The sequence below is a fragment of the Sciurus vulgaris genome (assembly GCF_902686455.1).
Source record: "Sciurus vulgaris genome assembly, chromosome: X".
NCBI lineage: Eukaryota > Metazoa > Chordata > Mammalia > Rodentia > Sciuridae > Sciurus > Sciurus vulgaris.
Window position 1 is genome coordinate 26,767,623 of NC_136471.1, and position 72,089 is coordinate 26,839,711.

Sequence of the window (72,089 nt, forward strand, 5' to 3'; positions counted from 1 at the left end):
TATGGTAACCTGTAAAGAAAAACAATGACAACAGAAACTCCTCATTTACAAGATGTCATCAATAAGATTTCCAGCAGATTTCTCAATAGATTTCTTGGACGTCTTAAGGCCTTGACATGATATGTTCAAAATGATGAAAAAAATAAAAAAACTTCAACCAAGAATTCTATATCCAGAAAAACTTTTCTTCTAATATGAAGAAGAATTTAAGATATTCATGAATAAAAATTGAGTTATATACTCTTATGTTTGCTACACAAAAAAATATTAAAGAAAATTCTTCTAATAGAAATAAAGGCATTGACTCCAAAGTGTACAAAAATATAAAAATTTCTAGTTAAGTAAATGCAAGGGCAAAAATGATTTAATAATCATTAAGTGATCATTATTTGATGAATTTAATGATCATTAAGAGATGGATAAATGATGAATACATAAATATATTTCAACATCTATTTTAATAAGTATACAGTATATAAGGATTAAATGTGTGATATCAGAAACATAAAGTAAAGAGGTTAAGCTGTTAGGAGCACAGTTTTATGTGGAATTGAAATAAAGTTGTGAGATCCAAGATGGCGGACTAGAGGGAGGCTATGTTCCTTGTCGCTCTGTAACTCCGGTTTCAAGCAGAAGATATCTGTTTCTTGGTGAGGCAGTTTTTGCTGCTTATCGATCCCCTGCTGTTTACCCCATTTGTCTGCTGTGATGACCTGCAGTCTGCCAGCATATTGACGCCTTTTTTGAGTGCAGATTGCTCACTGTCAGGCACCTATCATTTGCCATTTGCCTGCCTCTTGCCTGTTCATCGCTTGCCTTACACCTATCCATCACCCACTGCACCAGGTTCACCTCCCGATCCCCTGATCCTCTGACAACAGTCAGTGAACTGATCATCAACAGCCAGTGGAGCGCCAACTGCCTGCTGTTGCCTGGAAGTTCACTGTGAGAGTAACTGCAGGTTTGATTACATGTGGCTGCCGCCATTTTGAGACAATAGCCAGGCCCGGTAGGACCCCTGGCTGGACTGACTGAGCCCCGTCTCCAGGATCCCTCAGCCCCACCGATCTATCCCTGCCTCTGGGGCCCTCACATGGACTGACTGCTCCCGGCCACCAGGACCCCAGAGCAACTAACTGCGCCCTATCACCCGGACCCCAGACTGACTAATTGCTCTCAGCCTCCAAGATCCTGCAACCACACCAAACACACCAAATCTCCAGGACCTCTGCCTGACCAACCACACCCTGCCTCCAGGACCTCCAGCTGAACACGTCCACACCCTGAGCTGCAGCTCCCCATTTGCCAACACATTTGTAAGCCAGAGTGGCCATCTTGGATAATCCAGGAAGCTGTATCTCCCATCTTTAGGTGGGGCAAATCCCATCCTGAGACACCTGCTGAAGACCTGAAGTTCATTGTCAGGTACCTCTCATGCATCAGGCTACTGAAGACTGGGAGGTTTGAATACTACATGACTTTTAGAGTGTAGATTTTCTTTTTTCTCCTTATTGAAAAATGTTAAGTTTCTATTTCTTTACTTTTCTTGCTCTCTTCTCCTTTTGTTTACCTGTTCCCTCAGAGTCTCTTTCTCTCTTTTTGCATGCTAACATCCAATTTCTTTTGATTATACTCTCACCCTTTCTATTATCTAGAACTTCTGTATATTCTTTTCTTATCCATTAACAGCTACATCCTGCATCCCTCTGCATCCTCTTTGTCCTCCATTAAAAACTGCAGACCTTATTGCAAACCTGTTTGTTATACTGAAGATAATATTTGAACTAATTCTGTTTATTATGACAATATTGTTAATATCCTCATGGGGGGTATTTGGTCTAGGATTGCATAGTGTCTGAATTGGGCACTGCTAATATTGATCTCCTCTTAAAGAAAAGGTTTTGGAAACCTATAGGGCCACTATAAGCCTATAGGGGGGAATCTGTAATACCCCAGATTTGCACTGCTGGAGGGGAAGATACATGAGCAACATGAAAAGACAAGGGAAGAAAATGATCCAAACAAATCTAGATTCTATATTAATAGAAACCAAAGACAGTATGTTAGAAGAAATGTCAGAAAAGGACTTCAGATTATACATCATTAAGATGATTCATGAAGCAAAGGATGAGATAAGAGAGCAAATGCAGGCAATGAATGATAATACCAATAAACAGTTGAAAGAGCAACTGTAGGAAGCAAAAGATCATTTCAACAAAGAGATAAAGATTCTCAAAAAAAAAATGGAAATCCTTGAAATAAAGGAGACAATAAACCAAATAAAAAACTCAATGGAAAGCATCACCAACAGACTAGACCTCTTGGAAGACAGAACCTCAGACAATGAAGACAAAATATTTAATCTTGAAAATAAAGTCACCCAAACAGAGAAGATGGTAAGAAATCATGAACAGAATCTCCAAGAACTATGGGACATCATGAAAAGACCAAATTTAAGAATTATTGGGATTGAGGAAGGCACAGAGATACAAACCAAAGGAATGAACAACCTATTCAATGAAATAATATCCGAAAATTTCCCAAACCTGAAGAATGAAATGAAAAATCAAATACAAGAGGCTTACAGAATACCAAATGCACAACATCACAACAGATCCACAACAAGGCACATTATAATGAAATAAAGTTGTTATTAATTTGACTTACTTTGTTATAATATTAAAATGCTATAAGCAGGGGTAGTTATATAGCTCAGTGGTAGAGCACTCACCTAGCACATGTGAGTAACTGGGTTTAATTAACAGCACTGCTTAAAAATAAATAAATAAATGTATTTTCTCCATCTACATCTAAAAAAAAACTTTTTAAAAATGATGCTATATACAATCCCTATGTAATCATGAAGAAAATATGTATCAAATAATCACAAACATATGTGAGAATAAAAACACTACAAAAATCAACTTAGGACAAGGAAGGTAATAATGGAGGTAATGAGGGATAAAAATGTAATCCATAGAAAAGAAAATGGGAAAAATTAGTATGTCTTTATCAATCATTACTTTAAATGTAAATGCATTCAGCCTCCCAATTAAAATTATACAGAATTAAAAAAGAAACATTATGCAATTTTATATTGTTCATAAGAGATTCAGTATATCTCTAAATTCACAAATAAATTTAAATTTAAAGAATGGAATAAATATATCTTATGAAAATAGTAATCAGAGTAGAGTGGGATAGCTATAGTAATATCAGATAAAAGATATTTAAGTCAAACATCTTCCAACACAAAAAAAGCATTATATATTTACAAAAAGGTCAATTAGTCAAGAAGATATTACAACTAAACATTCTGTATTGCACATCAGAACTCCGAAATATATGAAATGAACTTTGATAGAATTGAGGGAAGAAATTGATCTATGATATTATTGAATACTTCAGTGTACCACTTTCAATAATGAATAAAACAGAAAAATAATAGATAAATTTGAGCAACACTATAAATCAATTGAACCTGAAGGACATGAAAAACACTCTACCCAAGGAAGCAGAACACATATTTTTCTCAAGTGCTCATGGAATATTCTCCGGGATAAGTCATTTGTTAGCTCAATAAACAAATTGTAATGAATTTTTGAAAATTGAAATCATGCAAAAATATCCTTAAAATTATAATGAAAAGAAACAAGAAGTCATTAAGAGAAGTAAACCTAGAAGATTCACAAATATGTGCAGATTAACACATGAAAAAACAACCAGAGTTAAAAAATTCATAAGAGAAATTATGAATATTCTGCGACAAATGAAACCATCACAGACTGGTGGGACACAGCAAAATTGGTGCTAAAGGAGAAATACATGGATATACACATAATAGAAAAGCATCAACTTAAACCAATAATCTAACTTCATACATTAAAGAACCAGAAAACATCCCACAAAAGTAAAATCCAGGACAAGAGGGTTACTAGTGAATTCTAACAAATATGTAAAAAATAATTAACAACAATGCCACTTTTCCAAAAATGTTTAAAAGTGGAGACACTTTCTACCAAAACCAGACCCAGATATTACAAGAAAACAACATGCCAATATACCTTAAAAATATGGATGTAAATATCCTCATAAAAATACTATTAAGGTGCACTATCTTTTAAATATTTTTATATGTGATTTGCCAGAATTTTATTGAGAATTTTAGCATCTATGTTCATCAGGGATGAACATTTTCTTTTATCCCTCATTACCTCCATTACTACCTTTCTGGTCTGAAGTTGTCTTTCCTTGATGTGTCTTTTTCTGGTTTTGCTATCAGGGTGATACTAGCCTCATAGAATGAGTTTTAAAGGGTTCCCTTTTTTTCTATTTCACGGAATAATTTGAGGAGTGTTGGTGTTAGTTCTTTTAAGTTCTTATAGAACTCTGGTGAGAATCCATCTTGTCCTAGGCTTTTCTTGGTGGGTAGGCTTTTGATGGCTTCTTCTATTTCATTGCTTGAAATCGACTTGTTTAAATTGTGTATGTCCTCCTGATTCAGTTTGGGTAGATAATACGTTTCTAGAAATTTGTTGATGTCTTTGAGATTTTCTATTTTATTGGAGTATAAATTATCAAAATGGTTTCTAATTATCTTGTGTATTTCAGTAGTGTTCAACATGATATTTCCTTTTTCATCACATATTTTAGTAATTTGAGTTTTCTTTTTCTCTTCATTAATGTGGCTAAGCCTTTATCAATTTTATGTATTTTTTTAAAGAACTTTTATATAGTCAAAATGGCCACACTACCAAAAGCGTTATACAGATTTAATGTAATTCCTATTAAAATACCAATGTCATTCTTCATAGAAATAGAAAAAAAATCATGAAATTTTTTGGAAAAATAAGAGACCCAGAATAGCCAAAGCAATTCTTAGCAAGAAGAGTGAAGCGGGGAAGCAACTCTCTAGGCTAGCTTCCCGGGGCAGACCACCCAGTGAGAGCCTCTCCACGCAGAGCCAGCCACAAGTGCCCAAGCCAGCGGAGACCTCCGACATGCAAGCAGCTTCTGGGACCAGGGTGGGCAGCCAGAGACCTCTCCAGGCAGCCTTGTCCCCCTCCAGCTGCAGGCTTTTTCCCCGGGGCGATCCAAGATGGCGGACTAGAGGGTGACTGCATCTCCAGTCGCTCCAGAACCCAGGATTCAAGTAGGGGAGGCATTGAGAGACTCGGACTAAAATAGAACCACTGGGTGATTGGGTGAGTCTCCCCCACCCAGTGAAGCTCAGCTGGGTGGCAGGACCGGATTCGAGCAGTTTATTAGAGTAGGACATGGCAGATAGAGTCTCCCCCAGGCACCTCTGTGCACTCTGGCTGTGAGCTACTCCCACAGGTACAGAATCTCCAGCCTCATGGAGCAGGCCCCCCAGTGAGAGCCTCTCTGCACAGAAGCAGCATGGCCAGCTCCAGCCCACCCACAGGTTGCTTCAGTGAACAGCACAGGGCGCCAGGGACTTTCCCAAGCAGCCCAGCCCCCTCTGGCAGGAAGCGCCTCTCTAGGCTAGCTTCTTGGGGCAAACTGCCCAGTGAGAGCCTGTCTACACAGAGCCAGCCACAAGTCCCCAAGCCAGTGGAGACCTCCGAACTGCAACCAGCCTCTGGGACCAGGGCTGGGCAGCAAGAGACCTCTCCAGATCTCTCTCCCTGGAACCAGTAGTGGGCTACGGGCAGCGTTCTTCAGAAGCACTACATTATCAAGTAAATCCAAGACTTCTGGATACTGAAGGCTGGTAGGTGATACACTGGAACTCTACAGGGACACTATAAGCCAATAGAGGAAATCTACAATATCACAGAGTCCCACTGACATCTGACCAATATGAGAAAATTAGGGAAGAAAATGTCCGAAACAAACCTAGATACTATATCAATAAAACCCAAAGACAGCACAGCAGAAGAAATGTCCGAAAGGGAGTTCAGAATGTACATAATTAAAACAATCAGGGAAGCAAACGAGGAGATGAAAGAACAAATGCAGGCATTAAATGAACGCACCAATCAACAGTTAAAAGAGCAAATAAGGAAAGGAAAAGAACATTTCAATAAAGAGTTAGAGATACTGAAAAAAAAAAAAAACAGAAATCCTTGAAAGGAAGGAAACAATAAACCAAGTTAAAAACTCCATAGAAAGCATAACCAATAGGATAGATCACCTGGAAGACAGAACCTCAGATATTGAAGACACAATATTTAATCTTGAAAACAAGGTTGACCAAACAGAAAAGATGGTAAGAAATCATGAACAGAATCTACAAGAATTATGGGATAACATGAAGAGGCCAAATTTAAGAATTCTTGGGATTGAGGAAGGCTTAGAGAAACAACCCAAAGGAATGAACAATCTATTCAATGAAATAATATCAGAAAATTTTCCAAATCTGAAGAATGAAATGGAAAACCAAGTACAAGAGGCTTATAGGACTACAAATATGCAAAATTACAACAGACCTACACCAAGGCACATTATTATGAAAATAACTAACATTCAAAATAAAGACAGAATTTTAAAGGCTGTGAGAGAAAAGAATCAGATTACATTCAGGGGTAAACCAATAAGAATATCAGCAGATTTTTCAATCCAGACCCTAAAAGCTAGAAGGACCTGGAACAACATTTACCAAGCCCTGAAAGAAAATGGATGCCAAACAAGAATTTTATACCCAGCAAAACTTACTTTCAGATTTGATGATGAGATAAGATCCTTCCATGATAAACAAAAGCTAAGGAATTTACAAAAAGAAAGCCAGCATTACAGAACATTCCCAGCAAAATATTCCATGAGGAAGAGATGAAAAACAATGATGTAAATCAGCAACGGGAGGAACTAGCCTAAAGGAATGGCCAAATAAAGGACAAACCAAATCATGTCAAAAAACAAAAATGAGTCCAATGAATAGGAATACAAATCATATCACAATAATAACCATGTATGTTAATGGCCTGAACTCATCAATCAAAAGACATAGATTGGCAGATTGGATTAAAAAGAAAAACCCAACAATATGCTGCCAGAAGGAGACCCATCTCATAGAAAGAGATACCCATAGACTAAAGATGAAAGGATGGGAAAAAACATACCATGCACACAGACACAGCAAAAAAGCTGGAGTATCCATCCTCATTTCAGATAATGTGGACTTCAAGCCAAAACTAGTCAGAAGGGATAAAGAAGGACATTACACACTGCTTAAGGGAAGCATAAATCAGCAAGACATAACAATCATATATATCTATATCCTGAACATTGGCTCATCCATGTACGTCAAACAAATCCTTCTCCATTCCAGAAATCAAATAGACCACAACACAATAATACTAGGTGATTTTAACACACCTCTCTCACTGCTGGATAGATTGTCAAAACAAAAATTGAATAAAGAAAACATAGGTCTCAATAACACAATCAACAATTTAGACATAATGGACATATATAGAATATACCATCCAACAAAGAATGAATACACTTTCTTCTCAGCAGCACATGGATCCTTCTCTAAAATAGACCATGTTTTATGCCACAAAGCTACTGTTAGCAAATACAAGAAGATAGAGATACTACCTTGTACTCTATCAGATCATAATGGACTGAAATTAGAAATAAATGACAGAATAAAGAACAGAAACTGCTCCAATACTTGGAGATTAAATAATAAACTATTATACGATGAATGCATAACAGAAGCCATCAGGAGGGAAATTAAAAAATTCTTAGAAGTAAATGAGAACAAAGACACATCATATCAAAATCTCTGGGACCCTATGAAAGCAGTACTGAGAGGAAGATTTATTTCATGGGGCGCATTCAACAAAAGAAGTAGAAATCAACAAATAAACGACTTATCATTACAGCTCAAAGCCCTAGAAAAAGAAGAGCAGACCAACACCAAAAGTAGTAGAAGACAGGAAATAGTTAAAATCAGAGCTGAAATCAACAAAATTGAAATAAAAGAAACAATCGGAAAAATTAACAAAATAAATAGTTGGTTCTTTGAAAAAATAAACAAAATCGATAAACCCTTAGCCACGCTAACAAAGAGGGAGAAAACTCAAATTACTAAAATTCGGAATGAACAAGGAAATATCACAACAGACACGAGTGAAATACAAAACATAATTAGAAGATATTTTGAAAATCTATACTCCAACAAAACAGAAAACATCGAAGACATCAACAAGTTTCTAGAGACATATGAATTACCTAAAATGAACGAGGAGGACATACACAACTTAAATAAATCAATTTCAAGCAATGAAATAGAAGAGGTCATGAAAAGCCTACCAACAAAGTAAAGTCCGGGGCCAGATGGGTTCTCAGCCGAGTTCTACAAAACCTTAAAAGAAGAGCTCATTCCAATACTTCTCAAAGTATTCCATAAAATAGAAGATGAGGGAACCCTCCCAAACTCATTCTCTGAAGCCAATACGACCCTGATACCTAAATCAGACAGAGATACATCGAGGAAAGAAAATTTGAGACCAATATCCTTAATGAACATCGACGCAAAAATTCTCAACAAATTTTAGCAAATTGCATACAAAAATATATTAAAATGATAGTCCACCACGATCAAGTGGGTTTTATCCCAGAGATGCAAGGTTGGTTCAACATCTGGAAATCAAAAAACGTCATTCACCATATCAACAGACTAAAAGTTAAGAATCACATGATTATTTCAATAGATGCAGGAAAAGCATCCCATAAAATACAGCACCCCTTCATGCTCAAAACACTAGAAAAAATAGGGATAGTGGGAACATTCCTTAACATTGTAAAGGCCATTTATGCTAAGCCCATGCCTAATATCATTCTAAATGGTGAAAAACTGAAAGCATTCCCCCTAAAAACTGGAACAAGGCAGGGATGCCCTCTTTCACCACTTCTATTCAACATCATTCTTGAGACTCTGGCCAGAGCAATTAGACAAACCAAAGAAATTAAAGGGATACGAATTGGGAAAGAAGAACTCAAACTATCCCTGTTCGCTGATGACATGATTATATATTTAGAGGAACCTGGAAATTCCACCAGAAAACTCTTAGAACTCATAAGTGAATTGAGTAAAGTAGCAGGTTACAAGATCAATGCTCATAAATCCAATGCATTTTTATACATAAGTGATGAATCATCAGAAAGAGAAATTAGGAAATCTACCCCATTCACAATAGCATCGAAAAAAATAAAATACTTGGGAATCAATCTCACAAAAGAGGTGAAAGTCCTCTACAATGAGAACTACAGAACACTAAAGAAAGAAATTAAAGAAAACCTTAGAAGATGGGAAGATTTCCCATGTTCATGGATAGAAGGAATTAATATTGTCAAAATGGCCATACTACCAAAAGTTCTATATAGATTCAATGCAATTCCAATTAAAATCCCAATGAAGTACCTTACAGAAATAGAGCAAGCAATTATGAAATTCATCTGGAAGAATAAGAAACCCAGAATAGCTAAAGCAATCCTCAGTAGAAAGAGCAAAGCAGGGGGTATTGCAATACCAGATCTTCAACTCTATTACAAAGCAATATTAACAAAAACGGCATGTTATTGGTACCAAAATAGACAGGTAGATCAATGGTACAGAATAGAGGACACAGATACAAACCCAAATAAATACAATTTTCTCATTCTAGACAAAGGGGCAAACATATGCAATGGAGAAAAGATAGCCTCTTCAACAAATGGTGCTGGGAAAACTGGAGAACCATATGCAACAGAATGAAAGTAAACCCCTATTTCTCACCCTGCACAAAAGTCAACTCACAATGGATCAAGGACCTCGGAATCAGACCAGAGACCTTGCATCTTATGGAAGAAAAAGTAGGTCCAAACCTTCAACTTGTTGGCTTAGGAGCAGACTTCCTTAATAGGACTCCCATAGCACAAGAAATAAAAGCAAGAATCAACAACTGGGATAGATTCAAACTAAAAAGCTTTCTCTCAGCCAAGGAAACTATCAGTAATGTGAAGAGAGAGCCTAGAGAGTGGGAGAATATCTTTGCCACTTATATTTCAGATAGAGCGCTAATTTCCAGAATCTATAAGAACTCAAAAATCTCTACACCAAGAATACAAATAATCCAATCAACAAATGGGCTAAGGAAATGAACAGACACTTCACAGAAGAAGATGTACAAGCAATCAATAGATATATGAAAAAATGTTCACCATCTTCAGTAATAAGAGAAATGCAAATCAAAACTACCCTATGATTTCATCTCACTCCAATTAGAATGGCGATTATCAAGAACATAAGCAACAGTAGGTGTTGGCGAGGACGTGGGGAAAAGGGTACACTCATACATTGCTGGTGGGGTTGCAAACTAGTGCAGCCACTCTGGAAAGCAGTATGGAGATTCCTCAGAAAGCTTGGAATGGAACCACCATTTGACCCATCTCTCCCACTCCTTGGCCTATACCCAAAGGACTTAAAATCAGCATACTACAGAGATACAGCCACATCAATGTTCATAGCTGCTCAATTCACTATAGCCAGATTGTGGAACCAACCTAGATGCCTTTCAGTTGATGAATGGATAAAGAAACTGTGGCATATATATACAATGGAATATTACTCCGCCATGAGGAATGACAAAATTATGGCATTTGCAGGCAAATGGATGAAATTGGAGCATATCATGCTAAGTGAGATAAGCCAAACTCAATAAACTAAAGGACGAATGATCTCACTGATAAGTGGATGATGACACATAAGTGGTGGGGTAGGAGGCGTTAGTGTTAGGGTTAGGGTTAGGTTTAGGGTTAGGGATAAGGAGGGTGGTAAGAATGGAGGAAGAAAGGAATGTATAGAGGGAGAAGAGGGGTGGGAGGGGAGGGGGGGAAGGGAAAAAAAAGAAATGGAAAAAGGTAAATATTTTTTACTGAAGAATTTCTTGTGAAATTTCTTGTCCTTCAGAGTTTGAGGCTAATTCAACATGTGAACTGAAAATCTATGTACTTATGTAAAGTCTCATTTCAATTTGTTAAATAAATCTGAATTTTACTTTAAAAAAATAAAAAAGAAGAGTGAAGCAGGAGGCATTGTGGTACCAGGCCTTAAACTATACTACAGAGGTATAAAAAAAAAAAAAAAAAATAGACCATTGGTACAGAATAGAAGACAGAGAGACAAACCCACATAAATACAGCTGTCTCATACTAGACAAAGGTGCCAAAAACATACAATGGAGGAAAGACAGCTTCTTTAACAAATGCTGCTGGAAAAATTGGAAATTCACATGTAGCAAAGTGAAATTAAACTCCTATCTCTCACCCTGCACAAAACTCAACTCAAAATGGATCAAGGACCTAGGAATTAGACCAAAGGCCCTGCACAAAATAGAAGAAAAAGCAGGCCCAAATCTTCTTCATGTTGACTTAGAATCTGACTTCTTTAACAAGACTCCTTAAACAGAAGAAATAAAAGCAAGAATCAACAAATGGGATGGATTCAAACTATACAGTTTCTTTTCAGCAAAGGAAACAATCAATAATGTGAAGAGAGAGCCTACAGAGTGGGAGAAAATCTTTACTACATGCACATCAGATCACTAATCTCCAGGATATATAAAGAACTCAAAAAACTTAACACCAAATAAACAAACTACCCAATCAATAAATGGGCTAAAGAATTGAGCAGACATTTCACAGAATAAATACAATTTATCAAAAAATATGTGAACAAATGTTCAACATCTCTAGCAATTAGAGAAATGCAAACCAAAACTCCTCTAAAATTTCATCTCGCTCCAGTTAGAATGGCAATTATCAATAATACAAGCAACAATAATTGTTGGCGAGGATGTGGGGGAAAAGGTACACCCATACATTTCTGGATGGAATGCAAATTGGTGCAACCACCCTGGAAAGCAGTGTGGAGATTCCTAAGAAATGTTGGAATGGAACCACCATTTGACCCAGCTGTCTCACTCCTTGGCCTATATCCAAAGGACTTAAAATCAGCATACTACAGTGACACAGCCACATCAATGTTTAAAGTCACTCAATTCACAAAAGCTAACCTATAGAACCAAACTAGATGCCCTTCAACAGTTAAATGGATAAAAAAATTTTGGTATATATATATACAATGTAATATTGCTCAGCCATAAAGAAGAATGAAATTGTGGCATTTGCAGGTAAATGGACAGAGTTGGAGATTAATATCATGCTATGCATAATAAGCCAATCCCAAAAAACTCAGGAGCACATGTTTTCTTTGTAAGTGGATCTGATGCATAATTGGGGGTCTAGGGAAGAATGGAGGAACTTTGGATTGGGCAGAGGGGAGTGAGGGGAAGGCATGGGGTATAGGGGGTGGGAAGGATGGTGGAATGAGATGGACATTATTACCCTATGTATATGTATGATTGCAAAAAGGTGTGACTACATCATGTACAGCCAGAGAAATGAGATGTTGTGCTTCATTTGTGTACAATGAGTTGTATTGCATTCTGCTGTCATGTATAACTAATTTGAACTGATTAAAAAAAAAAGAAAAAAAGTACTGTGAAGACAAATTAAGCAGCATAGAGAAGTGAGTATACACCACAACTTAGTGTGAAATGCAGAGATGGTTCAACATCACAAAATCAGTCAATGTTGTAAATTATGCTAATGAAGTGAAAGGTAAAAAGCATAAATGCAGAAAAATGATGTATACAACTCAACAAACTTTTCAAACAGAATAAAAAGAAACTTTTTAACATAGTAAATTCCATTTCTATAGACTGAATGTCTGTATCCTCCAAAACTCATATGTTAAAATTGAAGGTTGTAGTACCGGGAGGTGAGAACTTTAGTAGGTGATAAATTTCTTAGGGAAGAAGCCTTCACTAATGAGATTAATGCCATTTTGTAGGTGGTTTGAAGGAACCCTTTGTCCCTTCCTTCATGTGAAGACACAGAAGACACCACCTATGGAAAACACCAGACATAATCTGTTATTACCTTGATTATGGACTTCCATGCCTCTAGAAGAGAAAGAAATAAGGTTCTATCATTTAAAATCTCCAGATTTTATGGTGTTTTGTTACAGCAGCAGGAATAATTTGAAAGCTATACACAGATGGTCTCCAAAATGCAAATTTTTGATTTATTAGTACAAAAACAGTAAACTTTCAGAGGATATCTTACTTGGAATTTTGAATTTTAATTTTTTCCCCAAGCTAGTAACATGCAATGGAATATTCTCTCATGATGGTTTGCAGCGGCAGTAAATCATAGCTCTCAGTCAGAAATTGATAGCCTTGTCACTGTAGCATCCTCATCATTCAGTAATTAACTTGTTTAGTGCTTTAAGAATTCCTTAGGCCCAGTGTGTTTTAGTTGTGTACTTTAATGATAAGGGTGCATAAACCATTCTGTTTATCGCTTTCAGTAAAGTATAAATAAATTACATAAGACATTCTACCCTTCGTTATAAAATAGGCCTTGTGTTAGACAATTTTGCCTGACTAGGCTAATAATAAGCATTCTAAATACACTTAAGGGTAGGCTTGGCTAGGTTATTATTTTCAATGTTAGGTATATTAAATTTGTTTTCATCTTATTATGTTCTAATTGGGATGAGCCATAATAACTTGAGAAACATATGCGTGAAAAACCCATAGCTAACATCATACTCAATAGTGAGGGAATGAAAACTTGTCCCCTATGACCAGGAACAAGATATGAGGCCAATTTCACCATTTCCAGTCAGCATAGTATCAGAAGTTGGGTAGGAAAAAGAAAAAACTTCAATTATAAACATATTGGAAAAGAAGAAGTAAAATTATCACTGTTCAAAGATACATGATCTTATACATATTTAGTGTCTGCCAAGATTCTCCACTGTTAACAAATCTTTTTCCTGTTGTAATTAGTAAAATTTCTAAAAATTATGATTTTGAAATCATCATGTTTTTGATAATATGTTTAGGGAGCAAGACAAGACAGAGAAAATGTTAATATTTTAACCAGAAATTTGAAACTGACCTTTTATTTCTCTGAAGATAAATATTTTAGTATGAGATGACCCTGAACAATTAAATAATATTGTTTCATTTATAATATTTATCTCCTTGTCCACATAGATCCAAACTGTGTTTAAAAGCTATCTTTACCACTTAAAAACTATGTCACCTTGGGCAAGTTACTTAACCTCAATATGTCTCTTTTGGTATGTGTGAAAAATGAGTCTAATGATAGTGCCTAACTCATAAGATTGTTCTGAGAATTATATAAAATAATTTACATAATTTGCATTAAATCAGTTTGTATCATGTATTAAATGCCATGAAAGTGCTGTTGTTAAGCCTGAATAACACATAGGAGATTATTCTGATTCATTTCAGTATCAAATGGAAATTCCAGAACTTGGAAGTTCAAATAACTCATTGAGTTTGCAGACATTTCCCATTAAACATGTGTTTTTCATTCCTATTTATTCTGAAAGTAATTGAAGAAACGAGTTTCTGCATCTTAAACAAACTATAGAAGTTATAATGCTGACAAACATCTATGCTTGAAAAATCAGACTAACATCCACATTATTTTTGCTTATTCATGGTAAAGGCTGTGTTTTACATAGAAAAATTTTCTTGTCATGGATGAAGAGGTACCAACATAATTATAAGATTAACAATTACTATTTCTTACAGCTACCAATTGTATCCATTTTTACTTAGCTCATCTAAACATGAAAGATTTAAAACACACTAGTGTGCATGCATGTACACACCCATAAATAATATTTTTAGTTGGACTGTTGCAAAGTGAAATGTCTTTGGAATTGGAGATGAAAAGGCAAAGGAGGGCATAATTGTGATATGTCAGAAAATTTGTTCATACATTTGGTAGGACTGATGTCTTGCAGGAGCTGAGAATATAACTACTGTATAATTTGATTACTCAAGTTGTTCTTGGATTGAACAATATTGCCAAGGCACATCCTTTTCTGCATACTACTTCCTAGATATTCTAAAAGCTAGTCCACTTAGAGAACTCACTCTACTGTGCTTTCCAAATAGAAAAAAATTGCTGAAGTCAGTGGTAAACTGATACATTTTAATACCAATCTTACCAAGAGATTTGAGTGGGATCTGTCCATTATAGTAGCCTCTTCTTCATGTTCATACTATGATACTATGCCCAGGTCTGTTTAAAACAATTAAGAAAATACTCTTACCTATTTGGAAGCCAAGGACAGATGGAAAATAGCCCAGTCATCTAATTTTAGCATTCAAGGTAGCCACCTGAACTTCCTTAATTCCTTAATGTTCGAAGAAGTTAATTTAATTACCAATAAAATAAAAATTTTTCCTACCCAGTTGGCAGTAAACATAAAAATTGTTACATTTTTAAGTGGTGAACCATCAAAATTTAAAAGGTTTTTGATAAGTTGTTTCAAAATTAGTATTATGTCCAAAATTTAATTTTGTATTTTATGTTTTACTAGTCCAAGAATAATGCATTTAAAATTAATAACAAATATTTCAGTTAGGATGTATATACAGATGCAGTACACAGTTTGGCCAATAGATGTTCATTGGTACTTCATACCATATCATGAGGGCCAACATTCATTACCTTCTAAATGTCAGATAATTTGTAGATATTGTGAATATTTAAAATGCCTGTAGGTACTAGGTACTTTTCAAATAACTGAGAACAGAGTAGTATACAAAGCAGATGAAATCCCTCATCATCCTTGAGATTCAATATATATGAACTTAATAAATTCCCACAATAAATATAAATTAAGTATGGAGAAAGAGCATATTAGTGAATTTAAGTAAATGGCAAATGCTTACCTACAGATGCAGTTGTAAAACTAGATTTTAAACCACTTTTAAATAAGGGTGTCTGACTTAACAGTTCATGCTCTTGATACTCTAGACATGGGCATTTTTAGAAAAGCTCACTCTCCACTTTCTTTAGCTATAAATTTTGTGTAGCAGCCATTAGTACTATAAGTAATTCTTACGAAAACACAGCCAAAATAGAATTTAGTAGATATTCCTTCAGAATGATACATTAAAAATAAATCTACAATTTCCATTTTGGTCAAGATAGAATAAACTCACTAAAGACAATCTTTCCAATTGAGTGCAATCAAATACTCTAGTATAAAAACACATGGAATGATAGCAGCCTTTATTAAGAAAGTGTCCAGCAGTCATAGCAAGAATTAGGAGAGAAAATTTACCCTTCTGAAGATCAGGAAAAAGACCTATCTAGTAACCTAGATAGAAAGGTAAGAATCTGTCTTTTTATTTCTTCTGTTACCCAAAGGTAACTATAGTCATATTGCAGTGGTGGAACAAGGCATCTCAGATTTATAGAGAAATCTCATTTCTCTGGACAGAGAAAATTTGGAAGGGTCCCCCTGTTGGGTGAGTGTTTACTACTTTTATTTTTCTTCACTCTAAGAACAGCCATGATAATTCAGAAACTGGCAGTGGAACAAGAGACTAATCCTTTGGGAGAAATCTCAGATTTCGAGAGAAAGGACAAAGGAAAGGATACCCTGGACATTGGAGTGGGAAAAAAAATTTCAAGAAAGGGAAAGATAAGTTTCCTTGGTTTGGTATAAGAGTAGATGCATATCCCAGACTGATTCACAAGTTGTGCATGTGTGAAATCAATTCAGAAAAGTAAAGAAAAGGCTTTGAAAATTGAAGTGCAATATGAACTAACTCTCAAATGGTAGTGGTTCATGCTAAAGGCTAGCACAAAACATACTGCAAATGTTTTAACATTGAACTAGTCAACAAGATCAGCTACTACCCCCTAAAGTCAAGACAGGTAAAATATCCAAATGGATTGCTTATCTGCTAAAAAAAAATATAACATTCTTCAAAAAATTTTAATAAATCCTAATGTCTCACAACATAAATTTTAAAATGTTCAGATAAAAATTCAGAATGACTCGATATAAAAAGAATCATGGAAATATAACCATTTCTTAAGGAAAAGACAGGTAATACCCCCAAAATGACTAAAATAGCAGAATTTTCAGAAGTTAAAGCAGCTATTAAAGTCATCTTCTATGAAATAATTATGACCTGAGATAATTGTGAAGAAAAAATTTTTAGCAGAAGTAAATTATTTAAAGGAAACATCTAAATTTAAATTGCATTTCATTATTTGATTGTTAATCAACAAATAATCATAGTGCATACTATATGTTTAAGTAGTAAAAAGTGACATTTTGATATAAATTTACTTTGTGCTATGATTGAATCAAACTAATAACAAATCTATCACCTCACATACTTATTTTATTGTAATGAATCCATTTAAAATTCATGCTTACAATAATTTAGCAATTTTCACAGCAAAGAAAACAATCAACAGCATAAAGAGACAACCTACAGAATGAGAGAAAATTTTTGTCACCTATTCATCTTACAATAATTCAACAACAAGAATCTATACGATACTTAGAATACTTAACACAAAAGTAAGAAATCCAATTTAAAAATTGACAAATGATCTGAATAAACATTTCTCAAAAGAAGAAACACAACCTGCCAACAAATATGTGAGAAAATGTTCAATATCATTAGCCATCAGAGAAATGCAAATCAAAATTACAATGAGATATCACCTCACACCAATTAGAATGTTTATACAAAAAGCAAAAATAAAAAAAATACAAATATCTGCAAGGGTGTGAAGCAGTCTAACTCCTTTATATTGATAGTGGGATTTAAATTAGTGAAACCAAAATGAAGAAAAAATTAGAGGTTCTGCAAAAAATTAAAAATAGATATATAATATGATCCAACCATCTTACATCTAGGTATATATCCAAAGGAAATGAAATTTGCACCTTAAACCTTAAAGAAATACCTTTTTTCCCATCTTTATTGTGGCACTACTCACAATAACCAAAATAGAGAATCAGCCTAGCTGCTCATCAACAGAAGAATGGATAAAGAAAATGTGGTATAGACACAATGAAATATTTATCCATAAAGAACAATGAAATCCTGTAATTTTCAGCAAAATGGATGGAACTGGAGGAGCTTATGTGAAATTAAATAAGGGAGGTTCATTCTGTACTTGTCTTTTCCATATGTGGAAGCTAAAAATAAAGCCTGACTGATTGTAGAATAGTGATTAATAGAGGTTGGGAAATGTGTGGGGAGGGAGAATGAGTCAAGGGGGGTAGCATCTCATCAGTGCATGCTGTAAGTAATTGTGGAAATATCACACTGAATCCCATTAATATGTTCAATTAATGCATGTTAACTAAATATTAAAAATAAGTCAGTGTTGTTTTACATGCCTATATTCCCAGCATATTGGGAGGCTGAAGCAGGAAGATCACAAGTTCAAAGCCAACCTCAGCAATTTAGTGAGGCCCTAAGCAACTTAGCAAGAACCAGTCTCAAAATTAAACATAACAAGGACTGATGATGTAGGCCAATGGTTGTGGCCCTGGGTTCAATCCCTGGCACAAAAAAAAAAAAAAAAAGAAAAAGAAAGAAATCTGTAATGCATTATTATTTACTGAAGTCAAATTCTCTACTATAGATCTGTTGTGGGGTGCAACTTAGGAACAGAGTGTTCACCACCGAGAAGTCCAAATTTGAGAGTCTTTGTTACATGGAAACCTAATTGTCTCACACAATGTCCCAAAATTGACTATTGGGAGAACAGCCCCAACAATAGGGTCGCATGGGTTTTTATACCATAAACCTGTACATCAATAATAAGTGTCTGTTGCTATGATTCAAAACTACAAAATAACAGCATAAGATCTACAATCAAGCAGAAGGGGAAGTGGGTCAAAATGACCTAGTTGCGTACCTGATAAAGAATGGTTACTAACATCTAGACAATCACTGTTGACATGGTACATTGTCTAAGAAAAACGGGAATCAAAAAGAGAACAATTTAGGTTGGTTCCACAATCTAGCTATTGTGAACTGAACTGCTATAAACATTGATGTGACTGCGTTACTGTAGTATGCTGATTTTAAGTCCTTTGTGTATAAACTGAGGAGTAGGATAACTGGGTCAAAAGGTGGGTCCATTCCAAGATTTCTGAGGATTCTCCATACTGCTTTCTAGAGTGGCTGCACCAATTTGCAACTCCATCAGTAATGTACAAGTGTGCCTTTTTCCCCACATCCAAGCCAACACCTATTATCGCTTGTGCTCTTGACAATAGCCATTCTAATTGGAGTAAGATAAAATCTTAGGGTTTTTTTAATTTGCACTTCCTAATGTTGAACACTTTTTCATTTATTTGTTAATTGTCTGTATATCTTCTTCTGTGAAGTGTCTGTCCAGTTCCTTGGTCCGGAACCAACCTAGATGCCCTTCAACAGATGAATGGATAAAGAAACTGTGGTATATATACACAATGGAATATTATTAATTCATAAAGAAGTATAAAATTATGGCATTTGCTGGTAAATGGATGGAATTGGAGAATATCATGCTAAGTGAAATAAGCCACTCTCCAAAAACCAAAGGCCAAATGTTTTCTCTGATAAATAGATGATGATACATAATGGGGGTAGGGGGTAAGAGAAGAATGGAGGAACTCTGGATTACATGGAGGGAAATGAGAGGGGGTAGAGGGAACGTGTATGAAAGATAGTGGAATGAGACAGACATTATTACCCTATGTACATGTATGATTACACAAATGGCATGAATCTACATTGTGTACAACTGTAGAAATGAAAAGTTGTACCCCATTTGTGTACAATGAATCAAAATTCATTCTGCTGTCACTTATAACTAAATAGAACTAACAAGAAAAATAGACATGAAGTTAGGTTGTTTTTATAGGACTAAAATTTTGTACTAAGGTTTTAATTCTAGATTGTTATAAGTTTATGCTGCAAAGTAGATATATTAATAATACAGCAATCAGTTTCAGGCGTCCAATATTTTTGGAGCAGTAAATATCAACCATAAATCCACTAGCTATATTTGGGGACAACAAGTGATCATCAATGTCATAAGGGAACTTATGATCATACAAATGAACAATAGCACATGTGTAGTAAAGGTCAACACAGTAATCCCCAGTTAGAGAACATACTCTTTCAAGAGGAACAAAAACATGCAAATAGTTAACAAACTTGCATACTTCACAAATTATAACTTGGGTTGATTGTGTGTACAAAACTTCCCCAAAGTTGAGAAAAAGCTTTGTAGATATGTCAAAACCTCTGTCTCCAATATTTTGGATTGTTCTGAGACTGATCATAAAGATCGGTCTTTACAACCAGTCTTCACAGGAAGTGGGTTGGACTATCAGATCATTCGGTGTAAAAAAATGATTTATTGAATGCTTAAGTATAATTATACCTATTTATATATATAAATGTATGCAATATATATATATAATATATATGTATATATGTGTACAGTGACTTTAGGGTAGTATAATTGATTAATTCTGATTTGCCTGTTGTGGGAGAGCTTTATAAAGCATTGACTTTTGTGCTGACCTTGAAATAAAGGTAGGGATTACAAAGAAGTTTTGTCCCTCACAAATGATATATCTTTAAATGAGATTCAGAAGTGGGAAATAATAAGACACATTTAGAAGAGCAGAATGATCAACACTTCATGTTCAGGGGTTTACATGGAGGAAAATGCAAAAGATGGAGGAAAATATTAGTAACAATGAAATGCCTTTTTCAGTTATTAAATATTTTAAACACTCTGACATTTCCTTGAACTTTCAATATATCTACAGGTGATTGATTCATATTATGTCAAGAACAGGGGATTCTGACACTACTATAATCTTGAGATTGATATATTGATGGTCACAGAGAACTACTCTAATTTTGCCAGCAAAAATTTCCTTGGTGTCATATCACATGTATGACACAAGATAATGAACTGTTCCTGACCTTTTACTTTTACTCAGTTCATCAAACATTTACTTTATGTCTTCGACATCTATCCTCAGGAGAGACAAATAAAGGAGACTTTCTACATTTTCAGGGTTTGAGATAAAAAGGAAATATTGGCAGGTAAGCAGGTAAGTACAAAAGAAGTGTTTACAGTGAAAAATCCACATGGATACAATCATCTGATACTTGACAAAGGTGCCAAAAATATTTATTGCAGAAAATATATCATTTTTAACAAATGGTGCAGAGAAAACTGGAAATCCATACATAAAAGAATGAAATTTGACCCCTCTCACCCTAAACAAAAGTCAATTCAAAGTGGATAAAATACATCAGAATTAAACCAGAACACTGCAGCTGCTAGGAGAAGGCATAGGCTTAACATTCCAACATGTTGGCACAGGCACTGTCTTCCTTAACAAGACCCTTAAAGCATAAGAAATGAAACCGAAGATCAATAAGCAGGATGTCATCGAATTAAAAAGCTTCTGCACAGCAAAGTAAACAAGAGCATGAAAAGAAAACCTATGGGATGGAAGAAATTTTTGCCCACTTCTCTTCCAGCAGGGGATTAATATCCAGAATATATTAATAATTCAAATAATTAACATAAAAAACACCACAAATAAATACCAATATAAAAAAATAGGTAAATGAAAACTTTCACTGATGTAGCGAATTGGGTATTCCAACAGAGAATACTCACGTAGAACAAGATGCATTAACAAGTGTCTAATTCTTAAAACATTTATGTTGCATTTCATGACTACCTTATGATGACAGTCCAATTGTTTAATTGTTATATTTCCCTGTTCATAAAATAATTAAAGAAAGTTAATTTTATATTTGCTCCATTTCACCCTGAATTTCAATTAAATCACTTTTTTAAATTAAAAAAGCAAAAAATAAGCAAAAGAACTAAACAGACATTTCTCAAAAGAAGAGCTACACATGACCAATGTATAAAAAAATTCAATATCTCTAGCAATTTTGGAAATTCAAATCAAAACTGCACTGAGAATTTATCTCATTCCAGTTAGAATGGCAATCCTTAAGAGTACAAATAATAATAAATGCTGGCAAAGATATGGGGGGAAAAGATACACTCATATGTTGTTGATAAGACTACAAATTAGTACAACTACTTTGGAAACAATGTGGAGATTCCTCAAAAGACTATGAATGGAAACTCCTTATGAACCAGCTATCCCACACCTTGTTATTGATCCTCAAGAACTAAAAGCAGTGTATTGTAGTGATACAGGCACATCAGTGTTTATATTAGTGACATTAACAATAACCAAGTTACAGAAAAAGCCCAGGTGCCTATCAATGAATAAATGCCTTAAGAAAATGTTAGCCTTTCTGCACAGAACGAGCTCCAAGTCCCTGAGCCAGTGCAGTGAGCTCCGGCCCGCAGGTTGCTTCAGGGACCAGGACAGGGGAGCCAGGTACTTCACAAAGCAGCCCGGCTCTCAACACGGGAAGCGCCTTTCTAGGCTAGCTTCTTGGAGCAGAACGCCCAGTGAGAACCTTTCTACACAGAGGCAGCTCCAAGCCCTGGAACCAGTAATGGGCTCGGGGCAGCTTTCTTCGGAAGCACTGCATTATCAAGTTACTCCAAGACTTCAGGCTACTGAAGGCTGGGAGGTGATACACTAGAAAACTACAGGGACACTATAAGCCAATAGAGGAAATCTGCAATATCACAGAGTCCCACTGACATCTGACCAATATGAGAAAACAAGGGAAGAAAATGTCCCAAACAAACCTAGATACTATATCAATAAAACCCAATGACAGCACAGCAGTAGAAATGTCCGAAAGGGAGTTCAGAATGTACATAATTAAAACAATCAGGGAAGCAAATGAGGAGATGAAAGAGCAAATGTAGGCATTGAAGGAGGAGATGAAAGAGCAAATGCAGGCATTAAATGATCGCACCACTCAACAGTTAAAAGAGCATATACGGGAAGCAAGAGATCATTTCAATAAAGACTTAGAGATACTGACAAAAAGCAAACAGAAATCCTTGAAACGAAGGAAACAATAAAACAAGTTAAAAACTCCATAGAAACCATAAGCAATAGGACAGAAAAACTGGAAGACACAACCTCAGATAGTGAAGACAAAATATTTAATCTTGTAAACAAAGTTGACCAAACAGAGAAGATGGTAAGAAACCATGAACAGAATCTATAAGACTTATGGGATATCATGAAAGGCCAAATTTAAGAATTATTGGGATTGAGGAAGGCTTAGAGAAACAAACCAAAGGAATGAACAATCTATTCAATGAAATAATACGAGAAAACTTCCCAAATCTGAAGAATGAAATGGAAAACCAAGTACAAGAGGCTTATAGGACTACAAATATACAAAATTACAACAGACCCACACCGAGGCACATTATTATGAAAATACCTAACATACAAAATAAAGACAAAATTTTAAAGGCCGTGAGAGAAAATAAACAAATTACATGCAGGGGGAAACCAATAAGAATATCAGCATATTTTTCAGTCCAGACCCTAAAAGCTAGAAGGGCTTGGAACAACATTTACCAAGCCCTGAAAGAAAACGGATGCCAACCAAGAATCTTATACCCAACAAAACTTACTTTCAGATTTGACGACAAAATAAATCCTTCCATGATAAACAAAAGCTAAAGGAATTTACAAAAAGAAAGCCGGCATTACAGAACATTCTCAGCAAAATATTCCATGAGGAAGAGATGAAAAACAATGATGCAAATCTGCAACAGGAGGAACTAGCCTAAAGAAATAGCCAAATAAAGGAGAAACAAAATCATGTCAAAAAACAACAAAGAGCCAAATAACTGGGAATACAAATCATATCACAATAATACCCTGAACGTTAATGGCCTGAACTCATCAATGAAAAGACATAGACTGGCAGACTGGATTAAAAAGAAAAATACAACAATATGCTGCCTGCAAGAGACTCATCTCATAGAAAGAGATACCCATAGACTAAAGATGAAAGGATGGGAAAAAAAAACATACCATGCACACGGACACAGCAAAAAAGCTGGAGTATCCATCCTCATTTCAGATAATGTGGACTTCAAGCCAAAACTAGTCAGAAGGGATAAAGAAGGACATTACATACTGCTTAAGGGTACTGCTTAAGGGAAGCATAAATCAGCAACACATAACAATCATAAATATCTATGCCCCGAACATTGGCTCATCCATGTATGTCAAACAAATCCTTCTCAATTCCAGAAATCAAACAGACCACAACACAATAATACTAGGCGATTTTAACACACCTCTCTCACCGCTGGATAGATCGTCCAAACAAAAATTGAATAAAGAAACCATAGATCTTAATAACACAATCAACAATTTAGACATAATGGACATATATAGAATATACCATCCAACAAAGAACAAATACACTTTCTTCTCAGCAGCACATGGATCCTTCTCTAAAATAGACCATGTGTTATGCCACAAAGCTACTGTTACCAAATACAAGAAAATAGAGATACTACCTTGTATTCTATCAGATCATAATGGATTGAAATTAGAAATCAATGACAGAATAAAAAACAGAAACTTCTCCAATACCTGGAGATTAAATAACACTTTATTATATGATGAATGGATAACAGAAGACATCAGGAGGGAAATAAAAAAATTCTTAGAAGTAACCGAGAACAAAGACACATCATATCAAAATCTCTGAAACACTATGAAAGCAGTATTTAGAGGAAGATTTATTTCATGGGGCGCATTCAACAAAAGAAGTAGAAATCAACAAATAAATGACTTAACACTACAGCTCAAAGCCCTAGAAAAAGAAGAGCAGACCAATAACAAAAGTAGTAGAAACAGGAAATAGTTAAAATCAGAGCTGAAATCAACGAAATTGAAACAAAAGAAACAATCGGAAAATTTAACAAAATAAGTAGTTGGTTCTTTGAAAAAATAAACAAAATTGATAAACGCTTAGCCACGCTAACAAAGAGAAAGAGGGAGAAAACACAAATTACTAAAATTCGGAATAAACAAGGAAATATCACAACAGACACGAATGAAATACAAAACATAAGTAGAAGCTATATTGAAAATCTATACTCCAAGAAAACAGAAAACCTCGAAGACATCAACAAGTTTCTAGAGACATATGAATTACCTAAACTGAATGAGGAGGACATACACAACTTAAATAAATCAATTTCAAGCAAGAAAAAGAAGAGGTCATCAAAAGCCCACCAACAAAGAAAAGTCCGGGATCAGATGGGTTCTGAGCCGAGTTCTACAAAACCTTTAAAGAAGAGCTCATTCCAATACTCCTCAAAGAATACCATGAAATAGAAGATGAGGGAACCCTCCCAAACTCATTCTCTGAAGCCAATATCACACTGATACCTAAACCAGACAGAGAAACATCGAGGAAAGAAAATTTGAGACCAATATCCTTAATGAACATCGACGCAAGAATTCTCAACAAAATTTTAGCATATCGCATACAAAAGTATATTAAAAAGATAGAGCACCATGATCAAGTGGGTTTTATCCCAGGGATGCAAGGTTGGTTCAACATCCGGAAATCAATAATTGTCATTCCCCATATCAACAGACTAAAAGTTAAGAATCACATGATTATTTCAATAGATGCAGAAAAAGCATTTGAGGAAATACAGCATCCCTTCATGCTCAAAACACTAGCAAAAATTGGGGTAGTGGGAACATTACTTAACATTGTAACAGCCATCTACGCTAAGCCCATGGCCAATATCATTCTAAATGGTGAAAAACTGAAAGCATTCCCCCTAAAAACTGGAACAAGGCTGGGATGCCCTCTTTCACCACTTCTATTCATCATTGTTCTTGAGACTCTAGCCAGAGCAATTAGACAAACCAAAGAAATTAAAGGGGTACGAATTGTAAAAGAAGAACTCAAACTATTCCTGTTCGCTGATGACATGATTATATATTTAGAGGAACCTGGAAATTCCACCAGAAAATTCTTAGAACTCATATGTGAACTCAGTTAAGAAGCAGGTTACAAGATCAATGCGCATAAATCCAACGCATTTTTATACATAACTGATGAATCATTTTTATACATAAGTGATGATAAGAAAGAGAAATTAGGAAAACTACCCCATTCACAATAGCATCAAAAAAATAAAATACTTGGGAATCAATCTCACAAAAGAGGTGAAAGACCTCTACAATGAGAACTACAGAACACTAAAGAAAGAAATCAAAGTAAACCTTAGAAGATGAAAAGATCTCCCATGTTCTTGGATAGGCAGAATTAATATTGTCAAAATGGCCATACTACCAAAAGTGCTATACAGATTCAATGCAATTCCAATTTAAATCCCAATGATGTACCTTACAGAAATAGAGCAAGCAATTATGAAATTCATTTGGAAGAATAAGAAACCCAGAATAGCTAAAACAATCCTTAGCAGAAAGAGTGAAGCAGGAGGTATCGTAATACCATTTGTTAAACTCTACTACAAATCATTAGTAACAAAAATGGCATGGTATTGGTACCAAAATAGACAGGTAGATCAATGGTACAGAGTAGAGGACATGGACACAAACCCAAATAAATACAATTTTCTCATACTAGACAAAGGCACCAAAAATATGCAATGGAGAAAAGATAGCCTCTTCAACAAATGGTGCTGGGAAAACTGGAAATCCATATGCAACAGAATGAAATTAAACCCCTGTCTCTCACTCTGCACAAAACTCAACTCAAAATGGATCAAGGACCTCGGAATCAGACCAGAGACCCTGCATCTTATAGAAGAAAAAGTAGGTCCAAACCTTCAACTTGTTGGCTTAGGATCAGACTTCCTAAACAGGACTCCCATAGCACAAGAAATAAAAGCAAGAATCAATAACTGGGATAGATTCAAACTAAAAAGCTTTCTCTCAGCAAAGGAAACTATCAGCAATGTGAAGAGAGAGCCTAGAGAGTGGGAGAATATCTTTGCCACTCATACTTCAGAGCTCTAATTTCCAGAATCTATAAAGAACTCAAAAAACTCTACACCAAGAATACAAATAATCCAATCAACAAATGGGCTAAGGAAATGAACAGACCCTTCACAGAAGAAGATGTACAAGCAATCAACAGATATATGAAAAAATGTTCCACATCTCTAGTAATAAGAGAAATGCAAATCAAAACTACCCTAAGATTTCTTCTCACCCCAATTAGAATGGTGATTATCAAGAACACAAGCAACAAACAATAGGTGTTGGCGAGGATATGGGGAAAAAGGTATACTCATCCATTGCTGGTGGGGATGCAAATTAGTGCAGCTACTCTGGAAAGCAGTATGGAGATTCCTCAGAAAACTTGGAATGGAACCACCATTTGACTCAGCTATCCCACTCCTTGGCCTATACCCAAAGGACTTAAAATCAGCATACTACAGAGATACAGCCACATCAATGTTCTTAGCTGCTTAATTCACAATAGCCAGATTGTGGAACCAACCTAGATGCCCTTCAGTTGATGAATGAATAAAGAAACTGTGGCATATATATACAATGGAATATTACTCCGCCATGAAGAATGATAAAATTATGGCATTTGCAGGCAAATGGATGAAGTTGGAGGATATCATGCTAAGTGAGATAAGCCAATCTCAAAAAACTAAAAGACAAATGGTCTGGCTGATAAGCCTTTGAGGGCATATAATGGGGGGTAGGAGGGGTTAGCGTTAGGGGTAGGTTTAGGTTTAGGGATAGGCATTAGGAGGGTTGTAAGAATGGAGGAAGAAAGGACTGTATAGAGGGAAAAGAGGGGTGGGAGGGGTGGGGGAAAGGGAAAATAAATGACAGAATGAATCAAACAACATTGCCCTATGTAAATTTATGATTACACAAATGGTATGCCTTGACTCCATGTACAAATGGAGAAACAACATGTATCCCACTTGTTTACAATAAAAAGAAAAAGAAAATGTGGTATATATACACAATGGAGTTTTACGCTGTCATTAAGAAGAATGAAATTATGGTATTTCCTGGTAAATGGATCGCAGTGAAGAACATCAAGTTAAGCGAAATAAGCCTGACTCAGAAAGTCAAGAGTCAAATGTTTTCTCTCATATGTGGAATTAGACCAAACTAAGAAATAAGAAAAAAAGAAAAGGGAGGGATTCCATGAAAATACATTGGAGATCAGTGCTGTAATGGAAGGGAATCGGAGCAGAGAGAAGAAGGATGAAAATGGGAGCAACTGCAGATTGAGATTGACCAAATAATTCTTCATATATGTACATATATGAATATAGCATAGTGAAATTTACCTTTTTGTTTATCCATAAGACATTAAATCAAACAAACTATAAATTAAGGGAAAGAATAACAAATAGAGTTCAAGAAGAGGAACAAGGAAAGGAGGAAGAGAAGGGAAATGAGAAGCACCTTGGTCAGAAATGGATACTCCATGCATGTATACTTATGCAAAAATGAACCCACATATTATGAAAAACTATGATGCATAATAAAATATTTAATATATATATATATGTATATAAGCCAATAGAATAAAACAGAAGAAGTAAAACCATATGGCTATAGACATCTGAGTTCTTGACAAAGGAAATGAACCCCACTATTTATATTGCAGCAATAAAAACGATTCACTGTTCTTTAGAAAAGTGCTTAAGTTCTGTCATAGAGCAGATTTTCATAGAATAAGTTTGGAAGAATTGGTAGTGCTGCCTTTATGTAACACAGAAGCTTCACAAACCAGGTAACATTTTATGTAGTTTAGGAAGCTCTTAGATCATTATTCTTTCATATAAGAGATGAAACTTGTGTTCTTTTTTAAAGCAAAGGGTCAGAAATTAATGACAAATGAGTGGTAGCTTGACATTCCAAATGACAAACGGGTCTTTGAAATAGAGGTGGCACCATATACACAGCCAAACTGTGAGGGAGTTAGAATACCAGAAAAATAGTGAGACATTTAGTTTGTCTTACTTGATGCATGTGTGTAAAAGTGCTTCAAGATCAAAGTGAACAAAATGAATTGGCTTCAATTATGACAGTCCTTAAATGACAAGGAGTTTGACTGAATCTTGCACATATATGAAGCAATGGAGGTATTTTTCAGAAATGAGAGTGAAATGATTGTCTTAAAGTTCCTAATGATAATTTGAGTAATAAAACAAAAGCATTAATGCCATTGGAACAATTAATTGAATAATAACAATGACAAAGTTATTCCTAACTGGATACTTAGTTTATAGCTATGGCTTCCAAACTTGCCTCAGATATACCACATTATTCAAGTGTTGAAAAGCTGTACCTCAATAGCATCCTTAATCAGCAACTTCTGCCCTACCTTTAGCATTACCTTCCATAGATTGCCTTACAGACCAGAATTCATGTATATCCAGAGCCTATGGAATTTCAATTGAGTAATCTAGAGCATTTTCCAGGTCTGCCCTTAAAATTTTGAGGTTCATAGAAAAACTAAGAAAGAAAGCCTGTATTTACATATGAATATACGTTTGAAATGTAGGAATCAAGATATCAAAATGTTAAACATTAAATAAAATATATGCCATTCTCCCTACATTGATGAATACATCTGCATGAAGAACTGGAACGTGGGGTCAAACTGAGAATTTTTGAACTCATTAGAGATACATTCAATAAAGTGGTCATGGGGCTGAAAGATTTTTTCCTTATTCTTCGAATCCTGATTTAATTTTTATTAGTGCATTATGGTTATACATAATATTAGCATTCATTTTGACATAATTAAAAAACATGGGATATAATTTGTTTCAATTCAGTCCTCACTGCTTCTTCTTTCCTTCCCTTCCTTTCTCACTCTGTTCCCTTTCCTGTATTCTACTGATCTTTCTTCTATTTATTTATAGTTTGTTTTAATTACTGCATTATGGATATACAGAAAGGTGAAATTCACTATGCTATACTCATGTATGTATATTGGAAAGTTTGGTCACATTCAGTTCACCTTCACATCACCAGCTGCAATCGGCACATGAGGGACCTTATATATGAAATACAAAATATACATACAGATAGTAATCACCCCATTAATGACAAGAGAACTGTAACCTGCAACCTCTGCAGCAAACAGCTAGGGAAAGCAAATCACAATCTCCACTTGAAGCATTGTAGAATGTTCAGTTTGTGGTTAATGACTACCAGCTTCCCTAGGTTTTTCCCGTTTCCTATTCAGGACCAACCCAAGAAAGACAAATATGCTACCTAAACTAATCACACAAGACATTCTGTTTCTACATGATACATCTACAGATCTATGAATTGCCCATACCAACAACCTCCCATTAGAGCACATCTGAAATCTTCCCTTTTTTCAACATAAAATTTTCCCATCTCCAAATTGCCTTTTAATCCCTGTCAAATACAAACAACTGTAGTTCACTCCCTTGCTATAACAAGTTCTTAACAAATAGCCTCTGTTTGTTCCCATTTTGCAGGGGGTGGATAGTGGCAATTGAACTCAGGGGCACTCAACCACATCCCCAGCCCTATTTTGTATTTTATTTAGAGAGAGCATCTCACTTGGTTCCTTAGTGCCTCACCTATGCTGAGGCTAGCTTTGAACTTGTTATCCTCCTACCTCAGCCTCCCAAGCCGCTGGAATTATAGGCAAGCACCACCGAGCCCAGCTTCTGTGTTCTCATTTGAATTACCTTCATCTATTTTCAACTGTGTTTATGACTCTACAGCCTGGAAAATAAAACTTTACCCATATTCCCACAAACAGGAGCCCTATGGCCACCCCTTGGGTTGATGAATGACCCAAAGAAAAAGGACTGATTAGACAACAGAAGTAGTCTGAGTACCATTTGATCAAGGAATTCCAGACAACTGCATAAATAGAGCATAGTCTAGAGAGGGCACATGTTCCAGGTGAATGTACTTCAGGTTCTAAAGGTCTCTCAATTCAGGGAGGAGGTAAATATAGAGGAGCATTAGGGAAGGGTTCTGAGACCTGCACAGTGGTCTACTTTAGCCTACTTCTATGGGTGACACAGATATTGCCACTAATAATTTTTAACCAAGGCCTCAACTTGAAAGCTATACAAAAATTTTATGATATGACTTCTTTCACATATGGGTTAGAAAATCTTCTCAGTGCTTCCTTGGTGTCCTGTAATATTCCCTCTGTAACAGGACATGTGCTCTCTTGCAATCATGTTTGCTTGCCTTATGTATGTATAAGGTACATATGCCATTCATCTTTGTGCCCTGAGGACTAATATAGTCAGAATTCTGTAAATTATTAATTTATGAAACATTATCAACTATATGTAAAACACCAACAATTTTTCTCATATAATTCATGTGGCTAAATATCAACTTGGCTTTACTTACTAAGTTCAAACTCTTAGTATGTATGTTGGAGAAAAACTGTCAATTTCAAATGATTAATTTATTACCATCTATTCCAATATTCATGGCTGCTGGAAAATATGACTGTGTTTTGAGAACAAAAATACTTTGCTTTTATCCATTTGAAGAATTTGGAGAAAGTCTGAGAATTTTGAAATTTTTTTTCTCTTACTTCAGCTGTTGATTTTAAATTCTGGTTTTATTTCTAAGGCACCTAGGTAGTCATTGGCCTGATGGACAGAATATAAATGAGAAATAGTTTAAAAAAACAGTTCTAGTGCTTGATAACTAGACTTCTATTTTTTTTTTCTTTTTGCTTCTGCTATTGTTTTTACTATCAGGGATTATCTTAAGCACAATTTAAAATTATGCTTTCTTGGGATACTAAGTATACCAAAATTTCTTCAACATACACATGGAATAAATATTAATTCTATATTTTCTCGGTATGTAGAGAAGGTACTTCCTATGGAATAGCAGTAGCCTTACACTGTCATCACCTATAAGTACTTCCCCAGGCTCAACTTGGAATTTTATAAAGAACTTCAAGAATATTGGCAATGATATCCCTATGGGAAAAAAATGAAGAGGAAACCACTCTTGCCAGTTTTGGTTTTGACTCAAGCTAAGACATTAGCAATTTGAATCAAAGTCTTAGCATGAAACAGAAAAAAATATCTAATAAACAGCTTGCCATTGCTCCACATTCATTTTCAGCAGGAAATACAGAAAGTTGCAAGTTAATAGGAATCTTCCTGTGGAAATAATGTGATCACAGATTATTTCTGTTTTAGAAAGATGTCAAAAATGCACTTGGCCTTTACTGATTAGGAAAGATCCCCCCAGAAATAGAAAAAGTGCTTCTTTTCAGCTTCCTAAAGTATGGATGCTAAGTGTTCATTTATTTTGCAAAATAAGTCCCCTCCTCTTAACTGAGCTCAGTGCTTTCAAAGGAAGCCCAACTATGTTCAATATACATTAACTTCAAATGTTCATTAGGAGTAAAAGATAATTGTTCATAGAAATAGATAGCTTCCTCATTGTATACTAAGAGGCTTCAGAAATGTGTACTTCAAGGAAAAAAAATTCTTAATGTAACTTTTCCCTAATACCTAGCCTTTTCAATGCTAAGGAAATGTAATTTTTTAATGACAGATGTTTTAGCCACAGAATTTCCAAACTTTGACCCTTCACATAATTGCTAGATTCTTCTTGGAATAAAGTTAAAATCTTTATTGTAGTAGAAAAGTATTTGCTCCCTTAGCAACTGAAAAAATGCAAACGTATTTAAGAGAGTAGAATTGTGTTGGATTCACCAATTTGGTAGAAAAAATATAGACTTTGAATACAGATATCTAGTTTTTTGCCCTACCTCTGATGCCTCATAACTTTGTACCCTAATAAAAATTATTATTCTCTGTTTCTCAATTTCTCTATCCTTGAAACATAGACATTACAAAATTGGCCTTTTAAATTTGCAGTATATTTACATAAAAAGGTGAACTGAGATTATTATTGTTGCTTGCTTTTCCTCATAAGAAAACACTATTCAAATGTAAATAAGAAAAATGGAGGAACTTTAGATTACATAGAAGGAAATGAGAGGGAGGAGCTGGGGTATGAAAGATGGTGGAATGAGACAGACATCATTACCCTATGTACACGTATGATTACAAGAATGGTATAAATCTACATTGTGTACAAACATAGAATCAGAAAGTCGTACCCTATTTGTGTACAATGAATCAAAATACAGTCTGTAAATAATAATAATAATAATAATAATAATAATAATAAAGCATACAAAGAATGTTACTGAATCAAACCAAGAATCTCAAATAATTTTCTAAAAGTGCCAAAAAGAGACATTCATTTCCTACACTACCTAATAAGAACTCTAAAGACATATCTTTTTTTTACTTATCTTTTAATTTTTTACAGACTGCATTTTGATTCATTGTCTTGTCATTTTTTTTTTGAAGAACATTTTATGAATGGATCATTCAGTATTTTTAAGCCACTCTGGATTTACGATCTTTTTTGCTTCCTTCTTTCCTTTTACCCTTTCATTCTTTTTCTCTTCCTATACCCTTCTGTTCAGCATTTTCTAGACACCTGCTATTGTTTTAGGCAATAGAAAAATGTAAAAGCATGAGAAAGCAATTGAAAGCTAAAAGGTATTTAGAATCCTGTTGTATTAGGAAATTCCATTGTTTCTATTGACTGTAACTAGGGATGTAAGGGAAGTATTGATGAGACAAGAAACTGGAAACATAGGTATGCACATATCATGGAGTGACTTAAGTAGTCTACACACATACTTTTCCATTGTATTCTGTAGGTAATAGGGAACTGATGAAGAATTTTGATCATGCGGAATAAATAAAACCTTTTGAATACTTTAATTCTTTCAGCTGTGAGGAAGAAAGTAAGAGAAGTAAAAATGTTTGGTAAAATATTAATTATAAGAATGTTTTTGCTATTTCTCATTAGTGAGCTATAGTTATACATGATAGTTGAGCTCATTTGGACATATTCATAAATGCAACTAAAATAATTGAGTCCATTTTAATTATCAGTACTATCTCCTTCCCTCCCCATCTCCCACTCCTATATCTCTTTTCTCTACTCTATTGGTGTTCCTTCTGTTAATTTTTTTAGTTAGCTCATTATAGTTATACATAAAAGTGGAATTCATTGTGATATATTCATACATGCAAATAGCATATGTTGGTCAATTTAATCATGACAGTGTTTCAAGAATATATCTGAAGGATGAGGAGAGTGTATAGTGAGAATGAAACAATGGATATTGTAAGAAGGAATTGAGATATGCAGAAAGAATATGAGAAAGATCACATTGATCCTGTCAGTAAAACTGACTGTTTTATGTAAGCATCTCTTAAGGGACTTTTACCATTCTCATATTATTTTCAGGAAATTTTTATGACTTAGTAGAGACCAGTAGTAGTTTTATTCATTGCAGCAAATTAGTACATGCACATAAAATACTTTGATCATTTCCAACTCTCTTTTATTCCTTTCCCTCCCTTTCATCCTCCCCAGACCCCCTTCCTCTATTCTAGTAGTTTGCCTTCTACTTTCATGTCATCTTCTTTTTCTAGATTCTATATTTGAAATAAAACATGATACCCTGTCTTTCTGATTCTGGCTTAACTTACTTAATATGATGATATCCTGGACCAACCATTTCCCTACAAGATTTTACTCTTCTTTATGAGTGGATAATAATCTACCACATTTTTTATTCATCCATTTGTTCGTGGTCACCTAGGCTTGTTCCATTACTTGGTCATTGTTAATTTTGCTGTTATAAATATTGATGTACCCTTATTACTATAGTATGATGATTTATTTCTTTTGAATAATTATTAAGGAATAGAATGTCTAGTCTTTTGAGGAATCTCCATCCTGCTTTACTAAGTGGTTGTACTAATCTCCATGTCCACCAACAATGTATGAATGTGTCTTTTCTCCCATGTCCTTGCCAGTATTTTTTATTACATGTATTCTTTAGGATTGCCATTCGGACTAGAGATCTTAGTGTATTTTTGATTTGCATTTCTCTGATTACCAGAGATGTTGAACATTATTTCTTATATTTGTTGGCCATGATGTGTATTTCATCTCTTGGGAAATGTCTGTTTAGCTTTTGTTTTGCCATTTATTGATTGTTGATGATAACTGATAATCTTTTTTGAGTTCTTGATATTTTCTGGGTATTACTCCCCTATTCTGGGAATATCTAGCAAATTTTCTCCCATTCTGTAGACTTTCTCTTCATATTCTTAATTGTTTCTTTTGCTGTGCAGATGCTTTTTAATTTGATGCAATTCCAATTATGATTCTTGGTTTTAATTCTCCATTCTTATGGTCTCCTTAAAGAAGACATTAACACAGATTCATGGGAGTATTGAGCCTATATTTTCTTCTAGGAGTTGCAAAGTTTCTGCCCTAATTACTAGGTCTTTGATCCACTTTGAGTTGACTTTTGTTTATAGTGAGATACAAGCATGTAGTTTCTTTCTTCTACATATGAATATCCAGTTTTCTCAGCACCATTTGTTTAAAAGGTTATCCTTTCTCCAACATATGCTTTTGGCACCTTTGTGGAGTATCAGATGCCTGTATCTATGTAGGTTTGTCTCTGTGTCTCCTATTCTATTATATTTGTCTATGTATCTGTCTTTTAAAGCCAATGTCATGCCATTTTTGTTACTATAGTTTTGTAGTATAATTTGAGATTGGGTATTATGACGTTGACCATGTTATTCTTCTTGCTCAGGATAGCTTTAGCATATCCTGGGTCTTTCACTCTTCCAAATAAATTTTAGATCTGATTTTTTTCCAGTTATGATAAGTATTTTGTTGTTATTTTGATTGTGATTGTATTGAATCTTTATAATGCTTTTGGTAATATGACCATTTTGACATTATTTTTGCCTATCCGAGAATAAGGGGGATCTTTCTATCTTCAAAGGTCTTCTATAATTTCTTTATTCATTGTTCTCTAGTTATCTTTGTAGAGGTTCTTAACCTCCTTGGTTATATTTATTCCCAATTATTTTTTGAAGTTATTGTGAATAGGGATGGTTTTTCTGATTTTTCTCAGCAGATTGATTATTGGTGTACAGGAAAGCTATTGATTATTGCTGATTTTTATCTTGTATACTGCTACTTTGCTGAATTTGTCATCTCAAGAAGTCTTCAAATTTTTGCATCTTCTAAATATAGGATCAGGTTATGAGCAGAAAATTTCACTTCTTATTTTCCTGTTTCTATCCATTTAATTTTCTTCTCTTGCTTGATTGCTCTGGCTAGAGTTTCAAAACCAGGGAAATGAAAAGTTGTACTCTGTTTGTGTACAATGAATCAAAATGCAAAAGTAAAACTATATTGGATAGGAGTGATGAAAGTGGATACATTTCTCTTGTTCCAAACTTGAGTAAATACTTTCAATTTTTCTCCATTCAGTATCGTGTTGACTTTAGGTTTGTTGTATGTAGCTATTATAATGTTGTGGTAAGTTCCTCTATCCCTATTTTCTCCAGTCATTTTAACATTAATGGGCTCTGGGTTTTTTCTGATCTATTCAAATCACTATGTGATTCTTGCTCTTTACTTATTTATGTGGTGATTTGCATATGTTCAAACAGCCTTGCATCCATGGGATTAAACCCACTTGATAATACTTGTACTCTCTTCTGAATGTGTTTTTGAATGTAGTTTGAAAATATTTTATTAATGATTTTTGTGTCTATGTTCATCAGGTATATATGTCTGCAGTTTTTTCTCCTTGATGTGTCTTCATCCATTTTTCTATATAAGAGTAATTGCACTATCTTTAACAACTAATTTCCCAACCTATTCAAGAATATTACTATAATTTTATATTTGAGCTAGAGAAACTATGGATACTGTTTTAGTAACTCCCCCCAAGGTTTATTAGTACATACCTTTACTCTGAAGTGATTGCAGTTAACAGGGTTTGATAACTTTTCCCAAATTGGTGATAGACAACGGGTATAGCCAATGATACATATTGTGTGGGAGTATCATACTTGGATATTTGCCCAGCCTGGGACACTTAAGGGAAAGAAATTCATTAAATAATCCCCACATAAAAGTAAACTAGATAATCTTCCAAGCAGATGATTAGACATACAAATAACATGAAAAAGCAATGGAACAAGCCACCCTGAGCAGCACACAACACTTCAACACTGATCCCACTGACACCACACTGAAGGAAAGGGAAAATCAAGAATTTAGAATGTCCATAATTAAAACATTCAATGAACTAAATGAAGATATAAAGAAAGAAATAAGAGCAAAAGTGTAGGAAGTAAAAGACCATTTCAATAAAGAGGTAGAGATTCTCAAGGAGAAACAAACAAATACTGGAAACAAAAGACTTAATAAATCAAATTAAAAATTCAGTTTAAAGTATCACCAATAGGTTAGACCATATAAAAGACAGATTGTAGGCCTACAAGACAAAGTATATAATCTTGAAAATAAGGTGAACAATAAAGAAAAGATGGTAAGAGTCAATGACCAGACTATTCAAGAAATTTGAGATAATATTAGGAGACCAAATATAAGGATTATTGGCTTAGATGGCACTGATTTACAAACAAAAGCAATGCATAACATTTTCAATGAAATAATATGTGTAAAATTTCCAAATCTTAGAAGCAAGATTGAAATCTAAATACAAGATCATATATGCTGGGCATGGTGGCAGAGATGGTAATGCCAGCTGTGTAGGAGGCTAATGCAGGGAGATACCAATTTCAAAGTCAGCTTCAGCAATTTAGCAAGACCCTGTCTCAAAATAAAATATAAAATCAGCTGGGTATGTGGCTCACTGGTGAAGTGCCCCTGGGTTCAATCCTGGTACAAAAAGAAATCATACAGAACCCCAAATAGGCAAGATTTTAAAAGATCTTCCCCAGAACTCATAATTAAAATGCCTACTATACAGAACAAGTTTAGAGAAAAATGACAGGTCACTTTTAGTGGTAAGTCAATTAGACTATCTACTGATTTCTCAGCCTAGAACCTAAAAGCCAGGTGGCTTTGGAATAATATGTACCAATCCCTGAAAAATTTCGTGTGCTAGCCAAAGTTGCTATATCCAACAAAACTATCCTTCAGAATTCATGATAAAATTAATCTATTTTTATACAAGTACTATGGTATTTTTGTTACTATGCCTTTGTAGCATATGTTGAAATAAGGTATTGGGACAGCTCTAGCATTGCTCTTTTTGCTCAGGATCACTTTACCTATTCCAGATCACTTATGCTTTTTTGGATTTTAGGAATTTTTTTCCAGCTCTGATCCATCACTTAAATTATGATTCAACATTTCAGCTTGCCAGATTTTCTTATTAAATCTCAATTCTATCCTAGATATTTTGCCAAGCTACATCATCCAAAAGTTTGATAAGCTTTTTTCTGTTCATTTTCTTTAATTTGTTAGTAAAAATAGAGATGATTGAGCCCACTAATTAATTTCTAGTGGAGACTTAAGCCCTATAGTTCTTCACTAGAAGAGTTCCTCTAGATATACTATTTTCCAATACTCCTCACATTTATCTAACTTCATGTTTCTCTACATTGTATTTCCACTCAATTTCTATGTAATAAAGCTTTACCTAACAACTATTACTTAAAAAATACTATGGTAAACAGCATCTTCTATTGGGATATTATATAAATTTCTTTTTCCAAAACAAGGTTGAAATTCTTATTCAGTATGGCTATAGCATCTAGTGAGTTTACTAACCAAATAATAATGGCATTTTAAATTGTATTTATACAATAAGATCCCAAAATCTATTACTTGAATATCTTGGGTCTTCGGTAAAGTATTAACATCAATATGTGACAAACTTACATATAGCACATGTTCTGAGGAAAGATAATAATGTTATAATAAGGCTTAATCAACCTAGGCATGTTTGATTTTTTCCATATGAGGATAATAACACTTAAGTGAAGGAGTTCAAAACAGTCAATAGGGCTCAGAAAGGAGAGTGAAAGAATAAGGATGCACAAGTACTTACTGTGTTGTGTAGCCTAGAATGTGCCCTGATTGAACAGAGTCAAACACAAAAAGAAGAATGGAAATAGATGTCTGTGGAGGTTAGTCTTTTGTGTGAAAAAAAGATTTCTAAATGTAATAGAGTACATTAGAGTATTTGGTTAGAATTTTCCCAGTAACAGGTATTTTAGAAAGCTTCCTTTGGTATCATTTCTCAAACGAGTAAAGGCTGTCCTCTGCAATGTTGGTCCTTTGTGCTTAATGGAGGCTTTACGGCATGATCTTAATTGCATTTTCTTTTCCTTTTTTAACTTAACGTCAGTGAGGCACTACGCTGTTTGGATACTGAAAGAAAAAAATGAATGGGTTGTGAAAGAGCTAGAGAATTAGAGGAGAAACTCTATTCAAGGTGACAATGCCTATTTCAGTGGCAATTACAACTTTGGTTTGGATATAATGTCTAGAATACTTATCTATTAGTTGAATGGAAAATGTTCTCGAATTCATAGGTATCAAAAAGAAACAAACTTTATCTTTTACACCTTAAAAATAATTCGGTTCTGCCCTTTGCCATTCCAAATTAGTTTTATGATGAAAAACAGGGCCCAAAACTTGTTGTAGCAGAAAATCTACTTTTATGCTTGAATGATCATCTCTAATGATTATGCAAAATAAAACAACAAATATGCCATTTTTATTGCTTTTCTGTACCCTGAATCTGCAAGATTGCTTCCCAGATGGGAATTTAGAGCCCACTCAAATTGCACTCTCTTCACTTGTACTATATAAGAAGGAGTCCCGTATTGAGAAATATGAGATCTAGAGTACCACCTCAGATCACAAGGACATGCCCCTGCAGATGTTTAAATGAAGATCTCAACCAAGAATATTTATTATACAGCTGAATGCAAGCAAGAGCCTCTACCTATTTTGAATCCTCTTCAATCTATTCTGAAAATATGTTTAACACATATGTAGGTTTTTATCATCTTTTAAAAATTCTTAAAAAGTGTCCTGTTCAAATATGTGCAAAACAATAAGACCGTTCAATACTTGTGTAGTGTTTAGTATATGGTATCCTATGTGTTAACGCATCAAGTATGTTAACACCTCTAATTATTATAAAACCACTGTAATCCTACCCTTGTTAAAAATGAAGACTATAAGGCATAGAGAATTCATTTAATGTGTTCAGAAGCACATGATTTATGAATGAGATTGAGGCAAAAATCAAGGCAAAGTGACTTTGGACCCAATGTTGTAAACCCACTAAATTATATTGTATCCAAATATGTGACTTAGGAAAAGACTCATTATATTAATAGCAAATATTAAAATACTAGCAATTATTAAATAGTTATAAAATATTTGTGGATCAGGAGTAGAATTGGAAATTCTTACCATAGGTGATAGTCACAGGAGAATTAATCTTTTATGCTGCTTTTTGTCTGACAGTGAAGGAAAAGGGAGAAAAAATGATTCTCTCTTGCTCTCTCACTGTGTGTGTGTGTGTGTGTGTGTGCGCACACGCGTGTGTGTGTGAAGTACTATTATAAAATCTGATGGCAAAAGTCTAAACAACTCAATTAGTAAAACAGAAAAAAAGGTGTTAAGATACCACTCCAAATGCAAAGAACCATGATTGAGAAAAGTCAGGCTTTCAGGAATGTAGAATGAAGCGTGTAAATCCCAGTTTCATAGAAACAATTTTAATACTGCTTTTCTAACTAAAATTGATGTTTACCTTGTTTTTGAATGTTAATGCCTGACTAACTAGGTCATTGCCCCAATCAGTTTTCCCCTGGCCCCATTAATAATACTTTCTCTTGCATATACTGGTATGGTACCATATATAGGAAAAATATTGGAGATATTCTATGTTTTATATATAGGTTTATGTATTGGTGGAGATGCTTTTACTGTGCTGTTTTGAACACAATAAAGAATTCTGTGTTGAGACAAAAAAAGATTGATGTTTAATGCATATTTGTGATCATGGAAAGACATTTTCAAAGTTGAAATACTTCCTCAAAAAACCTATTGGCAATAGTTTTATTTTCAGAAGCTACTCTTTGAAATTTTTAGGAATGTGCCAATATGTATCCACATTTTATTAAGCATAATCATATGTTTCAGAGAAAAAGGTCTAATTGGCAGGATTGGATTTTATATTGCTGAAAAGTTAGTTTCCATGCCTGGCTTAAGACAATTGACTAAACTAGAAAGTGTAACTGGTGGTAAATTTAACATAATTTTCAGCCTTTTGGGGCATAGTGTCAAAAAAATCTGCTTTTAGGGAAAATATAGTATTTTTAAGGAATAGTGAGTACAAAGTGAATCCATCTCAATGACAAGAGATATTACACTATTGTTCTAATACTATTGCTACATCATATTTCTTATTAATGATTATCTATGAGGATGAATCAGTCTACTTTAATAGAATATGAATGATTTCCTGAAGATTTGAAGATTATGAAATGTTTTGACAAGTTTGAATGTATTTGAAATTTGTTCATTTTACTTTCAGACTAAAAGTATTATAAATTTTAATATTTTTCCTCTGATATTGTCCTGATTCAGTTTATTTCTGGAAATCCTGAAGTAATTAGTGGCCATCTCCTTTTAAAAATGGTTATGCAATAGGAATTTTTGAAATCTTTTCCAAGCTACTTTGAAAACCATTCTTTAGTGTCCTTTTTGAAAATTAAACATTAATGTTAATAAAAGTACTTAGCTAAATATTGTTTTTCCTTTACTATTTTATAAATGAAGGGGATAATAAATGAGCAATACAAATCCAATTTGGGGATGGTCAATCAGGGCACTTTCTATATCTATAAGAAAGACTGATTATACTCTTATGTGTGCACATGCATGCATATGCTCACACACACACAAAAAAGATAGTAATTCAGCAAAAGATGAAAAGAAGGCTATTACGGTAAATCATTGATTACCTAAACTATGTGCTATCACAAAGTAATGCTTCAAACACACTTTAAAGGACATCTATAAAGACAGATAAAATCACCCTGTTATAGGAAAAGGAAGCACAATGGGTAAGTTGCAAGCTTCGGTTGACATCATCTGTCAGTATTATTTTGTATTATAGCTAAATGGTAGCCCAATAAAGAGAACCAGTTTCTTGCCATGTTGTGAGAGCAGACCTAGGAGGTAGAGGACTCTTCTGGATTACAATTGAATTTAAAACCCTTTCTTATTATTATATGTTATATACAGATGAAAGTTGATATTTAGGTTAAAAATTGTTTGGATTATATATTTCAAAACAGAAATATAAAATAAGGCAGGTTTTATGAAAATTTATTCTAATTCAGTAATTTAAAAACTGTATTTTACAGTACCTAAGAGTTCCAAAAATATTTGACCTGTTTTTTAAAAAATGTATTTATTGTAATAAATTGACCAACTAATTAAAAATGCACATTCAAATGTATTGCATATTAATTTTTAGCTTCTTGTTGAGATGTCAATAATATTAACTTTTGTCGTCATATTACTAGATTTCTTTTTTCTGAACAGTTTATAACACCTTTAGAACATATTTGGAAAGTTCGCTGGTGTGATATTGATTAAGAAGTTTATAGCAAAAGGCCATGGCACATGCCTGTAATCCCAGCAGCTAGGGAGTCTGAAGCAGAAGGCTTTGTGAGTCCAAAGACAGCCTCAGCAATTTAGTGAGGCCCTAAGCAACTTAGTGAGATCTTATCTCTAAATAAAATTATAAAGTGGGGGGCAGGGTGAGCTGACAATGTGGTTTAGTGGTTCAGCATCCCTGGATTCAATATCTGATATCAAAAAAAAAATTTACAAAGCTGAACTTTTTTTTAATAAATGCCCTATCTATTATTATAAAAATAAATTGCATAAGCTGATTTACAATTACAGTGCATCTAAGCCACACTCAATAAATGCCCAAGATGGGAAAGGATCATCTCTCCCGCATGTTTGAATCAATAACAATATATGTAGTAAAAAATAAAAGAATTATGAAATTTATTGGTTTTAGTATTTATTGAAAATGTTCTTTCTTTTCCAATTTAAATACCTATAACAAGGAAGCAGGTAAGTTGAAACTGACACCAAGATTTCAAGGAAAGTTTTTTATAAGCTGTTATCATTTACAATAATTTATTTGAGTAAACTAGAATTTATTTTTTTCTATTTTTCTTTTGAACTGAAGATTGAACCTAGGGGTATTTAACCACTGAGCCACATGCCCAGCCCTTTATCATGTTTTATTTAAGAGACAGGGTCTTGCTGAGGTGCTTAGTGCCTCACTAAATTACTGAGGTTGGCTTTGAACTCATGATCCTCCTACTTCAACTTCCTGAGCTGCTGGTATTACAGGGGTGTGCCACTGGGCCTGGCATGTTTGCTCTATTTTGAATCAAGTCAAATACAGAGATCAACTGCATGCAGAGGCATGAAAATAGTGTAATCGTTTACAACAAATGGGTTGTAAATGTTATAAAAAATGCACACTAATAAATTCATGTTTTACATTTTTGTATTTACGTAAATAGATATTTACTTATTTATTGGTATTATTATTATAACTTTTAATTTGAAAAAAGCTCAAATATTTTTCTAATATAATATAAACTATAATTGAAAAATATTTTTCATATTCTAGGAAGATGGAGTAATAGCAACAATATTTCTCTCTTTCCAAATTCTCATAAAAAAGAAGACCTAATTAATGAAACTACTTCTGAAAAACATTTACAACAGAAAACAAACAGGGGATACAAAATAGTTGATAATAAACCTATATCATACCACATCTATGCAGAATGAAAAGAAAGCAACAATTGTAGTATACGGTGAACCTGGGGATAGAGAATTCTGACACAAACATGAGGTTTTTATTGAAAAATGCAGTGGGCCAATTTGAGAACATCAGTTGAAAGTGAAAGTGGGTTTTTCCTCTGAAATATCAGAGTAATGAAAAGAGGTCATGGTAGAAATAATTGAAAAAGCCAGAGTAGTCTAAGCCATTTGAAATTTCACAAGTGATGTGCTAGAAGTAATTTCTAATATAGGCCCTATTGAGGAGAAACTTATAGGAGTAGTAGCAAAATTGAGTAAGATAAGGACAATAGAGAAAAAAAAAACATAACAAAGTGGATGAATACAGCTAGGAAATCTTAGAAAGTAGTCATATTTTTAACACTCTTTCAAAGCAACAGGAAGGAGAAACCTGTTAACTTTATAGGAATTTCACTATTTAAAAAAAATCAGGAAACCTAATTTCAAAAATTAAAACTAAAATTTATCAAGATCAAAACCTATACAAAGTTATAAAAAGCAGAAAATGGTCAGAATAACTTCTCTACAAACATAACATTCACACTCTAGAAATACATTTCACAGAAGTCTATCAAAACTGCAAGTACTATTACAAAATGAGGCAGAAGATTTAATGAAATCATATGGTATATTTAAAAATCAGATTTATGAAAACTCAGAAAGAAGATGACGGAACTTAGAAGTAAAAAACTGTGACATGATTACTAAATTCAGAAGGAGCAAAAGACTTAATAAGCAAAACAGTTAATATCTTAGAGGAAAATAGGGGAAAAATAGAAAAGTCTTCCAAGTAAAGAAAAAATTTGAAAGAAAATGAGAAAAATTAAAAATGGACAAGGAAAATTTTACATACAGATATTGAAAATACATGATGAAGTAAAGCAAAGTAAGGGGCTGAAAAGATACTAAAAATACTAATTCATGGACATGTTACCCCCAAAAAGAAAAAATTTAAACTACATGTTAGGGGATCATATTCATATGAAGAACTACAAATACCACAATATATTCTAATAAATTTACAGTCCTTTTAAGAAAAGGAATATCCTTTGGGCAACAAGAGATAGAAGCACTTAGGAAATACTCATACAAGAAAGAAAATTAGATTAACTTCAGATTTTTTTTTTCTACATCAATGCTTCATGCCAAAAGAAACTACAGTAAGAGTTTCAGATACTCACAGAAAGAAATGTGTGCTCAGTTTCTTTATCCACTCATCAATTGAAGGGCATCTAGGTTGGTTCCACAGTCTGGCTATTGTGAATTGAGCCGCTATGAACATTGATGTGGCTGTATCTCTGTAGTATGCTGATTTTAAGTCCTTTGGGTATAGGCCAAGGAGTGGGATAGCTGGGTCAAACACAAATGGTATGCCTTTACGCCATGTACAAACAGAAACAACATGTATCCCATTTGTTTACAATAAAAAATAAATAAATAAAAGCAATATCAACATTGAAAAAAAAAAAGAAATGTGTGCTCAGGATTTTAGTTCTGAAAACTAATTTTCAGTTATTAAATATCACACATGCTTTTATCAAGATACAAGACTTTGGGTAATATTTCTCCCATGATCCTTCTTCACACAAAGAAAATGACTAGTAAAACTTCAATATAAGAATAGGTTTTCAGCATTAAGTAACTCTCTGGAGAACTAAGGCTAAATGATGGCTAAGTGCGAATGTATTATGTGATGCCTGTGTGTTTTGAAAATATCTACATCTATTTTGAAAATGCATATGTATATGTAAAAATATGTAAATGTTTTCAGTTACCATATCAAAGATAGTAATAATGTTGCTATTTTGATAATAGTGTATATATAATCAGACATTCTAAAAATGAGTAATTTTGCCTGGTGCATTGTTGCACACCTGTAATCCCAGGGGCTCAGAAGGCTGAGGCAGGAGGATCTCAATTTCAAAGCCAGCCTCAGCAAAAACGAGGCACTAAGCACCTCAGCAAGACCCTGTCTCTAAATAAAATACAAAATAGGGTTGGGGATGTGGCTCAGTGATTGAGTGCTCCTGAATTCAATCCCTGGTACCACCAGCCCCCCAAAATGAGCAATTGTACTATATTCTTATTTTACCATCTCCATGTCCTTAAGAAGTAGAGTTTTCCATGTGGAGGAAAGGAGATATAAATATTATAGAAGATAAATTAATTAAAATTCATTGGCCATGGTATGAAACATGCATATATAATATATATATATATAACCTACTATATGAAATATAGCATTATATATGTACATAACCTCCTCAGTTCCCCTCAAGAATACATATTGATACTGTTATTATTTTCAATGATACCGATATATGGCCAAGAATGTCCTAGTTTACTTTACTAAATTAATTAGATGGAATCCCAATTTACAGCATGCCTAGTGCCCAGACTATACTATTGAAATATCATTTCTCATTGATAAGACATCTTGGAGAAATGACAGATCTGGGTTTCAGGGGAAAAAAAATGTAATGCCGGATAGCATGGAAGCTACCAAAGAATACTATGGTAATGTCAAAGGGCCAAAGAGAGGATAAAATAAATTTCAAAAATTATTACAAAGGATTGAAGCCCATGAAATGTATTGAAATTCATTAGCTGTGCCAGTATTTAAAAAAATAATTGATCATTTTTAGCAAATGGTATTGGCAAATAAAAGGAAGAATCTAGTATTTTTTCTCCCTTTTCTATATGTGCTATACCACTGGGTCCACCTGATAGTAAATGAAGAGAATTATCATTTAATAAAAGCATCCAAATATTGAATAAGAAATTTTTTTAGAATATTTCCATTTTTCAAGTCCCTATGAATGTATACAGACATTATTAATCAGTGACTATGTGGGAGAACAGAATATGCAACCTTAAAATCTGAAGGATTTTAAATTAAGAAAAAGCAGATAGAAGAAAATTCTTTCCCCTTGTCAATCCCCAGAAGGAATACCACTCCCATCAGTCCTCTTTCCCTGATGGAACATTTAAGAGAAGTGTGGGCATTCAGTCCAGTCCAGTCAAAGGGGTCTCTGAGAGTCTGAGGCTACCCAGATAATTTGACAACAATATCAGAACTAAAACTACATGGCACTTGCACTTTTGCTGTGGTCTAAGTGTTTGCTCACCCCTAAAATTCATAGGTTGAAACTTAATTCTTCATGTGATGGTATTAAATAGGTTATGAGGTCTCCATCTCATAAATGGGATTAAAGTCTTTATGAAAGAAGCTTGAGGGAACTCGCTTACTCTTGTCATGTAAGGACACAAACAGTATGAGGAAGTTGGCCATTACCAGGCATCAGAACTTCTGGTATCTTGATCATGGACATCCCAGTACCCAGATATAGGGGCAAGAAATTTCTGTTATTTATAAATTACTCAGATTAATATACTTGGTTTTAGCAGCCCAAATAGACTAGGACAATTACATAGGGTCACTATCCATATAAAATTCACTTTTACACTAAAAATTTAATTCTATCATATTAGGTAAGAATCATTGGTTTTTTAATCAAAGGCCATTGCAAATCTAATGGAGCACAAAATAGATTTAATATAATCTTGAAAAATGCAAGAAGAAAATATGACAAAAAATATGAGTTTTGGCAAGGAAATGTAAAAACTTTTTAGTTTGTTTTCATAAAAATTATTAGCCCAATTCAGCTGTATATTGTGTAGGAGGTAATATGTAATGTCATTTTAGTTCTGGTTTTTAAGCAGGCAATTTGAAATAGCTATACTTAAAATAACTTTTCTAATATTGTTCTCAAATAGATGTAGATGCAAGTTAAAAATAAACTCAGAGAATATATGATGAATTTTCTGATAGTATTCTAAACACATTCACTGGTGAAGGCAAGGTAAAAATGGCATTGTCTCTGGACATCTTGGGAATTTAAATGACCTCCCTCTGAATGCAATTCAAACACTGCTGAAGAATTTTGTCTGAGCTAAGAAAAATAAAATTGAGTAGCAGGATTTAATTATTCTTATTTTATGCCATTCGTATTAAAATATTTCTTTTCTGAATGGGAATGTAGTTTATGGGTAGAGCACCTGCCTATCTGGGCAAGTCAGAGGGTTTGATCCCCCCATGGCCTCGCCCATGCTAGGATTTTTTTATAGTTTTTTTTTAAAGCCACCGTGTTAGACAAAAGTTCTTGTTTATTCAGCAGCATAGATTAAAACAAACTGCGTAAAAAAGATTTTGCAAGAGGTAGCATGAAATAGTGAAAACAAAATGAGCTTTGAGTCAAACTGAACTAAACTGAATTCTGTCACTTCTATGTTTTGGGTGAGTTACTTTAAACTATTTTGGGTGAGTTGTTTTAAACTATTTCATCTCAGTTGCTTGATTATTAAATGGAAGTAATGCATTGTAAATTTATTGTATATAAAATGCCTACCAAGGCAACCTACATAATAGATCCTCAATAAATTATACTTATTAATATTATCTTCATTTTATGGAGCTTTAAATGGATCAAAAAATAAGTACCTATTACTGGTGAAAATAATGTACTATGGAGTTACAACCAAGTAAAACCAGGGACTACTTTTGCAGCTAAATAGGATTATATTCCAAATATATCAACATGTGCATTAACCATTTAACTTTTTCTCTTAATTTTAAGAAAATGAGCCATCCTACATTAGAATGTGTTGTGTGTTCATGATAAAATTCTGCAGTGAGAATTTTCAGACCTTGATAAATTCTGTAATTTCACTATAAAAAACATAATGTAAGAATAAGGCACTGTTTAATAAAATGTTTTCTTTGGATGGTTATAAGAAGAAAGATCCAAATTTTGAACATGCTACAATTATTTTCTAGAATTTCTAATGTGAAAATAAAAACCATTCTTTTCAAAAGGCACATAGAGTACCTCAAAGGTATTAATTATCTTAAATTTGCCAGAATTAAGAACACAGTTAGATGCCAAGTTGCTATCAGGTGCTTCAAACTGTCATACTGCTAACAAAAGAACTATTTTTATGATATGCATTTTTTGTTTCTGAAAAGTTGTACCACTCAACAAAGGAAAAGAATATAATAAACTTTTCTAAACTTTTGAATTTTGTAATGAAGTTATGGGAAGAGCAATTTCATCCTTCAGATCTGCATATATGAAGTAATTAAATATATCTGGTAAGGTTTTTGTTCTTGTTTATGCTGCTAATAACACAATACCACAAACTGGGTATGTTTTAAGGAAAAGAGAGTTATTTGACTTTATATGGTAATAGTATTCTTGCTGATGGGTTCCTAAGGCAGCATGGGGCATCACAGGGTAAGAGACACAGAATGTACATGTGCATTTGTGTCTTCTGCACGGTCTCTCTCTCTCTCTCTCTCTCTCTCTCTCTCTCTCTCTGTCATTCTGTCCTATAAAGCCAACACGACCGTAATGACTTTATTTAATATTAATCACCTCTGAAAGATCCCACCCCTAAATACCATTATCGGTTAAGTTTTATCTTCTTAATACCTCTTATTGAGGATTAAACTCCAGCGTGAGTTTCAGGACGACAAACCATTTTTAAACCATAGAAGATTTCTTGGTTTGTTGTTTCACTTTTTGTTTTTCCTGAGGAAGTTATAGAAGCTAGGCTTCCTACTGCTTGCTATATCTTGCAGCTCTCAGTTCTTTTAGTTTTTGAGTTCTTGATAAATTAATAACCAACTTTTTAAGTAGCGCATTGAAAAGGCTTATATGTGCTAAGGGAAATTTTAAGGGTAAGACTATTCTATCAATTGATATCTACTGTTATTATTTTAAATCCTTATTACTTGCATCTTTCAGTCCTCTTTTTCTTAATTTTCAAACTTATTTTTAATTTGTTTACTTTCTTTATTGTATTTATAGTTTTTACCTTGTTGGTTTCTGACCTATATCCTTTATCTGAACCTTTCTTATTTTAAGACTTTTCAACTTAATCTGCAGTGAGTCTTCTTTTTATTTTTGCAGACTGCATTTTTTGATTCATTGTACACAAATTGGGTACAACTTTTCATTTCTCTGGTTGTACACAATGTAGATTCACACCAATTGTGTAATTATACATGTACATAGAGTAATGATGTCTGTCTTAGTCCACTATCTTTCCTTCCCCCACCCTCTCCTGCCAAGTTCCTCCATTATTCTTTTACCCCACAGCTGCCACCCTGTGTGTATCATCATCCACTTAACAGAGAAAACATTTGGCCTTCGGTTTCCTGGGATTGGCTTATCTCACTTAGCATGATATTGGCCAACTCCATCCATTTACCTGCAAATGCCATAATTTCATTCTTCTTTATGGTTGAATAATACTCCATTGTGTATATATACTACAGTTTCTTTATCCACTCATCTGTTGAAGGACATCTAGGTTGCTTTCACAATCTAGCTGTTGTGAATTGAGCAGCTATAAACATTGATGTGGCTGCATTAGTGCAGTATGCTGATTTTAAGTCCTTTGGCTATAAACCAAGAAGTGGGATAGCTGGGTCAAATGGTGGTTCCATTCCAAGTTTTCTGAGGAATCTCCATACTGCTTTCCAGAGTGACTGCACCAATTTGCAACTTCGCCAGCAATATGAGTGTGCCTTTTTCCCCACATCCTTGTCAACACTTATTATTGTTTATACTCTTGATAATACCCATTCCGATTGTAGTGAAATGAAGTCTTAGGGTTGTTTCGATTTGCATTTGTCTAATTACTAGAGATGACAAGCATTTTTTAAAATATTTGTTGATCGCTTATATATCTTCTTTTGTGAAGTGTCTGCCCAGTTCCATAGCCAATTTATTGATTGGGTTCTTTGTATATTTGGTGTAAGGTTTTTTAAGTTCTTGTTTCCTTTACAAAACATTATATTTTTATTTTAAATTTTTTACACTTCTCATTTTTTTAATTTATCTAGGTCTAATTAAAATCTAATAATTTCTGTTTACATTTATTGATTGATTCTTATTATGCTTTATTATAGAATAAATAGAAAGTAAGACCATAAATTAGATTGATTCCCAATATTTTATTTTTTTAGGCTATCATGAATGGGGTAGTTTTCCTAATTTCTCTTTCAGAGGATTCATCACTAATGAATAGAAATGAATTCGATTTATGAGTGTTGATTTTATATCCTGCTACTTTTCTGAATTCATTTATGAGTTCTAGAAATTTTCTGGTGGATTTTTTTGGATCCTGTGAGTATAGAATCATGTTATAAGCAAATAATGATACTATGATTCCTCTTTTCCTATTTGTATTCCTTTAATTTATTTGGTGTGTCTAATTGCTCTGGCTAGAGTTTCAAGGACAATGATGAATAGAAGTGGTGAAAGAGGGCATTCCTGCCTTGTTCCAGTTTTTAGGGGGAATGCTTTCAGTTTTTCTCCATTTAGAATGATGTTGGCTGTGAGCTTAGCATAGATGTCCTTTACAATGTTGAGGTATGTTCCTATTATCCCTATTTTAGTGTTTTGAACATGAAGCAGTGCTATATTTTATCAAATTCTTGTCCTACATCTATTGAAATGATCATATGATTCTTAATTTTAAGTCAACTGATGTGATTAATTACATTTTTTGATTTCTGAATGTTGAACTAACCCTGCAACCCTGGGATGATCCCCACATGATCATGGTGCAATACCTTTTAAATGATTTTATATGTGATTTGTCAGAATTTCATTGAGAAATTTTTCATCTATGTTCATCAGGGATATTGGTCTAAACTTTTCTTTCCTTGATGTGTCTTTGTCTGGTTTTTGTATCAGGGTGATATCAGATTTACAGGATGAATTTGAGGGGTTCCCTTCTTTATTATTTCATGGAATACTTTGAGAAATGTTACTTCTTTTTTTTTTCAAACCATTTTTTTTTAAATCTTTCCTCTGGGGTTCTGGGATCCCCTGAGTTAGCCAAACTCCATTTATTTTATTTTATTTTTTTTATTGTAAACAAATGGGATACATGTTGTTTCTCTATTTGTACATAGAGTCAAGGCATACCATTTGTGTAATCATATATTTACATAGGATAATGTTTTTTGATTCATTCTGATACTTTTTCCCTTACCCCCACCCCTCCCATCCCTCTTTTCCCTCTATACAGTCCTTCCTTCCTCAATTCTTACAACCCTCCTTAACCCTAATCCTAAAGATAACCCTAACCCTAACACTAACCCCTCCTACCCCCCATTATATGTCATCATCTGCTTATCAGTGAGATCATTCGTCCTTTAGGTTTTGGGATTGGCTTATCTCACTTAGCAAGATATTCTCCAATTTCATCCATTTGCCTGCAAATGCCATAATTTTATCATTCTTTATGGGGGAGTAATATTCCATTGTATATACATGCCACAGTTTCTTTATCCATTCATCAACTGAAGGGCATCTAGGTTGGTTCCACAATCTGGCTATGGTGAATTGAGCAGCTATGAACATTGATCTGGCTGTATCTCTGTAGTATGCTGATTTTAAGTCCTTTGGGTATAGGCCAAGGAGTGGGTAGCTGGGTCAAATGGTGGTTCCATTCCAAGCTTTCTGAGGAATCTCCACACTGCTTTCCAGAGTGGCTGCACTAATTTGCAACCCCACCAGCAATGTATGAGTGTACCTTTTTCCCCACATCCTCGCCTGCGGGGGTCCAGCCCTAACAGGAGTCCATGGGTTCCACACTGGTAAGGGGGCGTGGGGAGACAGCATCGGCGATGGGTGGAGAATGAAAGACACAGACTCTAGTTCTGGTGCAATCATTCCCACTTTATTCTGGGGAAGGCTGGGTTTATATACATTTTTCTTCAGACTTTGATGACAGGCTTGTGACTAATAAAATCAAAGAAGTTTCCAAAGCATAGGCAGAAATTGTTTTTACCAAAAGATTATGAGAAAACAGTAACCTTACAGATTATCCTTACTTAATCACCAGGGCTTGCCATTGATAAAAGAAGCTGGTCCATATCTAGTAGCTACTGTGGGAGGTGCTTTGTGCTTAGAACTTGGGGAAACATTGTTATCTATAAGTTTCTGTGCCCCAACAGGTTCTGGCTGTGCCAGTAAATGCAGTGTTTGGTTTTTAACATAATAAAAACATTCTGCTGTAGTGAGGTTAATCATCACAGGGTTTCAACATGTGTTTTGTCTCCATTATGTTTTTCTGGAAATTTGTAGAATTATTCCCATCACCTCTAGCAAGATCCCCAGACTGAAGAGAGTAATATATTACTAGGAAAACTCCACAGAATAACATCCAAGCTAGGGAGGCATACATCTGGCATGCAATCCTTTAGGATGAGTCTGTGCAATCATCCTTCAGTGAAACTCTGTCAAGCACTGCAAGGAGAGCCAGGTGCCCCCGCAGCTCCCCCTTTTTTATTTTGTAAGAAATCGATGCCTTCTTTGACATTAACTCTCTGGATCAGTCTGAGGATTGCTCGGAGGATGACTGGAAAACAAAAAATAAGAATTAAAATACAAACACCAATTAATCCATATTGAATAATAGTATTTAGAAAAGTACTTTTGAAAATAGTGGCCTTAATATTGTTAAACATTTGAGTAGCCAGTTTATTTGTTGGAACCACAGAAAGATGAGCTCAACATAACATTTTTATTTGGTTTTGTGAAGTCTGAATGTCTGGAGCTATATTAGTATTATTTCAAACTCCTTTAAGATGATTCATTACCTTTTCCCAATTAGTGTCATTATCTACTTTCAAAGGAGTAACACAAATCCATTTATGGAGGCCTGGTTTTGCATTAAGTGAGAAGCCATGGGCAGGGAGAGGGCCAAGGTGATTCAGCCAGGCAAGGGCCCAGGGGGCATTAATTAGCAGCTCCTTGCAGTCCTTGATAAAGGCAGGTAAATTTGGTAATCAATGGGCTCTGGAGATCCTTGATATTCCATCATTCCAGGGGCAGTCTCCAACTTCCAGAGGCAGATGGCTTCATGGCTTCATTTCCTCGCATTGACCCGATTCCCTATTTCTACACTAACTACCTGTCCTTAATTCTGGCTTCATTCCCTCCTTTATCTTTAGGAACTCCTAACTGCTGTAAGGAAAAGGGGGCATCAATCATTCTGGCTGCTTCAAAGCTGAAATGGGGCAGCGAAGGGCAAGTTTGGAGCAGTTTGGAGTTCTCTTTTTTAAAAAATTGGGTCAATTGAGGGGTCCAAGGTATAAGTCTGGTTGGGGAAGAGCGGCTTGTAAAGTCATCTGGGGGTGGGTGCTTCTATGATAGAAGAACAAAAAGACATGAGTACTAAAATGAGACTAACACCAAGTAAATGTTGCAGCATCTGAAACATGCCACTTGAGTATCATGAAAATGACAGAAGTCAATCTCTCACCAGGAGGTGGAAGAACTGAGAAATTGTTCCCATAACTAGGCCTAGCAAAGGCTGGAGAGGACAAGGCCTTTATTTGTGGACTTTAACATTGTCCAGGTTATCAGGAATGTAAACACAACATTTAACTCTTAATGTCATAGATGTCCCCAGAAAATATAGTTAAGCTACTTAATGTCATCTGATTTTTGTAAAATATCCCTTTATTGGTATAACCTGTGTTTAGTAGAGATCTCTATACTTCTGTTACTTAGGGATAGATAATCATATGAGCAAACATAGATTAAGTCTACCTGTGTAGCTTAGGAAGGACTGCAGGACTTAAACTGACTAAAAAACTTCTGACTCTGGCAGTTTCTCTTGATAGTTATCAGGCACATTTGCTGAAGAATCTTTCTTTCATTTGTAGCTTCCAGTCTTTATTCTAGTGGGCTAATACAAGTGTACATCTTAAGTTACATTTAACTATTATTTCTTTTAAATGCCCAAGAATGGCTATATTTTGGTTTTAACTGTTTTGCTGGGTGTCTAAGATCAAGCTGGTCAAATAGACCTGGTTCCTGTCTTGTTAAAGAGTCAGCTGAGTTCCCACAGGGGTCACTCATAGAGAACTTAAGAGCAGCTTCTTAGCTCCACCAGTGCCATTGGTTAGGCAGGGTCTCCTTGATGAGGTGGCTTCGTTTGGAAGCATCAAGGGATGTCTCCCTTTTTTCATGACCCTCCTCTGCAGCAGATGCAATGAGTGATTATTCATCCTCTAGTCTCCACAATCGCCTTGATCAGGAGGTTGTGTGACCCAGAGTTGCAACGCTCCTTAGAGAAGTCCTCTTATTCCCTGGGTTCAGGCTGACTTTGAGGGCAAGATACTGTTTTTTTTTTTTTTTTTCCCTTTGGTCTCTGTATTTAATTCCAATTTCTAAGTTTGATCTTAATCATCCAGCAAGCCAGTCTCACCAGTCATAAATTAAGAGTACTGGGCTTTAGCTTCAATGTTTTTAACTTTACAGTTATTTATCCTTTTATTAAAGTACAACCACATACTATCTGTTTTGTAGGTGATGGCCTATTATCACAAGTTACCTAGGTTGTATGTTCTTGAAGCAGCTACTCTGCAAAGCATTAACAGGTAACAGTTTTACAAAATGAAATTAGCAAGAGTAAAAATATATTCAGCTTGTATAATAGCTATCCTGAATTTTGACTGAGAACCACATTATATCCCCTATTTGAGATCACAGTACTTTTACAACAAAAACCAATCTTTTGACTATAACTTTAAATAAGCCGAAGTCTGACTTATTTTGGAGTCACTCTAACATGCAGTAAGGTGGGAGGCACAGCCTTGTCTCAGGTAAGGCGTGGCTCTTTACAGATCTTAAGTGTTCTAATTCTGATGTTGATCTTTGCTTCTTCCTTAAATATCATTAAGTAGTTTACATATACTGTTTCCTGAGTCTATATAAACTTTATAATTAACACAATTTAACATTGTATCTAAAACATGAATCAAAGAAAGGCTGAGAGAGCTTTGAACTTTCCTTTTGTGTGGCAAAATGCTTTCACCTTCTACGATATGAACTTTTAAACAAATCAGACTGTCACTAACTCTTAGGTATACATTTACATTTAAATTTTTATCTCGGTGAAATAAGTAACCAATTTTACATATATCTTATTGATAATAGGTCCCATAATAGAACATTAAATGATAAAAATAAATCCCCAATAAAATGTACTCCTTAAGTTTAAAATTACCATTACAGATAAGTTTATTCTGGAGAATAGCAGTGCTTGATAAATTCCCTGCTTTAAAAACTTGTATACCTGGAAAATATGAACACATTTAATATACAACTAATGACCATTTCACAATTACCTTGACACTTTTATCTTACCAAATTTAGTTTTTAAAGAAAAATGTAGACTCTGTAACACAGTACAATACTCTAACAGTTGTTTAACCATAATTGTATACACCCCAATTTTTAAGACTAATTGTTCTAAAGAATAAAACTTAATAAACACAAAGTTAAGAGTAAATTAGTGTTTCAAATTCTTGTCATTTTACCATGTCATTTTACCAGATAGATTAAACTTCAGTTTATATCAGAACATTAGTATTTCACCTTAGGAAAAATCTTAACTAGCTTTAGCTGTCTCACATACATATAACCAACTTAGTTACACACAAACTTGTTGAAACTTGCCCTTTACTTACACAGACTTTCTTAGCACTTACTTAGACGCTCATGTATTTCATCACACAAGCATTTTCTTACCCAAAAACATTTCCTTTTTTCTTTACTAAATATATTTCCATACCCAGAACCTTTTATTTTCTCTTTCCTATCTGTTGGCTCCTTTTTGTTTACATTCTGAAACAACTCATATGAAATTTCTGAATTTAGATAAATTACTCTATTTTAATAAGATTAAATATTTTGTTGTTTATAGTACTCTAATTGAAACACAGTTGAAACTTTTGGGACCCTTTGTATATAGAATTGCACTTGTTAGGACATAACTCTTAGTAAACTTGTTTTTAGTAATGACACAAAGCAATTTTAAACACTTTTTAATTTACCAACCTATGAAAACACCAATAATGTTTAAGTATGTTACTCCAAGGGGCACATTCTTGCATAAAATGAAAAAATCTTTTTAATTGAGCTGTTCCTACATGTGTTCCTCTTTTAGTTAATAAGCGCTTAGCAATATCAATAAATAGTGCTCTTTCTTTGCTTTCACTACCTCCCATGGTAGCTGTTCTTTCTATCCCTGCCTATTCTTTCTCTGCCTTCTCTACCGAGGGGTCCACAGCACCCCAGACAGGATACTAGCTGTCTCGAAAAGGAAGGAAATTAAATGGGGGGCTTAACAGAGGGCCCCACGTTGGGCGCGACTTGCCGGGGTCCAGCCCCAGCAGGAATCCATGGGTTCCACACTGGTAAGGGGACGCGGGGAGACAGCATTGGCGATGGGTGGAGAATGAAAGACACAGACTCTAGTTCTGGTGCAATCATTCCCAATTTAATCTGGGGAACGCTGGGTTTATATACATTTTTCTTCAGGCTTTGATGACGGGCTTGTGACTAATATAATCAAAGAAGTTTGGCATGCAATCCTTTTAGGATGAGTCTTTGCAATCATCCTTCGGTGGAAATCTGTCAAGCACTGCAAGGAGAGCCAGGTGCCCCCGCACTCGCCAGCACCTATTGTTGCTTGTGTTCTTGATAATCGCCATTCTGATTGGGGTGAGATGGAATCTTAGGGTAGTTTTGATTTGCATTTCTCTTATTACTAGAGATGTGGAACATTTTTTCATATATCTGTTGATTGCTTGTAGATTTTCTTCTGTGAAGTGTCTGTTCATTTCCTTAGCCCATTTGTTGATTGGATTATTTGTATTCTTGGTGTAGAGTTTTTTGAGTTCTTTATAGATTCTGGAAATTAGAGCTCTGAAGTATGAGTGGCAAAGATATTCTCCCACTCTCTAGGCTCTCTCTTCACATTACTGGTAGTTTCTTTCCTGAGAGAAAGCTGTTTAGTTGGAATCTATCCCAGTTGTTGATTCTTGCTTTTATTTCTTGGGCTATGGGAGTCCTGTTAAGGAAGTCTGATCCTAAGGCAACAAGTTGAAGGTTTGGACCTACTTTTTCTTCTATAAGATGCAGGGTCTCTGGTCTGATTCCGAGGTCCTTGATCCATTTTGAGTTGAGTTTTGTGCAGGGTGAGAGATAGGGATTTAATTTCATTCTGTTGCATATGGTTTTCCAGTTTTCCCAGCACCATTTGTTGAAGAGGCTATCTTTTCTCCATTGCATATTTTTGGCCCCTTTGTCTAGTATGAGAAAATTATATTTATTTGGGTTTGTGCCCATGTCCTCCATTCTGTACCATTGATCTACCTGTCTATTTTGGTACCAATACCATGCCATTGTTGTTAATTTTGCTTTATAGTAGAGTTGAAGATCTGGTATTATGATACCTCATGCTTCGCTCCTTCTGCTAAGGATTGCTTTAGCTATTCTGGGTTTCTTATTCTTCCAGATGAATTTCATGATTGCTTGCTCTATTTCTGTAAGGTACATCATTGGGATTTTAATTGGAATTGCATTGAACCTGTATAGCACTTTTGGTAGTATGGCCATTTTGACAATATTAATTCTTCCTATCCAAGAACATGGGAGAACTTTCCATCTTCTAAGGTTTTCTTTAATTTCTTTCAATAGTGTTCTGTAGTTCTCATTATAGAGAACCTCTTTTGTGAGATTCATTACCAAGTATTTTATTTTTTTTTGAGGCTACTATGAATGGGGTAGTTTTCCTAACTTCTCTTTCTGAAGGTTCATCATTTATGTGTAAAAATGCATTGGATTTATGAGCATTGATCTTGTAACCTGCTACTTTACTGAATTCACTTATGAGTTCTAAGAGTTTTCTGGTGGAGTTTCCAGGTTCCTCTAAATATATAATCATGTCATCAGAGAACAAGAATAGTTTGAGTTCCTCTTTTCCTATTTGTATCCCTTTAATTTCTTTTGTCTGTCTAATTACTATGGCCAGAGTTTCAAGAATGATGTTGAATAGAAGTGGTGAAAGAGGGCATCCCTGCCTTGTTCCAGTTTTTAGGGGGAATGCTTTCAGTTTTCACCATTTAGAATGTTATTGGCCATGGGCTTAGCATAAATGGCCTTTACAATGTTAAGGAATGTTCCCACTATCCCTATTTTTTCTAATGTTTTGAGCATGAAGAGATGCTGCATTTTATTGAATGCTTTTTCTGCATCTATCGAAATAATCATGTGATTCTTAACTTTTAGTCTGTTGATATGGTGAATGACATTTATTGATTTCCTGATGTTGAACCAACCTTGCATCCCTGGGATAAAACCCACTTGATCGTGGTGCACTCTCTTTTTAATGTATTTTTGTATGCGATTTGCTAAATTTTTTTTGAGAATTTTTGCATTGATGTTCATTAAGGATATTGGTCTCAAATTTTCTTTCCTCGATGTTTCTCTGTCTGCTTTAGGTTATGAGGGTGATATTAGCTTCAGAGAATGATTTTGGGAGGGTTCCCTCCTCTTCTATTTCATGGAATACTTTGAGGAGAATTGGAATGAGCTCTTCTTTAAAGGTTTTGTAGAACTCGGCTGAGAACCCATCTGGTCCCAGACTTTTCTTTGTTGGTAGGCTTTTGATGACCTCTTCTATTTCATTGCTTGAAATTCATTTATTTAAATTTTGTAAGTCCTCCTCGTTCAGTTTAGGTAATTCATATGTCTCTAGAATCTTGTTGATGTCTTTGAGGTTTTCTGTTTTGTTGGAGTATAGATTTTCAAAATAGCTTCTAATTATGTTTTGTATTTCACTCGTGTCTGTTGTGATATTTCCTTGTTCATTCCAAATTTTAGTAATTTGACTTTTCTCCCTCTTTCTCTTGGTTAGTATGGCTTAGGGTTTATCAATTTTGTTTATTTTTTCAAAGAACCAACTATTTATTTTGTTAATTTTTCCAATTGTTTCTTTTGTTTCAATTTCCTTGATTTTGGCTCTGATTTTAACTATTTCCTGTCTTCTACTACTTTTGGTGTTGGTCTGCTCTTCTTTTTCTAGGGCTTTGAGCTGTAGTGTTAAGTCATTTATTTCTTGATTTCTACTTCTTTTGTTGAATGCGCCCCATGAAATAAATATTCCTCTAAGTATTGCTTTCATAGTGTCCCAGAGATTTTGATATGATGTGTCTTTGTTCTCATTTACTTCTAAGAATTTTTTTATTTCCCTCCTGATGTCTTCTGTTATCCATTCATCATATAATAGCGTGTTATTTAATCTCCAGGTATTGGAGAAGTTTCTGTTTTTTATTCTGTCATTTATTTCTAATTTCAATCCATTATGTGATAGAGTACAAGGTAGTATCTCTGTCTTCTTGTATTTGCTAACAGTAGCTTTGTGGCATAACACATGGTTTATTTTAGAGAAGGATCCTTGTGCTGCTAGGAAGAAAGTGTATTCGTTCTTTGTTGGATGGTATATTCTATATATGTCCATTATGTCTAAATTGTTGATTGTGTTATTGAGATCTATGGTTTCTTTATTCAGTTTTTGTTTGGAGGAGCTATACAGTGGTGAGAGAGGTGTGTTAATAACCTAGTATTATTGTGTTGTGGTCTATTTGATTTCTGGAATGGAGAAGGATTTGTTTGACATACATGGAAAAGCCAATGTTCAGGGCATAGATATTTATGATTGTTATGTCTTGCTGATTTATGCTTCCCTTAAGCAGTATGTAATGTCCTTCTTTATCCCTTCTAACTAGTTTCGGCTTGAAGTCCACATTATCTGAAATGAGGATAGATACTCCAGCTTTTTTGCTGTGTCCGTGTGCATGGTATGTTTTTTCCCATCCTTTCACCTTTAGTCAATGGGTATCTCTTTCTATGAGATGAGTCTCTTGCAGGCAGCAAATTGTTGGATTTTTCTTTTTAATCCAATCTGCCAGTCTGTCTTTTGATTGATGAGTTCCGGCCATTAACATTCAGGGTTATTATTGATATCATTTGTATTCCCAGTATTTGACTCATTTTTATTTTTTGACATGATTTGGTTTCTCCTTTATTTGGCTGTTCCTTTAGGCTAGTTCCTCCCGTTGCTGATTTGCAGCATTGTTTTTCACCTCTTCCTCATGGAATATTTTGCTGAGAATGTTCTGTAATGCCGGCTTTCTTTTTGAAAATTCCTTTAGCTTTTATTTATCATGGAAGGATCTTATTTCATCATCAAATCTGAAAGTAAATTTTGCTGGGTATAAGATTCTTGGTTGGCATCCGTTTTCTTCAGGGCTTGGTAAATGTTGTTCCAAGCCCTTCTAGCTTTTAGGGTCTGGACTGAAAAATATGCTGATATTCTTATTGGTTTCCCCCTGAATGTAATCGGATTCTTTTCTCTCACGGCCTTTAAAATTCTGTCTTTATTTTGTATGTTAGGTATTTTCATAATTATGTGCCTCGGTGTGGGTCTGTTGTAATTTTGTATATTTGTAGTCCTATAAGCCTCTTGTACTTGGTTTTCCATTTCATTCTTCAGATTTGGGAAGTTTTCTGGTATTATTTCATTGAATAGATTGTTCATTCCTTTGGTTTGTTTCTCTAAGCCTTCCTCAATCCTAATAATTTTTAAATTTGGCCTTTTTATGATGTCCCATAATTCTTGTAGATTCTGTTCATGATTTCTTACCATCTTCTCTGTTTGGTCAACTTTGTTTTCAAGACTAAATATTTTGTCTTCAATGTCTGAGGTTGTGTCTCCCGGTGTTCTATCTTATTGGTAATGCTTTCTATGGAGTTTTTAACTTGTTTTATTTTTTCCTTCATTTCAAGGATTTCTGTTTGGTTTTTTTTCAGTATCTCTAACCCTTTATTGAAATGATCTTTTGCTTCCTGTATTTGTATCTTTTAACTGTTGATTCGTGCGATCATTTAATGCCTACCTTTGCTCTTTCATCTCCTCCTTCAATGCCTGCATTTGCTCTTTCATCTCCTCGTTTGCTTCCCTGATTGTTTTACTTATGTCCATTCTGAACTCCCTTTCTGACACTTCTTCTGCTGTGCTGTCATTGGGTTTTATTGATACAGTATCTAGGAATGTTTGGGATATTTTCTTCCCTTGTTTTCTCATATTGGTCAGTTGTTAGGGGGACTCTGAGATATTGCAGATTTTCTCTATTGGCTTATAGTGTCCCTGTAGATTTCCAGTATATTACCTCCCAGCCTTCAGTAGCCTGAAGTCTTGGAGGAACTTGATAATGCAGTGCTTCCAAAGAAAGCTGCCCCTAGCCCATTACTGGTTCCAGGGCTTGGAGCTGGCTCTGTGTGGAAAGGCTCTCACTGGGTGGTCTGCACCAAGAAGCTAGCCTTGTAAATTTCCTGCCCCTGGAGGGAGCAGGGCTGCTTGGGGAAGTCCCTGGCTTCCTTGTCCTGGTCCCTGAGGCTGCCTGCAGGCTGGAGCTCGCCACTGGCGCCCGGACTTGGAGCTTATTCTGTGTAGATTGCGCTCAGTTGGGGTCCTGCTCTGAGAAGCTGGCTGTGTGGGTGGAGCCCATCATGGAGCAGTGCTACCTGGGGAAGACTCTAGCTGCCCTGCCCTGTTCTTAGAAGCCACCCCTATCCAGGCCTTTTGCCCAGGCCGAGCTTCACCTGGTGGGGGAGACTCACGCCATGGCTCTATTTTAGTCCGAGTCTGTCAATGCCTCCCCTTCTTGAATCCTGTGTTCTGAGGTGACTGGAGATGCAGTCACCCTCTAGTCTGCCATCTTGGATCGCCCCCAGGTATATATATTTTTGATTTTTAGTCTTGTTGGTGCATAACTCCCTTAAGCAGTATGAAATGTCCTTCTTTATCCCTTCTCAGTAACTTAGGTTTGAAGTCTACTTCATCTGACATAAGGATGGAAACCCCTGCTTTTTTACTGACTTCATGTGCATGGTATGTTTTTCCCCATCCTTTCACCTTTAGTCTGTGGGTATCTCTTTCTATGAGATGAGTCTCTTGCAGGCAGTATTTTTTTGGGTTTTTCTTTTTAATCCAATCTGCCAGTCTATGTCTTTCGATTGATGAGTTTAGGCCATTAACATTCAGGGTTATTATTCAGATATGATTTGTATTCCAGTCATTTTGGCTTATTTTTGGTTTTTAACTTGACTTTATTTCTCCTTTGATTGTTTTTTCCTTTACTGTAGTTCCTTTCTTTGCTGACTTTCATTATTGTTTTTATTTCCTCCTCATGGAATGTTTTGCTGAGAATATTCTATAGTACAGGCTTTCTATTTGTAAATTCCTTTAACTTTTTTTTCATGGAAGGCTTTTATTTTATCATTTCATCTGAAGCTTAGTTTTGCTGGATATAAGATTCTTGGTCAGCATCCATTTTCTTTCAGAGCTTGGTGTATATTGTTCCAAGACCTCCTAGCATTTAGGGCCTGGGTTGAGAAATCTGCTTATATCCAAATTGGTTTCCCCATATGTGTAATATGACACTTTTCTCTTAAAGTCTGTAAAATTCTATCCTTATTTTATATGTTTGGCATTTTCATTATAATTTGCCTTGGTGTGGATCTGTTGAATTTTTTTTTTTTTTTTTTACATTTGGTGTTCTGTAACCCTCTTGAATTTGATTTTCCATTTCATTCTTCAGGTTTGGCAAATTTTGTGATATTATTTCATTGAATAGATTGTTCATCCCTTTGGTTTGTATCTCTGTGCCTTCCTCTATCCCAACAATTCTTAAATTTGATCTTTTCTTGTAATCCCATAATTCTTGGAGGTTCTGTTCATGATTTCTTATCATCAACTCTGTGTGGTCAACTTTATTTTCAAGATCATTTTATCTTCATCTTCTGAGGTTTTGATTTCCAATGTGATCCAGTCTGCTGGTGATGCTTTCCATTCAGTTTTTTATTTGGTTTATTGTTTCCTTCATTTCAAGTATCTCTATTTTTTTTCCCAGAATCTCTATCTCTTAATTGAAGTCATCTTTTGTTTCCTGCATTTCTGTGTTTAGTTTTTTAACTATTGTAGTGATCTCTTCTTGCCTGCATTTGCTCTCTTATATCATTCATTACTTTGTGGATCATTTTAATTGTGTACATGCTGAACTTTCTACATCATTTCTTCTACTCCACTGTCAATGGATTCTATTAATATAGCATCTTTGTTTGTGTGGGTTGCTTTCTTCCTTTGTTTTCTCATGTGCTTCATGTGTTTTCCCCTCTAGCAGGTTAGCCCCAAGGTATTACAGTTTCCACTCTGAAGGTTTATAGTATCCCTGCAGGTTTCCAGTACCTTTTCTTTAAGGGGGAGATCAATATTAACAGCACCAAATGCAGACAATATGCAGCCTTAAACCAAATAGCCCCTATTAATGCATTAACAGTTTTGTCATAATAAGCAGAGAGAAAGTGTTAGATTATCACCTACAACGTAAACAATAGGTTTGCAATAAAGTCTACAATTTCTAATGATGAACAAAGAGATTGGGGGAGGGGTGTAAGATGGAATATTAATGAGGTAAGAAGTGAGTATGTACAGGTTCTAGATCATAGGAAGAGTGAAATAGGAATCAAAAGAAGTTGGTTGTTAGTAGAAGATAAAAGAGAAAGAGACACTGAGGAAACAGATAAATAAGTGGAATATACAGAGAGTGAGTTAAAAAAAAAAAGGAAAAAACATGAAAATAAATAAATATATAAAAGAATCTACAACAAAGCTGTAATATACTATTCAAAACTCCCAGTCTTCAGTAGCCTGATGCATGAAAAGTACTTGATATCAACGATGTTGGGAATGTAACAGTGGGAAATGAAAAAAGAAAAAACGAAAACATTGGGAAGGAAAAAAAAAGAGTCTTGAAGGAAAACTGAACAATTGTTTCTGTTGGAGTTCAGTATCTTCTCTACCTCCCTTCTCTTCTGGTAGGCGGGGTTGTCTGGAGTTTGCTGGTAACTCCACCCTCAGGATGATGACAGTTACTAAGGTGGGAGGATCAGACTTGGAGGTGGGAGACAGAGTATAGAAATTGCCTGTCCTTCTGGAAGACTGCACCCTGGGACTCTCCTTTGGGGTTCACACAGGAGCCTGGTCTTACCCCTTCCCTTGTTTGTGGACCCCAAAATTCCTGGTCTATAATTTAATCTCCAAATTGTGTCTCTCCTGCCCCTGCCCTTTCAACTTCCCAATCAGGAACTTCTCTCCCAAGAGATCCTGAGGGCTGAGCGCTGAGACCTGCATGCTTATCTCAGAAAGTTGTTCTGTATTGGGCAAATCAGGACCAGGCATTGATAGATCAGGGCCAGTCACATAGCTGCAAGCACTGCATTGGGTGGGTGGCTAGGGAATGGTTGGGAGACTGAGGATTGAGGAGCAGGAAGGCCTTCTTGATTACCAAACCAGTGGGACCAGGTGATCAGTGGGTGCCATATTTGGAAGGGAGATGTGGGCCAGGCTGTTGTTGGGTCCCAGAAAGTGCTGCCCAAGTTGTTGTCTCTGGGATCCCAGTGGATGCTGGGTTGATTGACTGAATGACCTGGGATCAATATTCCCTCACACCCCTTTCCCACCTATCGACAACTTGCAAGGCTCTCTCCTGCCTCAGCAGCAAGGTGGTAGCTATTAACACACCTGGCAGGGACAATTCAGGAGCAACCAAGCCTGCAGGGCCCTTGGTGATGATCTTTTCAGGTCCTGGCTGTTATCCCTGGATGTATGCAGCCATATCCCTTGTTGGTGGTGGCAGCAGCAGCTAACCTGTAGGTACCTTAATAATCAGCTTTTAGTCTCTAGCAGGTGTCCCCAAATGGAAGCTGCCCAAACTAAAGATGGCAGGGGTGGTAGCAGAGGTAATCCAAGATGGTAGCAGAGTTGTCCCAAGATGAAGGCTACCAAATGTTGGTAGATGGGGAGCTGCAGAATGGCATTTCAAGGGGGAAGTCCGACTTTTTGTATTATAAATGTTTCATGAATCAGAATATGATATATATTATCTGTTTATGGAATCTGTAATTCTAAGTATATATAAGTTAATTTAGCCTTGTTTGTTGAATTGGTCAGTTTTTTGTATTTTTCTGTGCCTGGTCTATTTTATTTCTCAGATTCTGAAAGAGATAAAGTAATATGGTACAGTATAATCATACATTTTAAAAGCTACATTCTCCATATTATTTCTAAAATGTTTATTTTATTTTCTGTATTGCTTATTGTTATGTAGGTTAGTTATGCATCTACTTTATAGATTATATGCTTAAATATTACATAATATCCCTTTGTCCTACCTAAAGTTTCAGCCCTGAAATATGCTTTAACTGTTATTAATAGAGGAATTCCTTCTTTCCTTCAATTTACTTTGTGTTGTAAAATTTTTTTCCTCTTAGTTTTTCTTAACTTTAATTTTTCCCAATTTTGGTCTCAACATACATGTAATTTTACATGCCTTCTCAAAACAGTAGTTTTAGAATATTTTATTGTTTGGAAATAAATAGTAAAATTTTCAAGGAATGTGTTATGCAAATTCTACAATAGGTTATATAAAAATTTTGTGTATACTCATGTCTTAATTTTACTTTGATGGATACCTACATATAAAATGTCCCTACTTTCCCCTTTCTTACAATAAATCTAATCATTTTGCCTATTTTCAATATCTTATAGGGCATACCTCACCTAGAAAATATTTTGGCATGGGTTCAGCAAAATTTAGATTAAGGTATATTTCAATCAATTGTTTGAGAAAGAACTAGAGAAACCTACACTATGAATTTAGTTAGAAATATTTGAGAATTGCTTCTTCTTGTTACAGTACCTTCAATTACTAATATAAGATAAATATTATATTCAAGAATCAAATGACATAAATTTTAACTGTATAGATAATAATTTTATAGAATATTTGGTACTGGAGTGACACATAGACTTTTATTAAAATATAAAATTTCTTATAACTAAAATAGAATGTCTTTTGGGGTGGAAATAACCCTGAAGCTAAGCTTTCTATATCTTGGAATTAGTAAGAGAATGGAGAAATGGATCTAGATGTTTCTTCGGCTTGAAATTCCTTGTTCAGTATACAGTGACTAATTAAGAAAGCTGAAAATGTACTGTGTCACAGAATATATTCTATAGGCTTAAAATATGCACCTTCTATTTATGGAGCACTTCTTAACACGTAGAGTTTATTGTCTAGTATCCATCATTTTGTTTGCTGGATGCTAGTTAGATTTGGGTGGAATTTGGAAATATCCCAGAAGGAGATCATGCCAAATGACTACTAATGGACAGTTTCTTTTTGACATGATGAAAATGTATTGGTATTAGAGAGATGTGATAGTCACCCAACTTTGTGAATACTATAAAAGCATATGAACTGCACATCAAAAAGAAAGAAAGAAAAAAGAAAAAACTCTAATTATACCTCTAGAAAAAGAAATGTGCAGCACTTTCTGGGAACTACTAAATTTTGAATGGCTCTACTGGGGCTACCTGTGAGAAATTATAGAAATTGAGGCTTTAGATATAGCCAGATCAGAATGTACCTTACCATAACTTATTTAGAATTTACCCTAAAGCAAACAAGAGCAACTAAAGATATTTTATCACACTATGAAAGTATTTGCATTTTTATAAAAATCATTCTTAAATAATATTTTCTTAAAATCATTTGTGACAGAACATTTTTAAGTAATAATACTTTGACAGAATCCAAGGAGATAGTGAACTGTAATAGTTTCTTAGCTGAAAGCAAATAACGAAAGGATAATCTCAAAAAGTTTGTTTCATGAAATTATAAAAATAATGCACAATGATTTTAAAATGTAATGTCACATATCATATAATACTTAAACTATCACTGAAACACTTTATTTTAATATTTGAAACACTTTATTTTATATAGTATAATAGGGTATAACATAAAATACCAATTATTAAAGTACAGAATCAGAGTTTTTCTATTTACCCAAATATCTTTTATTGAGAATCAATTATTGAGTTTTAAAATCCTATTTCCATATATAGATAGAAAATGTATTCATATATTTATTTTCCTTGCAGAGAAATATAAAAATCTTATTTATTACACAAATATTGTGACTAAGGCAAAAACCTAAGACAATGTTCTGCAATATCAAATTACTCTCAAATTACATTGCTCAAAATTATCATTATTTTACCTTAATCATTTATGTGCTGAGTTTTTAAAATAAAGGAGTCTGGTGTTTAATATTTGAACTTCTTGTGTGTTTGATCAAACTACAATCTTTAGGGAAATAGTTTTCCAGTCTATGTCTGTGTAATGGAATATTTAGGTTATAATAAATGTGAATGATATAAAAAATGTGTAAAAGTATGTATCAAATGTAAATATTTAGCATAAACCTCCATCTGAAAGACGAATACTTTAATATGAAGATTAGAAGAAATTTTCTTTTGTGTTCATGTGTACAATGATTATCATTACATTCAGTTATCTTTCATTCTTAAGTACTAATATTATTGAAGAACAATATTATAGTATTTTAAAGAGCTTCTTTCATAGTGTATTGTTCTTCTCATAATGTGGCAGAGAAAATTTTCTTTGGAGTGACCCTCAGTTTTTGGCCCAGTTGACTGATATTTTTCTCTTAACTGAAACTTGAAAAGTTGGAAGTGGAGCATATTTAAAGACAAAGTGTTATGCTTAGTTCTTCACATGTTGGCTTAATGTCACAGTGTGGTATCCAAGTGGATGTATCCAATAGTTGGTTGGATGTGTACACCTAGAATTTAAGGAGAATTGGACTGCACATATAGATTTTGGAGTCATTTCTTTGTAAATGGTAACTGAAGTCATAGGAGTAGATAGTGTCACAAAGAGTATAGAGTTTGCAAGAGATCTAAGAATATCAATGAAAAAACAAGAAGGATAGAAAATATGTTTCCATTAAAAAAACCCACTGGACTAAGTATATAGAAATAGGGCAATAATCACAGGAAAGGGAATAAGTAGGTTTCCAAGGTAGACTGAAAATGAGAAGCAAGGAAGATGGATAACTGCAAGATGTCCCACAAATCTGTAACATAAGCAATTTGGGGAGAAGGGAAGATATCCTGGGATGATTCCCTGAAATATTGAGAAGGAACATTTTTTTCAAAGACATATATGAAAGCTTTCCCTGAAGGTAATGATGCTGAAAAGGTATGCAGTTATTTCCGGCATAGTGAAACTTACATCTTGAATATTCTTAACTCAGAGGGAGAGAATAACATAGATGACACCACTGTCTTCTTCCATGTCCATGCATGAAACATCTGCTACTTTTGTCTTCTGGCAACAAAGAAAGCCAGAAGTTCTCATCTCTTATTGGATTTCTATTAATCGCTTAAGATACCATTTGATTTATTCTGATTCTCCTTAGAATCTTATTTTCCAAAATATTCATATTTGACATTCATGTAGCATTCTTGAGCTTTAAAATGTATTTATTTATATATTCTTATTTGTCTAAGTTACTTTACACCCTTTTCTTGACTTAATGTTAACAAATTTATTATGATTTATTCTTCAAGGAATTCTGTTGCTATGAATTAGGCCCTAAGTATTCGTTACTGGGTCATTTATTTGTCAAATGCTCCTGTAATATTCCAGCAAACTTATTCTTCATATCTAAATCAAAAAGAATTTGTACTATTCTCTTTCAGGCTTCCTATTACCTTGCTATTAGAATGGAGATTATAGTCCAAAGTTTCAATTAAATGACAATATTTAAGGTTGGTTTATTTTATTCAAGCAAACTTTCCTCCAAACCAACAAAAAGAAAATGAGTTATAATCATACATACATGTGTGCTCTGTAGTCTTGAACCTTACATTTAATTTTTTGTTGTAATTCTTAAAAATAATAAAAATTCAAATCTTTCTTCCTTTCCTCTTTCCCTCTCTTTCTCTTACCCCATCATGTGTGATGCTCACTTGTGTGTGTGTGTGTGTGTGTATTTGCTAACAGATCTATTCAAGGAGCTAAACTCAGAATCTGGTTCACTTATAAGTCACCTAGTCTTTTTTCCCTTTTTATAAATTTAACTCTAGTGTCTGGTACAGTGATCATTCTTGTTAAAAACAATAATGACCTCTAAGCCCTTGCAAGGTTCTAAATCAGCAATTCCATTATGGTTGTTTGATTTCAAAAGTATAAAATTAAACTAATACTTAAACTGATTTTCAACAGGGTTAAAAGAATTGTTTACCCCTCCTTTAAACATGTTCATTCATAACCCCCATTACCTTATCACCTTGAACAATTTCAGACATTAAATCCCATTATAATTTGTGGTGTCAGGGATATCTCTTCATAATAAAAGAATATGCCCTCACATACTCTTATGTGCACAAAAGAAATATATATGATATGATATAATATTTTTAAGTTTTTTTTTATTTTTATAGACTGCATTTTGATTCACTGTACACAAATGGAGCACAAGTTTTCATTTCTACAGTTGTACACGATGTAGATCATATCATTCATGTAATCATACATGTACATAGGGTATTAAAACTTAAGTAAACTTCTCAACATGAAATATCTATTATATTCTACATCTGTCATATGATGGCTTTATGAAGTGAATAAATTAAATAATGTGTTTATCTGCCACAAAGCTACTTCAGAACAATTCTATACTTGCAGACTAAGAAAACAGAACAATATAAAACAGACCCCAAGATGAGAAGACAGGGAATACTGGAAATAAATGAGCCATGCTAAGCCCAGTGATATTCATCTACAACAGAAAATGTTAATACTATTAGTTGTGATTTGAACTTATCATTGATTTTCATTTCTTTGCCATAAATTGCCCACATGCTATTAGCAGTACTTCAGTGCCAATTTGGTGGAACTTGAAGGTTACACTGTTCCAGTTGTGTTGATAAATCCAGCTATCTAATACTAGGAAGCATTTGCAAGTAAACTCAGTGAGAGCAATGAGCACGATGCAAACTCTTGTTTGCTATCTAATCATACTTTGTATACTACTTCATGAAGTCTTAATAAAATATTCACTATTCTTCAACTTTGCCACTAAACTAAAATTAGAAGGCATCAGAAGCACTTCACAAAGCTTCTTTATCATACTTTCATCATTTTAGTTGATATTTTGGTTTTCTAATTGCATAAAAATTCATAATGATAACACACGTCAATATTAAACAAAAGTAAAAGTTATAGCTGAACTCATTTTTATAGTCAATGTGAACTCATCTAGAATGGAAAAATACTTCTCAGTGCAGATTACATCACTGAGAAGTGAGATTACATCACCGGGTCTGAAAAAGTTACAATGTGTTAGTGAGGATGGTTTTGATAGTACATTCCCAGTGAGCCAAGGATGGAAATAACCCTAGGTTCTGCATAATTTGCATACTAATTCACATTAAGGCAAAGGAATATATGAGATGTTTTCTAAGAATTTTTTGTAGGTCTAGTTGTTCCTGAGTTATGTGATTTCTGACACATGGTATAATAGTCACCTTCCAGGATGACCCCAGTGTTATCTACCTCCTGATATTCTCCCTCCCTTCTGCACACTTTCTCTTGGATCTTTGTAGTATTCTAAGTAGACCTGCAGAGAGGTTCACGAATTGAAGAATTAATGAATTAACTAATTAATTAAAGTCTTTAGCCAATGATTACCAAATAACAGAGACCAGCAAACTATTAAGTGTGTGCTTAGAAGTAAATTCTTCAGTCTTGTGATATCTATAGTTTCAGCCAACAGTCAGATTATAATCTCATGAAAGACCCTGAAGGAGTGCCACCCAAGTAAGATGCTCCCATGTTATTGACTCTCACAAAGTATATAAAATCAGTTTGTCATTTAAAATTATTTAATTTGGGGGTAATTTATTACATAGTTTAGATGACTAAAACACTCTGTAATCACCTTTTTACATGCTGTATTTAATGACACATAATGTTAGTGTAAAATTTAGAATGAAGTATGTGACCTTTGAACCATTGTGCTGTATCGAAATTGACATACTGGTAGGAATCTTCAGAATAAAAAGTCAATTTCTGTTTTACTGGATAGCCTTTGAGAAGATTTTCTGTGTTCAACAAAGTAGTAATTATCTAATTTCATATGTCTTCATAAAATGTTCATCTCATGGCTTTTCATCTGTAGAGAGCAGTTTAGAATAATGTTATCTTGCTGTCAGTGTAAGTCACTTGATATGCTTATTATAATGGTGCAATCAATGGCAAAGTTTAAGAGTAATAAAGGGATTTCTAAAAGTTTTTCAAAAGTGATTATCAAGTGTTCTAAACCATGAAATATATTTTTAAAATTTCAAATGAATTCTTAAATGTTTTTTTAAATCCCCTATATATCACTTAGCTAAATCAATAAATGGACAATTTGAATTACCAGGATTTGGTAGAAAATACTTCTTTTTGCAGTACTTCTGAGGCATTGCCAAAGAACCTAAGAACATTTTAAAACCCACTGGTTAAAAATATGCATTT